Source organism: Nycticebus coucang, chromosome X (assembly GCF_027406575.1).
Source record: "Nycticebus coucang isolate mNycCou1 chromosome X, mNycCou1.pri, whole genome shotgun sequence".
Lineage (NCBI taxonomy): Eukaryota > Metazoa > Chordata > Mammalia > Primates > Lorisidae > Nycticebus > Nycticebus coucang.
The window spans coordinates 138290036-138362124 of NC_069804.1; the positions used below are offsets into that span (position 1 = coordinate 138290036).

General features: G+C 40.6%; 2 protein-coding genes across 2 annotated transcripts; one reads left to right on the forward strand and one right to left on the reverse strand.

The window, feature by feature from the left end:
• Window positions 1-41578: 41578 nt before the first annotated feature.
• ZCCHC18 (zinc finger CCHC-type containing 18) lies at window positions 41579-44742 on the reverse strand. Its single transcript, XM_053580233.1, has 3 exons — window positions 44372-44742; window positions 44128-44179; window positions 41579-43403 (listed from the first exon to the last, which is right to left on the reverse strand). The coding sequence occupies exon 3, from the start codon at window positions 43281-43283 to the stop codon at window positions 42072-42074; it is 1212 nt and encodes a 403-aa protein (XP_053436208.1). The 5' UTR covers window positions 43284-43403; window positions 44128-44179; window positions 44372-44742; the 3' UTR covers window positions 41579-42071.
• Window positions 44743-44829: 87 nt separating this feature from the next.
• SLC25A53 (solute carrier family 25 member 53) lies at window positions 44830-56084 on the forward strand. The gene is made up of 2 exons (XM_053580236.1): window positions 44830-44966; window positions 53662-56084. The coding sequence occupies exons 1-2, from the start codon at window positions 44848-44850 to the stop codon at window positions 54614-54616; spliced, it is 1074 nt and encodes a 357-aa protein (XP_053436211.1). The 5' UTR covers window positions 44830-44847; the 3' UTR covers window positions 54617-56084.
• The last annotated feature ends 16005 nt before the right edge of the window (window positions 56085-72089 follow it).

Genomic DNA, 72089 nt, shown 5'->3' on the forward strand with positions numbered 1-72089 from the left:
AGTTTGATCTCTTCTGACCCTATATGGATACCCTTGATCACCTTTTCTTCCCTAATTGCAATGGCTAAAACTGCCATTACAATGTTCAAGAGAAGTGGAGACAATGGGTAGCCTTGTTTGTTTGCTGATCTGAGTGGAAATGATTTCAATTTAACTCCATTAAATATGATATTGGCTGTGGGTTTGCTGTAGATGGCCTCTATTTGTTTAAGAAATGTCCCTTCTATACCAATTTTCTTAAGTGTTCTGATCATGAAGGGATGCTGGATATTATCAAAAGCTTTTTCTGCATCAATTGAGAGAATCATATGATCTTTATTTTTTAATTTGTTTATGTGCTGAATTATACTTATAGATTTATGTATATTGAAGCAGCCTTGAGACCCTGGGATAAAACTGACTTGGTCATGATGTATAATTTGTTTGATGTGTTGCTGGATTCTGTTGGTTAGGATCTTTTTGAATATTTTTGCATCTATATTCATTAGTGATATTGGTCTATAATTTTCTTTTCTTGTTGGGTCTTTTCCTGGTTTGGGGATCACAGTGATGTTTGCTTCATAGAACGTGTTGGGTAGTCTTCCTTTTTTTTCTACATTTTGGAACAGGTTGAGTAATATAGGTACTAGTTCCTCTTTAAAGGTTTGGTAGAATTCTGACATGAAGCCATCTGGTCCCGGGCTTTTCTTTTTAGGGAGATTTCGTATGGTTGATGCTATTTCAGAACTTAATATTGGCCTGTTCAACATTTCCACTTGATTCTGGCTAAGTCTTGGGAGGTGACGTGCTTCCAAGTATTGGTCAATTTCCTTCATATTTTCATATTTCTGAGAATAAAGTTTCTTGTAATATTCATTAAGGATTTTTTTAATTTCTGAGGAGTCTGTTGTTATTTTGTCCTTGTCGTTTCTGATTGATGAGATTAGAGAGTTTACTCTTTTTTTTCCTGGTTAGGTTAGCCAGAGGTTTATCTATTTTATTGACTTTTTTAAAAAACCAACTTTTTGTTTTATCGATATGTTGCATAATTATTTTTTTTCAATTTCATTTAATTCTGCTCTAATTTTGGTTATTTCTTTTCTTGTACTTGGTTTGGGGTGGGAATGTTCTTCCTTTTCCAGTTGCTTGAGATGTCCCATTGAGTTGTTAACTTCCTGTCTTTCCGTTCTCTTGAGGAAAGCTTGCAGTGCCTTAAATTTGCTTCTTAGGGCTTCTTTTGTGGTGTCCCAGATATTCTGATAGTTCGTGTCTTCATTGTTGTTTTGTTCCAAAAATTTGGCAGTTTCTTTCTTAATCTCGTCTATGACCCAGCTATCATTCAGCATAAGGTTATTTAACTTCCATGTTTTTTGTATGAGTATGCAGATTCCTGTTATTACTGAGTTCAATTTTTATTCCATGGAAGTCTGAGAAGTTGCAAGGAATAGTTTCTATTCCTTTAAATTTACTGAGGTTAGACTTGTGACCTAAGATGTGATCGATTTTGGAGTATGTTCCATTAGCTGATGAGAAGTATGTGTATTCAGTTTTGTTGGGATGAAATGTTCTGTCGATGTCTGCTAAATGCAAATGTTGGATGATTAGGTTTAAATCTAAAATTGCTTTGCTCAGCTTCTTATTGGAGGATCTATCCAACACTGACAAAGGAGTGTTGAAGTCTCTGACTGTTATGGAGCTGGAGGAAATCAAGTTGCTCATGTCTGTTAGAGTTTCTCTTATAAATTGAGGCGCATTCTGGTTGTGTGCATAAATATTAATAATTGAAATCTCATCATATTGATTATTACCATTAACAAATATGAAGTGTCCATTCTTATCCTTCCTTACTTTTGTTGGTTTAAAGCCTATTGTGTCTGCAAATAGAATTGCATCACCTGCTTTTTTCTGGTTACCATTTGCCTATAATATGGATGACCATTTTTCACCCTGAGTCTATATTTATCTTTTAAGGTAAGATGTGACTCTTGTATGCAGGAAATATCTGGCCTGAGTTTTTGTATCCAGTCAGCTAACCTGTGCCTCTTTAGAGGACCGTTTAAGCCGTTCACATTAATGGAGAATATTGATAAGTCTGGTAAAATTTTGGGGTATTGAATTTTTTGAAAGTCCAGTGGACATTTTTAATCCTTTTGCCACTGTGGAAGTTGGAGTTTGATCAAAAGTTTCTGAGTGAGTTTACTTTTGTGGTAGAGGATTGGTGTGGTCATTATGGAGGATAGGTCTGAGAATATTCTGAAGAGCTGGTTTGGTTATGGCAAGTTTCTTCAACATATGAATGTCATTAAAGTATTTAATTTCTCTATCATAAATGAAACTCAGTTTAGCTGGATAGAGGATCTGGGGTTGAAAGTTATTTTGTTTTAGGAGATTAAAATTCGATGACCACCCTCTTCTGGCTTGAAAGGTTTCAGCAGAGAGATCTGTAGTCATTGTAATATTCTTCCTTTTGTAGGTAATGGATTTCTTATGTCTGGCTGCTTTCAGAATTTTCTCCTTCATATTAACTTTAGTGAATTAATTATGATATGCCTGGGGATGTCTTATTCAGATTGAGTCATGCTGTGGTTCTGAACTGTCTGCTATCTGAATTTCAGAATCTCTTGGCATGTCTGGAAAATTCTCTTTCATCATATCATGGAGAAGGGCCTCAGTGCCTTGTGAGGCCACTTTATCACTTTCAGGGATTCCAATGAGGTGGATATTAGCCTTCTTCAAATTATCCCAGAGCTCTCTGAGAGAATGATCCATTTTTGTTCTCCATTTCTCTTCTTCTTTGAGAGTTTCGATTGTTCAAAGGCTTTGTCTTCAATGTCAGAAATCCTTTCTTCTGCTTGCTCCACACTGTTACTGAGTGATTCTATTGTATTTTTCAGATCTTTGAGGGCTGCAAATTCTTGCTTCAGTGTATCACAATCTTTGGTGGTTTTGTCTTTAAATTTGTTAAATTCTTGAGACAACTTTTGAATTTCTCCTCGAATTCCTAATTCTGACTTTTGAATTGGTCTTCGAATTTCTAATTCCAAAATTTCCTTCAGTCTATTAATCTTGTTTGCAATCCAAATTCTGAATTCAATTTCTGACATCTCGGCCAGCTGTTTATGAATTGGATCTTTAGTTACATCTGCCATATCTTTCCTTGGGGGAATGGATCTATTCTGGTTATTCATGTTACCAGAGTTTTTCCACCTATTCTGCCCCATGAGTGTTTTACACTGTTTGACTTTTCCCCTGGAGCTTTGTCGAGGACCTGTACAGTGCTACAGCTTGAGAAACTGTGGACCTGTTTGGTATGTTGGGGCTAAGTGGTTCTGTGTTGTTTTCAGTTGGTCTTTGTCCGACCCTAGTGAGACAGTTATTCTCGGTTTAAGTCTCAGCTGTGGAGAAATATCAGCAATTAAGTCACCCTGTCCCCCACCAGCAACAACTGGAAAAGGAAAATCAAATCTTCCTACAACTACACACCCAGGGCACCACTTGAATAGTCCTCGGGCGATTGGCTCAGTTCAAAAGGTCCAAATCGATTTTGGAGTTAGGGAAAATAGCCAACCTGAGGATTTAGCAAAACACCAAAATCATTGAGACCAAATGAGCAAATAAACAGATAAAAAGGCTACCAGGCACACAAGCCCACAGATGCACAAACAATCAGAAACACATAGACATACAGACAACAACAAAAAAACAACTACAATAAAAATAATGATAATCGTAAAATAATTGAAAATAAGGTAAAAAACAAAATGAACAATCAAACAAAAATACCTGTAAAAATCTGATGTAAGCACTCTCAGAAACCATAAGAAGGGAAGAAGAGGAAGAGATAAGGGTAAAAGGAGAAAAAAGTGGTGTTCGTAAAACGTTAAAAAAGAAGAAAGAAAAAAATTAAAATAGAAAAAATAAAAAAGTTAAAAATAATAATAAAAAATTAACAATAACTCCTCCAAAATAGTGATGAGGAAAAGAAAAAAAAAGGCACCAACCACAAAAATATTATTCTTGTATATATGTAGAAATATACATCTGTATGTATGATGTAGGGATCAACTTTTGTAGGAATATATTTATAATGCAATATACTTTCTGGACACCAGGTGGTGCTGTGAATGGTTCTCAGGCTTATACCTGTTTCACAGTTTACACTGTTACCATGGTAACCACCCTACCTGACCAATCGCCATTTTGCAGTTTCTGTAAAAGTTTATTATCTAATTATTGTCCAACCTCAGCTGCTCTGTTCCAGACAGCACTCCTATCCAACCTTCCAACTTGGTGCAGGAGTCCACGCTTCACAAATCTTTCCTCTCTACTCCCATGTTCTCCTGTAAACTGGCAACTGCAATCGGCTGTGGGGGAGGGTGCTGGTTGCCCCCGTTTTTAGCTGTTGCCAGCTCCTGTGGCTGCAGCGCACGGAGACCTTATTCTCCGTTTTTGTGGCTCAGGGTCTCTCTTTTGAATCTGGACTTTTGAGTCCAGCCACCCGCCAGTTCACCACACAGCCTGAACTGCCAGCCCACACCAATATTCCCCACCAGGACTGGTCCAGTCTATTTAGTCACTCCTGTTGTTCTGAGAGAAGGTGTCTGCCATTTCGGACAATTCAAAATGTCTGTTTCCCAGGCGGGATCCCTTCCCTTCAATTTTCCACTGGGTTGCTTAGCCCCTTGTGGCTCTCAGAGGGACCCCTTTTGGGTCGCTAAACTGGGCTCAGGAATAAATTTTCCTCAATTGGGTTTTGCCAGGAATTGCAAGCTGCTGTCCTCCTTGAGGGAGGGGCCTGCCGGTCAGCATGGCCAAGCAGGGTAAATCTCTACAACAGAGTCTGTGGTTTTAAATTACACCTCCTATACAGCAATCCACCAATTTGCTGTGCATCTCCAGCTGTCTGTCCACACCAATAATCCATGTGGGGAAAAGGTCCAGATCCCCCTTCCTCTTACCTGATGACTTGGTGGGCTACACATCCATCCCATCCACCATCGTGCTCCGCCTCCCACATGGTGGGCTTCTAATTCCCATGCCACTGACCTGCTGTTTTCCCTGTTATGTCCCCATGGATGGGGTTGAAAGGGTGAGAAGAGAAGCAAACTAACATTTTTTTGAGACATCAGGCACTATGTTAGACTGTGTGTGTGTATTTGAATGTATGTATACAAGTATGTCAACTGTAAGCCATTTTATATAGAGGGAAATTGAGGATGGGATAAGAGCATCTGTTCATGGAACAGAAACATATTATTTTTAGTAAGGTATCTCAAGAATGGGGGAAAAATATCCAATATACTCAATACTATTATGAAACCAATATATAATCATCTACACATTCATATGAATGACAAAACACAACTATAGTCCAGAAAGAAGGAGAGAAGAGGAAGGAGAGGGGAAGGGAGGGAGAAGGGAAGGCAGGGAGAGGGTATTTGGTGGGATCTCACCTATTATGCACAATGAAATGATACATTTCAAAACTATTAAGAGTATAAATGTCTTACTACAACAAAGAAGTGAGGTTATGGTTACGTTAATCAGTTGATGTAAGCATTCTACGTTGTATATCAAATCAGCACATTATACTCCATAAATGTACACAGTTATGATTTAATTTAAAAAATACTATAAACACCAGTAATATTACAGTAGGCTTTCCTTTAATCAAAAATATGGTTAGAAAGATACCCAGCACACCTCAGTGTTGGTGCTGGACAAGAGAATTATGTCTACTCAAGCAGTCATACCATTTTCACAGGGATTCCTTCTCTGTGGAAAGCCAGCAGCTTTCCAGTCTATCGAAGGAGGATTAAGAGTAACTTGTTTTGGAATGGAATTTCTTGAAGAGATTTCTAGCCTCTTTTAATGTATAGCTTCTATTGATAATCTGATTAAAGCTGTGGACCCTCGCTCCAAAAGAGGATGCAGCACCATTTTACAGGATTCATAGACCCCCCCCAAGCCAATTAGCGAACCTCAGATTAATCATCCCTGGTTTATAATTGTTTACTAAGAAAAACACTGCAAGACTGACTAGGTGGACAAGATTTGAGAACAGAATTATGCAGGGATATTTACCCATGATTTTTTTTTTTTTTTGAGACAGAGTGTCACTATGTCGCCCTTGGTAGAGTGCTGTGGCATTACAGCTCACAGAAACCTCCAACTCTTGGGCTTAAGTGATTCTCTTGCCTCAGCCTCCTAAGCAGCTGGGACTACAGGCGCCTGCCACAACACCTGGCTATTTTTGGTTGCAGTTGTCATTGTTGTTTAGCAGGCCCAGACCCAGGCTTGAACCAGCCTCGATGTATGTGTCCTACTCACTGAGCTATGGGTGCCGAGCCTACCCATGATTTTTGACTAGTCATTAGTGTGTATTGAGGTACAAGCTTTTAATGAGTAAAATTAGTACTTTTTATGTTAATGATAAGGAAAGTATATATTTGTAAGCATTTTGAAGTACGTTTAAGAACCACTGGAATGAAGAGTACTGGTTTTTCCCATTAAAAAAAGAGCATCTTTTCAATATTCAAATAAAATTCTCTAGTGAATCAAACCTGATATCAAATATTAGGGATACAAAGATTAGGAAGACATAGTCCCTGCCCCCAAGGAACTTAGTCTTGTGTTCCTATAATACCCTGAATACATCCGTCACAGGGCTACCACATTATGTTGTTTTTTATGGATCTGTCTTCCCAGATAGATGGTAGATTTCCTTACAAGGAAGGGTCTAGTTCATGTTCAACATTACATTCTTCATACTTAGTATAGACCTCAGTACATAGTAGCCATTTAACTGCTATGGGGAACAGAGTAATTGTGTCTGACTGGGCATTGGAACCAGTGAAGAGTTTCAAGAAGGGTAGTGGTTTTCACTGGAGGTAGGTAACAGGTTGCCAGTTGGATTTGAGGCAGGCAGGGAGGAGACTCTGGCAGAGTCCATGCTAGAGAGAATGAGGGCCATAACTAGGGTAATAGCAATAAGTATGTAGAAAAGACAGGTTGGAGAGTTATTGAGAAAGTGAATTGGCAGGATTGGTGAATTTATTAGGTGTGGATAATGAAAAGTTCTAAGCTTTGGTGATGATGGTGCCACCAACACATTCAGAGTAAAGAGGAGAAGCAGATGTGGGGTGGGAAACATGAGTTCTGTTTTGGAGATGTTGAGGTTTGAGGTGCTGTTGTCTGTTCAGCAGGTGTGATCTATCAGAATGTATGAAACCAAGAAAACTCAGAATTGAGGTTAGGAGTGAGGATCTGGGAGTCATCAGTATGTGGCTGGCACTTGAAAACTTGCCAGTGGATGCCCTCACTCAGGGACAGGACTTGCAGTGAAATATGAAGTGGGCTAAGAATGGAACCCTGATGGTTACAGAGGAGTTGAAGTATGAGAAGTCCATGAAGGAGATAGAAAAGGAATAGCTAGAGAGATTGGAAAAAAACAGGAGAGTGTTGTGCTATTGCAGCCAAGAGAGGAAAGAGTTCAGGAGGGAAGCAATGGGAGTTTAGAGGCAGGTGGGGAGGTGAAGGTATAAATACCACTGTGACTGTGGTATGGGGTATCATAGAGGAGTGGCAAGAGATGAGCCTAGGCTAGTTGAGCCCTTATCCAGGAGGGCCTTGGTCACCAGGCTAAGGAATTAAGACTTTATTTTATGAGAAACAGGGAATCATTGAGGAGTTCCAAATAGGAGTGACCTGGTCAAATCAAGGTGATTTTAGAAACTTCAGCCTGAGGTAGCATGAAGCATACTATGGAGGAATGGAACCATTGACACAGCTCATTGGAGTGACAAAAAGTGGCTCTTAGACTGTGAAGGAAGGGACAGTTTAAAATCTTTAGCAGGTAAAACTGGCAGGCCTTTAAAACAGAAGTACATAACACTCATTGAGTACATAACCATGTGCCAGGCGCTATTCTGACTGCTTACATGAATGATCTTAACTTAATCCTCACAACCAACCTGAGGTAGATAATAATCATTAACGTCATTTTATGCCTGGAGAAACAGGAACAGAGAGTTAAAGGAATTTGCTGAACAGAGCTAGTGAGTGTCAGAGCTTAGATCAAACTCAAGGGGTTTGGCTCTGACCCACACTCTTAACTTCTGTGTTATTTTGCTTTGATCAGATGTAGGGAGTGAGGGGTGCTAGTTAAGAGAAGAATCATCGGTGAGTTAACAGCCATCCAACATAACAGTGGGCTTACTGTCTCATCATCTTCATGATGTGACACTTGCCCTCAGAGTACAAAATAGAGCTCCATCCATCACGTTCATGTTCCAAGCAGCAAAATGCTGGATGGGGGAATATCGGGGGGAACAGATTTGAGGGGACAACTAGCAGTCTCTGCCATAAGAGAAATTCCAGGACTCTAACATTTGCATGGAGGATGCTGCTGTGTATTGCTACCATTTGAAGTAGAGCCCACAGGAACCCTGTTAGACTTTTATTATTTGGTTGTTCTCCCAGCATCTTTCCCTTTCCCTGGAAACAAAAGCCTCTTTGTTTTGGCATGCTGCTCCTCTCTTGTCCAGCCAAGTGGTTCTAGTGAGGCCTTCCAATCATAGTACCTGTCTTCCTGGCCATGGTTGATTTGGTTAGTTGAGGTATGAGCATTTGATCTAGTTAAGAATAGCTCTTCTCAAATTTTCCCCAGACTAAATTGGGGGAAAATATTGTGTCCCACTTTTGTGGCACAACTAGATGTGCAGCCAGGAACTGCTGGTAGCCCTTTTATAGCCACAAGGAGGAAACTTGTTTAAAAGAATGCAGTCAGTTTGCAGCATGAGCAATTGTGAGATTCCTGTTGTTGTTCTAGTCTCTGGTCTTACTTATCTTGAGGCCTACCTATCTGTAAATTCTCTCTTTTGCCCAAGTTAAACTTGTTTCCATTATTTGAAATAAATAGCATCCTGATTCAATCTGTGTTTGAAAAGAGAATTCTAGAATAAGTGTAGATTTGTTTAGGGTCTATATGTGTATTGGAGAGGGGTCATAGTAAATAGTAACCAGAAGCAAGGAGACAATATATATGACTGTTTCAATAGTGTACATGAAAAACAACAAGAATATAAGCTAAAACAGTGTCTATGTGCGCCATAGATCTTGGTCAGGCTTGCCATGCCCAGTATTTTGTAGATTGTGAACCAGCTGCCCACATCGATAGGCTGGTCTCTTTACATGGTTGCAGTGCAACTGGTCGCTGTTCATTGTGAGCCTGTTTTTCACTATGTCCTTGGGCAGTAGTTCTCAACCTTCCTAATGCTGCGACCCTTTAATAAATTTCCTCATGTTGTGGTGACCCCCAACCATAAAATTATTTTTGTTACTACTTCATAACTGTAATTTTGCTACTGTTATAAATTATAATGTAAATATCTGATATGCAGGATGGTCTTAGGCAACCCCTGTGAAAGGGTTGTTTGACCCCCAAAGGGGTCATGACCCACAGGTTGAGAACCGCTGTCCTTGGGTATCAATATGCTAGCTGCGTAAAAATTCCTATCTGCTAATTCTAAATTGGTCATCTTGGGGTCAGTCTTCATTGATTGCTTTTTTTCTTTGGTATGGGTCACATTTTCTTGCTTCTTATATGTCCATTCATTTTGATTTATCTCCTTGACATTGTAGATGATGTGTTTTACAGAATCTGTATTCTGTTATATACCTCTGGAAAGTGTTGCACTTTTTTTGTTTTAGCAGTTAACTTGACTAAAACTAAATGCCATACCCAGTCTCCCTGTGGCAGTTAGCAGCTGAAGTCTCTATTCAGTTCTTTTAGTCTTATCTGGGCTATTCAGAGACTGCCTCCTGCATGTATAATTCAGAGGTTGGCCAGAGATTTGGGCAGAGTTTATACCCGGAATTTAAGGGTCTACCTATCAGGCTTTCTCTATTTCAGGATTATACTCCTACATTTTACAGCTACTGGCTCAAGCCAGTAAGATTCAGTTTTAACCACCCATTAGGGCACTGATTGGGCCTACTCTGTGACCTGAAAGCCTTTAAAATGGGAATCTCATTTAGTTCTGATCCCTTCTTTTATGTGTAGATTCTCTTGCATTTTCTGCTTGTGTGTTGATTGTCAATACTTGCAGGTAGTTGTTTTGTAATATTTTGTCTAGAGTACATAGTTGTTATATCTGAAGGAAGGTGGGATTGATAATAGTTACTCAGTCATTTACTGGAAGCCAGAACCTGTCTGCTTACTATTATATAACCTGTGGTATATGCAGCAAGAACATTCTGGTGATGTAGTAAGAAATTGTACGTACGATCTGGTTATTAGGTTCAGATGTTATGGCTTGATAAAGTTAGTTTTTATAATCACATAGCTAACTGTGATGATGTTTCAGGGTGATATTTGGAGGTTTCCCATGAACTGAAATAACCTCACCCTAGATAGACAGAATTTCACCACCACCCCCCTGAGTGTCTCTCCCCATGAGGAGCTTCATTCATTAAATATATTCTATCCTGACATTTTCAGGTGGATCACCTCTGCTTTAGAAACAAAAAGCAGGGTGGCACCTGTAGCTCAAGGAGTAGGGCGCTGGTCCCATATGCTGCAGGTGGCGGGTTCAAACCTAGCCCCAGCCAAAACAAACAAACAAACAAAACAAAACAAAAAAAGCAGTATTTGAGTTTGTTGTAGTAAACTCTTTTTTTTTTTGAGACGGAGTCTCACTATGTTGCCCTGGGTAGAGAGTGCCATGGTCACAGCTCAAAGCAACCTCAAACTCTTGGGCTTAAGTGATTCTCTTGCTTCAGCCTCCTGACTACAAGTGCCTACTACAATGCCTGGCTATTTTTTTGTTGCAGTTGTCATTGTTGTTTTAGCAGGCCCTGGCCGGGTTCGAACCCACCAGCCCTAGTGTATGTGGCTGGCGCTCTAACCACTGAGCACAGGCGCCAAGCCAGTAAACTCTAATTTCTATACAGTTTACAGATCAGAATGACAGGCCAAGAAGACCTCCACCTGGTCCTCTGCCAAACTAGCATCTAGGATGGAGAGGAATGGATAAATTGAAAAGCTTCTCAGCAGATTGAATGGTCAGGAGTGGATGATAAAGTATAAATGGGAGAATAAGAGAGAGGGCAGAGTTAAGGATGATTTCCAAGTTTCTGCCTTGGGCACTTAGATGGATTTTAAGTAGCTGCCAGAAAAGAAAGAGATCAAGTGTAAAGGAGAAGGTTAATTCATCTTTGGCCATGTTTGAAGTACCTATGGGACATCCAGGTAGAGCATCTAGGAGTCTGGAGGACTGGAGAGAAGTCTGGGATGGAGATATATGTTGAGGAATATACGCAGAGTGAGAAGAGAACTGGTAGCAAAGCCTAGTAGTTAAGGGGAGAGTATAAGAAATGAATTACTTTAGGAGATTGAGAAGCAGTCAGAAAAGTGAAAGGCAAACCAGGAAAGGTGGTATACAGAAGCAAGGGAAGGAGAGTTTTAGGAAAGAGTTAGTGGTCAATAGGGTCCAATTCAGAAAAAGCAAGTATTAAAAAGCATCTATTAGATTTAACAACTAAGAGGTCTACCTTTACCTCAGAGATTGCAATTTCAGCGGAGTTACGGAGAAAGTCACCAGATTGCAGTGGTTTGAGGAGTACATGGTAGGTGGTAGACTGTAACATGTTGTTTCTATTAACCATTCCTCCCAGTATTCAAGCCCCCATTGTAGTCTTCTATTCTTGGATCTGGTGTGCCATGTAAATAATTTTAACTGAAAGAATGCAGGGAAGTGATGTTGCTTGTCTTCCATATGTAGATTGTAAGAAGCCTACAACTTTTGCCTTGGTCTTTGGCGCCCTCAGCAACCATGTAAGAAGTCCAACTACCCTGCTAGAGAGACCAAATGAAGAGGTCCTGAGACAACGTGAGGAGAGAGAAAGCAATCCAGCTGAGCCCAGCTTTCCAGTTATCTGGAAAGCCATCTTGAACCAGACTAATATAGCTAACCAGCTGGATACCAAGGAGTAACCCCAGTAGATGCCATATGGAGCTGAAGAATTATCCAGTGAGCCATGTCTAAATTCCTCACCACACAATCATGAATATAATAAAATGATTATTGTTTTAAGCTCCAAGTTTTGGGGTAGTTTATTACACAGTAGTGTATAACTGGAACATTGAGTACTGGAATAATAAACACTATAAACGCATGTTATACTTGCAATAAGTTTGGAAAGGGAAAGAACTGATGACAAGGGGAGGTCACATAGGATTGATAAATTTTTTATAAAGATGATAGAGACTGGGGAATGTGCATAGGCTGATACAAAAGAGCTAGGAGAAAGAGAAGGTTGAAGATGGAGAAGAGGAGTTGCCTGATACATAAGCTTTTTAAGGAGGGAAAGGATGAGATGCAAAATTCTGGTAGAGGGGCTGGTCTTGGGTGAAAGGATAATGGGACACTTCAGCCTTTAAAATAAGAGGTGTCTGTCCCCTGTGGATTTTTTAGAATTTCAAGCTTTCTCCATGAATTAGAGTTAGGAGAATACATGAAGGTTAGTTGAACAGTAATAGATCTCCAAAGCATTGCTTGATTGAGGCCCTTTTTTTGTATTACATACTTAATCTAGGCCAGAAAGTGACTGGAATCCATATTCTTAGGCTAGAATCCAAGTTACTCTTCTGCTAAAGCCATGCATATACCTTAAAACCATACTTCTGCAGAGTGAGCTGGTCTGGGCTCAATGGGCTCTCAAAATAATACAGGGTTTAGTTCTCTTGCCTCTAAAATAATTACCCATAAATTCTCTTCAAGAGAAAGTGCTATTGACCTTACAACTCTGCCTGTCACTGTCCCCCTTCCAGTGTAAGGTAAGTACTGCATCTGTACACCTAGGAGGTGGGTTGGGTTGGTGGTCGATGGTTGCTTGCACCTTAAAGTCACTTTGACTTCACCCTTGACAGCTGCAGACTTACACATGCTGGTAAGGAAAAGCTAAATCAAGGGAAGTGGAAATGTAGTTCAATCCAACAATAAATCACCTTAAAACCTTTCTATTATGGAAAATTGCCAATATATACAAAATTAGAAAGAATAGTAAAATTAACCCCCATATACTTTATCCAACTTCAACAATTAGCAATTTATGCCCATCATTTAAATAGCACACACGTATGCATAGACATATGTGTGTAGGCATTTGTGTAGCTATATATATTATATGTATACAATATGTATAGTCAATTCTCAATATTTGTTGATTTTATATTAGCAAATTAACCTGTTTGCCAAAATTTATCTATAACCCAAGATCAAAACTTAGAGTGCTTTGATGGTCACTCATGGACCTGCACAGAGTGGACAAAAAATTGAGTTGTCAGGCACTCAATGTTCCAACCTAAGATTAGATAAGGTGATGCTCTGCCTTCTCGTTTTACCTCTTACACTGTGAATAAGTGGGATTTTCATGGTTTACTTGGTGCCACATTTTTGTGGCTTTTATTGGTGAATTCACTGTTTAAAGTGGCTCAAATGATAGTGCTGAAGCGCTGTCTAGTGTTCTAAATGCCAGAAGGCACTGATGTGCCCGAGGGAGATCATACATGTGTTAGATAGGCGTGATTTGGGCATGAGTTATAATGCTGTCTGCTGTGTGTTCAGTGTTAATAAAACAACAATATAGTGCATCCAGAAAAAGGAATAGGAAATTTGCTAATCTATATGTGAACCTGCTCTGTGAAGTGTTAAAATTACATCTTTAGTATATGATAAAACTATGGAATAGATGGAAAAGCAACTAAATTTGTGGGTTCATAAGATGACTGATTAAAAATAGCATTGTTCTGAGGCTGAAAAACAAGGAAGTTTATTGTCATATTACCCAGGATCAAGAAAATGTTAAACCCTTCTCAGCTACTATTTTACTGTAAAGAAATACTACACATAATGCATTATTTTAAGGAATATGTATTAAATAAAGTGTCTTTAGGCAGAAGCACATATAACACAAGGTTGTATGTTGATCATTTTAAAGAAATGTGACAAGAGGCTTGTAGGAACAGTGGTTCAGTATTTGATAATTCATTGCTCAAGGTGACTTTATAGAACATAATTACCATGAATAATAAGAATTAACTGTATATTCACAGACTCTCAAAGTAGTGGAGTACTTTAATGCAAATTACAGACATCCTCACCTTTTATCTATAAATATTTCAATATGTATCTCCAGCACAGTGGTTCTCAACATATGATCTGGAGCCACCTAGGATTGAGATCCTTACAAGGTATCTAGAGAAATCCTCTTTTTTTTGAACTATGTATCTCAATAAGGTTGTGTTTTCTTCGTATACTTCAACCAAAACATCATATAAGAACATTAAATGCAGAAACAAATATGACAATCCAGCTGCAAGTATTAAGACAGACATTCAAGAGATTTGAAAAAATGTAAAACATTTCTAAACTTTTGTTATTGAAAATGCAATTATTTTGGGCAGCGCCTGTGGCTCAGTGGGTAGGGCGCCGGCCCCACACACCGAGGGTGGCGGGTTTGAATCCGGCCCCAGCCAAACTGCAACAAAAAATAGCCAGGCATTGTGGCGGGCACCTGTAGTCCCAGCTACTCGAGGGTCTGAGGCAAGAGAATCACCTAAGCCCAGCAGTTGGAGGTTGCTATGAGCTGTGAGGCCACAGTACTCTAAGCGAGACTTTGAAAAAAAGGCAATTATTTTAATACAATTTTATTTATGATGATTGGTAGGTTTATTATTTTAAATGCATTCATGAATATTTTTTAAAATTTCCATTTTGATTTCTAATATAGTCAATATTGACAGATCTGTAAACTACATAAGCAAAAGCTCTTTATGATCTAAAAATATTAATATTTTTGCCATGTGCATATATTTTTTATTTTTAAATATATTATTAAAATAGGGAGGCACCTGTGGCTCAAAGGAGTAGGGTGCGAGTCCTATATGCTGGAGGTGGTGGGTTCAAACCCAGCCCTGGCCAAAAGAAAAAAAAATATATATATATATTATTAAAATAACTATTAGTATTTTTAAAAGAAGCATTAATGTACTTCCTTTTAATACTTGTTTTCAAAACTTGTCAAAAGGAGGAGGAATTTTTAAACTACCCCAGCTATGCGTGGAAAACAACTATCACAGAAAGAACAATTCTATTAATGAAATTCACCAAGGCTACTTTCTGCAATTCTGGAATCCCACTACTAGCTTTTTTTAAAAAAAAATGTTTTTAAATAATTATAGACTTGGGTGGTGCCTGTGGCTCAAAGGAGTAGGGTGCTGGCCCCATATGCTGGAGGTGGTGGGTTCAAACCCAGCCCCAGCCCAAACTGCAAAAAACGAAAAACAAAAAAAAATTAAAAAATAGGGGTGGTGCCTGTGGCTCAGTGAGTGGGGTGCTGGCCCTATATACCAAGAGTGGTGAGTTCAAACCCAGCCCCGGCCAAACTGCAAAAAATAAACAAACAAAAAAAAATAAAATAATTATAGATTCACAGGAAGATGGACAAGTAATACATACATTGACCACTATGAAAGTTTTGAGACAGTGTTATGGTTCATTATTTTGCTTGCAAGAAACAGTTGACAGTGTCCTTTGTGATTCACCCCTGCAAATTTAAACTTGCTGGGCTTACTGGTGTTGCTGGGGGTGGGGGTTCATTTGTTTCCATCTGGATGGATTTTATGTTTCTTGATCTTTGTGTATCTCAAAACTTTCATAATGACCTACATAGGATCCCATGTACCTGTCACAAAGCTTCCGCCAATGGTGGTACGTTATAACTATAGTATAATATCAAATCCAGGAAATTGGTAACTCGAATGTAGACCTTATTGTTTACACCATTTTTACATGCATTCACGTGCACGGGTGTGTAGCTTTATGTGGTTTGTCCCATGTATAAATTTGTGTAACTACCACCATGGCCAAGATATCAAACTGTTCAATCACCTCCCTTGTGCTACTCCTTTAATATTCCTGTCCATCCTGCCCCATCCTTTTACCCTGGCAATAATTAATCTGTCCTTGATCTCCAAAATTTTGTAATTTTGAGAATGTGATTATGTACACAGAATCCCCTACTATGTAATGTTTTGGAATGGACATTTTTTCATGAAATGTAATGCTTTTGAGGTTGTCTGGGTGGTTGTGTGTATTGATACTTTGTTCCTTTTTATTGCTCAATAATATTCCATTGGGTAGATGTTGTTTTCCAGATATTGTTTATCTAATCACTAATCGAAGGACATTTGGGTTGTTTCCTGGTTTTGCTACTACAAATAAATCTGGCATAAATATGCGTATTTGCATACATGATTTTGTGTGAACATATATCTTCATTTCTCTGGGATAAATGATCAAGAGTGCACTTATGGGGGGATGTGATAAATACATGTTTATTTTTTTTTATTAAATCATAGCTATGTACATTAATGCAATCATGGGGCACCATGCACTGGTTTTATATACAATTTGAAATATTTTCATCAAACTGGTTAACATAGCCTTCCTGGCATTTTCTCAGTTATTGTGTTAAGACATTTATATTTTACATTTAGTAAGTTTCACATGTACCCTTGTAAGATGCACTGTAGATGTGGTCCCACCAATTACCCTTCCTTTGCCCATCCTCCCCCTCCCCACCCCTCCCTTTCTCCTTTCCCCATATTCTTAGGTTATAGTCAGCTTATAGCTTTCATATGAAAGCTGTAAATTAGTTTCATAGTAGGGCTGAGTACATTGGACATATTTTCTTCCATTCTTGAGATACTTCACTAAGAATAATATGTTCCAGCTCCATCCATGTAGACATGAAAGAGGTAAAGTCTCCATCTTTCTTTAAGGCTGCATAATATTCCATGGTGTACATATACCACAATTTATTAATCCATTTGTGGGTCGATGGGCACTTGGGTTTCTTCCATGATTTAGCAATTATGAATTGGGCTGCAATAAACATTCTGGTACAAGTATCTTGTTATAATGTGATTTTTGGACTTCTGGATATACACCTAGTAGAGTGATTGTAGGATTGAATGGAAGGTCTATTTTTAGATCTCTAAGTGATCTCCAAACATCTTTCCGAAAGGAACACATTAGTTTGCATTCCCACCAGCAGTGTAGAAGTGTTCCCTTTTCTCCACATGCATGCCAACATCTCTGGTCTTGGGATTTTGTGATATAGGCTAATTTTACTGGAGTTAGATGATATCTCAAAGTAGTTTTGACATGAATTTCTCTGATAATTAAGGATGATGAGCATTTTTTCATATATCTGTAGGCCGTGTGCCTGTCTTCAGAGAAGTTTCTCTTCAAGTCCCTTGTCCAGCCTGGACATGGGATCACTTGTTCTTTTCTTGCTAATACGTTTGAGTTCTCTGTGGATTCTGGTTATTAAACCTTTGTCAGAGACATAACCTGCAAATATCTTTTCCCATTCCATTTGTTAAGCTGTCTGCTTGCTTTACTTACCATATTCTTGGCTGTGCAGAAGCTTTTTAGTTTCATAAGGTCCCAGTAGTGTATTTTTGATGTTGCTTCAATTGCCCAGGGGGTCCTCCTCATAAAATATTTGCCCAGGCCGATTCCTTCAAGAGTTTTCCCTGCACTTTCTTCTAGTATTTTTATAGTTTCATGTCTTAAATTTAAAACTTTAATCCAATGAGAGTCTATCTTAGTTAATGGTGAAAGGTGTGGGTCTAGTTTCAGTCTTCTACAGGTCGCCAGCCAGTTCACCCAGCATCATTTGTTAAATGGGGAATTTTTTCCCCACTGAATGTTTTTAATTAGCTTGTCAAAGATCAAATAATGGTAAGTAGCTGGGTTCATCTCTTGGTTCTCTATTCTATTCCATACATCCATCTCTCTGTTTTTGTGCCAGTACCATGCTGTTTTGATCACTATTAACTTATAGTATAGTCTGAGTTCTGGTAGCGTGATTCCTCCTGCTTGTTTTTATTTCTGAGTAATGTCTTGGCTATTTGAGTTTTTTTCTGATTCCATATAAACGAAGTATTATTTCTTCAAGATCTTTAAAGTATGACAGTGGAGCTTTAATAGGGATTGAGTTAAAATTGTATATTGCTTTGGGTAGTATGGACATTTTAACAATGTTGATTCTTCCCAGCCATGAGCATAGTATGTTTTTCCATCTTCAGCTATTTCTTTTCTTAGAGTTTCATAGTTCTCTTTATAGAGATATTTCACATCCTTTGTTAGATAAACTCCCAAATATTTCATCTTCTTTGGCACTACTGTGAATGGAATAGAGTCCCTAACTGTTTTTTCAGCTTGACTATTGTTGGTATATATAAAGGCTACAGATTTATGAGTGTTAATTTTGTAACCTGAGATGCTGCTGTATTCCTTGATCACTTCTAAGAGTTTTGTAGTAGAATCCCTGGTGTTTTCCAGATATACAATGATATCATCTGCGAAGAGTGAAAGTTTGATCCCTTCTGACCCTATATGAATACCCTTGATCACCTTTACTTCCCTAATTGCGATGGCTAAAACTTCCATTACAATGTTAAAGAGCAGTGAAGACAATGTGCAACCTTGCCTGGTTCCTGATCTGAGTGGAAATGATTTCAATTTAACTCCATTCAATACGGTATTAGCTGTGGGTTTGTTGTAGATGGCCTCAATCAGTTTAAGAAATATCCCTTCTACAGCAATTTTCTTAATTGTTCTAATCATGAAGGGATGCTGGATGTTATCAAAAGCTTTTTCTTCATCAAATGAGAGAATTATATGGTCTTTGTTTTTTGTTTATGTGCTGAATTATATTTATAGATTTATGTATATTGAACCAGCCTTGAGACCCTGGGATAAAACCCACTTGGTCATGGTGTACAATTAGTTTGCTGTGTTGCTGGTTTCTGTTTGTTAGGATCTTGATGAATATTTTTGCATCTATATTCATTAGTGATATTGGACTATAATTTTCTTTTCTTGTTGGGTCTTTTCCTGGTTTGGGAATCATGGTGATGTTTGCTTCATAGAATGTGTTGGGTAGTATTCCTTCTTTTTGTATATTTTGGAACAGGTTGAGTAATATACGTACTAGTTCCTCTTTAAAGGTTTGGTAGAATTCTGATGTGAAGCCATCTGGTCCTGGGCTTTTCTCTTTAGGGAGATTTTATATAGTTGATGCTATTTCAGAACTTGATATAGGCCTGTTCAACATTTTCACTTCATTCTGGCTAAGTCTTGGAAGGTGATGTGCTTCCAAGTATTGGCCAATTTCATATTTCATATGAATTTTCATATTTCTGAGAATAAAGTTTCTTGTAATATTCATTAAGGATTTTTTAAATTTCTGAGTAGTCTGTTGTTATTTCGTCTTTGCCATTTATGATTGATGAAATTAGAGATTTTACTCTTTTTTTTTCCTGGTTAGGTTAGCCAAAGATTTATCTATTTTATTGACCTTTTCAAAAAAACCAATTTTTTGATTTATTGATCTGTTGTATAATCCTTTTGTTTTCAATTTCATTTACTTCTGCTCTAATTTTGCTTATTTATTTTCTTGTGCTGGGTTTGGGATTGGAGTGTTCTTCCTTTTCCAGTTGCTTGAGATATCTTATTAAGTTGTTAACTTCATGTCTTTCCGTTCTCTTGAGGAAGGCTTACAGTGCTATAAATTTCCCTCTTAGGACCACCTTTGCAGTATCCCAGAGGTTCTGATAATTCGTGTCTTCATTATCATTTTGTTCAAAAATTTGGTAATGTCTTTCTTAATCTCATCTCTGACCCAGCTATCATTCAGCATAAGGTTATTTAGCTTCCATATTTTTGTATGAGTATGCAGATTCTTGTTGTTACTGAGTTCAACTTTTATTCCATGGTGGTCCAAGAAGATACAAGGAATAATTTCTATTCCTTTAAATTTACTGAGGTTAGACTTGTGACCAAAGATGTGATTGATTTTGGAGTATGTTCTGTGGGCTGATGAGAACAATGTGTATTCAGTTTTGTTCAGATGAAATGTTCTATAGATGTCTGTTAAATCCAAATGTTGGATGGTTAAGTTTAAATCTAAAATTTCTTTGCTCAGCTTCTTATTGGAGGATCTATTCAATATTGCCAAAGGAGTGTTAAAATCTCTGACTATTATGGAGCTGGAGGAAATCAAGTTGCTCATATCTGTTAGAGTCTGTCTTATAAATTGAGGTGCCTTCTGGTTGGGTGCATAAATATTAATAATTGAAATCTCATCATATTGAGTATTACTCTTAACAAATATGAAGTGACCATTCTTATCTTTCCTTACTTTGTTGTTTTAAAGCCTATTGTATCTGCAAATAGAATTGCAACACCTGCTTTTTTCTGATTTTTATTTGCCTGAAATATAGATGACCATCCCTTCACCCTGCGTCTATATATATGAGATAAGATGAGATTCTTGTATGCAGCAGATATCTGGCCTGAGTTTTTGTATCCAGTCAGCCAACCTGTGCCTCTTTAGAGGACAATTCATGTTTAGTTTTATGAGAAACTGCAAGAATGATTTCCAGAGCCCTACTGTTTATATATTCCAAACAGCATTGTATGAAAAATCTATTTTCTCGCATCTTTGCTAACATTTGTATTATTATTTTTTATTTTAGTCCTTCTAATATGTGTAATAATAACTTATTGTGTTTTTTTTTGTTGTTGTAGTTTTATTTTTTTTGCAGTTTTTGGCTGGGGCTGGTTCTGAACCTGCCACCTCCGGCATATGGGACTGGCGCCCTACCTCTTTGAGCCACAGGTGCTGCCCTTGTTGCAGTTTTTGGCTGGGACCCTGCTTGAACCCACTACCCCTGTTATATGGGGCCAGCGCCCTACTCCTTGAGCCACAGGTGCCACCCTTTTATTTTGGTTTTAACTTGTATTTTGTTAATGAATGATGTTATTAAAAAAATTTTCATGTTCTTCTTTGCCATCTGTATATTATTTTTGGTGAGATTCTGTTATAACTTTCCCTCGTCTTCTAATTCGATTCTTATCAATCCTTTGTTGGATATGTGGTTTGCAAATATTTTCTTCCAGTTGGTGACTTGTTCTATTTTTTTTTTGTCCTCTTAATGGGATTTTACAGCACAAGAATTTTTAATTTTGCTGAAGTCTAATTTATATTTTCTTTCTTTATATCATATCTTTTTGTGTATAGGAATCACAGCAAAACATGCCCTTTTCCCTTGGTTGGTTCACTGAAAGATCAACTCACAATTACAGTAGATTAATAAGAGAAAGGTTTATTTCCAAATACCATGGGCATGGGGAGAACCACAAGAATGGTTACTCAAAATCTGAGTGAGGGTCAGAGACCTTTGTAGATGCCTTTGAAAGGGAGAGCGGAGAATGTGGAAAGTATAGGTGCAGTAAGTGGTTGCTGGGGGTGTGTGTAGATGGGTGAAAACAAATTGATTTGTAGATTAACCTGAGAGACAGGTATTGTGCTTCAAATGACATTGAGGCCTGATCTATTAGCATGTAATAAGAAACTCAGGAGCCTCTTTGGATCCAATCAAGTTACTCAGGTTTTATGTAGATAGAGGAAAGCCCTCCTTTAGTGCTTCCTGATCATGAATGGCCTTTAACTCAAAATATTCTTTATACCAAGGACTCCTATTTTGGGGTGAAATTTCCTTAGCTCCTTCAGGTGTCTTGTCTAAGAATTTTTTAGTAAGATCTAGGTCCTGAAAATTTCACTTACATTTTCTTTTGAAAGTTTCATAGTTTTAGGGCGGGGTGCAGTGGCTCACTCCTGTAGTCCTGGCACTCTGGGAGGCCAAGGTGGGTGGATACCTTGAGCTCACAAGTTCAAGACCGGCCTGAGCAAGACCAAGACCCTGTCTCTAAAAAAAAAAAAAATAGCCGGGCATTGTGGTGGGTACTTTTAGTCCCAGCTACTCAGGAGGCTTGAGGCAAGAGGATCACTTGAGCCTAAGAGTTTGAGGTTACTGTGAGCGATGATGCCATGACACTCTACTAGGAGCAAGAAAGTGAGACCCTGTATCAAAAATAAATAAATAGGTAAAAGTTTCATAGTTTTACACTTTACATTTAAGTCTATGATCTATTTTTGAGTTAATTTTTATAGATGGTATGAAGTTTAGGTCAAATTTCTTTGTTTTTATTTTTTTGCCTATGAATGTTCATTTGTTCCAGCACCACTACTTGAAAAGCTATCCTTTCATTGAGTTTCTGTGCACCTTTTTCAAAAATCAATTGGGTTCATTTTTATTGGTCTGTTTCTGGGTTCACTCTTCATTTACTCTGATCCATGTCTCAATAACTGTATGCGCTACAGTATCACACTGTCTCAATTTTCTTTAGCTATGTAGTAAGTCTTACCATCTGATAGAATAATTCCCCCCAGTTTTTTCTTTTTCAAAATTGTTTTAGATATTCTATTTCCTTTGCTTTTTCTTATAAATTTTAGAATAAGCTTGTGTATATCTATGAAAAAATCTTGCTGAGTGGTTTTTTTTTTTTTTTTTTTTTTTTTTTTGTGAGACACAGTCTCACTCTGTCCCCCTGATTACAGTACCATGGCATCATGGCTCACGGCAACCTCAAACTCTTGGGCTTAATTGATCCTCTTGCCTCAGCCTCTCAAGTAGCTGGGACTACAGGGTCCTGCCATTATGTCCAGCTTTTTCTATTTTTAGTAGAGATGGGGTGTCACTCTTGCTCAGGGTGGTCTTGAACTCCTGAGCTCAAGTGATCCATCTACCTTGGCCTCTCAAAGTGCTAGGTTTATAGGTAAGCCACCGTGCCCAGCCATGAGATTTTGATAGTAATTATGTTAAATCTGTAGATGACTTTGGGGGAGAATTAACATCTTTAGTATTAATATATTGAGTCTCCCTATCAGTGAACAGTATGTGTCTCCATTTTCTTCTGATTGCTTACTTTATTTCATCAATATTTTACCAAAGGGGTATACTTACGAAACGAGAAGACTATTAGACCCTCAATGGCTTCATCCCAGCAGAGAGCAGGAACACTGCATGCTCTATGAACACTGCAGCCTCAGTTTCCTCATTTATGGTGATAGTTCCCTTATAATTTTTTGTGAATATTTGAAAAGACACTGTAGATATGAGTTTTGCATCTGACATGTTTAGTTTCCATCTTAACTTTCTACTTTTTACCTTTTGGGCCTCTTAAGTCCTCATCTGTGAACCTATGTGTAATAGGACTGACTTCCAAGGGGTTGTTGTGAGGAATGATTGTTGTGTGAGAATTCAAGTAAAGCACCAAAGATATTGGCTGACACACAGTAGGGGCGCCATAGCAGTGGCCATTATTAATATTACTATATGAACGTAATGAGGTGAAATTATAGTGTCTTCCTTTCAGTGAGAGAAAATGTTGATAGAAATTAACTAGTCCAAAGAGGTGCCAATATAAGGTAGGTAGCAGTTTACAGTACCATGGCGTCACAGCTCACAGCAACCTCCAGTTCTTGGGCTTAAGCAATTCTCTTGCCTGAACCTACTGAGCAACTATGACTACAGGTGCCTGCCACAATGCCTGGCTAATTTTTTTGGTTGCAGTTTGGCCAGGGCCTGGTTCGAACCCGCCACCCTCAGTATATTGGGCCAGCACCCTACTCACTGAGCCACAGGTGCTGCCCAAGGTAGCAGAATCTTAAAGATTTGGACAGTTGGGAGAATTCATTCCAGCACAACAGATGACATGGAAGAGAATCTCAGAACCGTGTGCTTACTGTGACCCAAATTTTATAGGAAAAGAACACGAATATATGTTTGTGTTTGTATAAAAGCAGGTCTGAAAGAATATACCAGACTGGACCATGGGGAGCTGGGGAACTTTCACTTTTACGTTTTCCTCTTCTGTGCTTGAAGCTGTTTCTTCTTAATTGAGCATGTGCTGCACTAAATAACTTTAAAAGAAATTACTTTTTAAAAAGGTCAACCAATAAAAAGAAACCAATCTCAGGTGGTGCCTGTGGCTCAGGGAGTAGGGTGCTGGCCCCATATACTGGAGGTGGTGGGTTCAAACCTGGCCCCAGACAAAAACAAAACAAAACAAACAAAAAGCAAAATAAATAAATAAATAAAAATAATAAACCAATCAGCAACTTACAGAAAAAAATATCAGGATAATTTCTCTCAAATTTCTCTTCTATTCACCTTCCTGTTTAGCACTTGGAGTCCCTCACCTCCTTGAGGAGGTGAGGAGCTTCTATTCTCCACAGTTTCTGAGTTATCCTTATACAGAGTATTTGAGCTACTACTCATCCTTTAGACCCAGGACATAGCACTGTGTCCAGAGAGTCTCACTCATCTCCCCAACTAAGCAAGTATCACTTCAGGTGTGTTCCTAATGCAAAGGCAGTCCCTGCTCTGAGAGGAATTATTTGGTTAGCACATAAAGGGATTATTCTCTCCCCCTTCATGTGGGAGAGAATAGCTTAAGTCTACTAACTTGAATTAAATTCTCTGTCAAGAGCCTAAGAATGAGGGTTTAGGTAATCTAACCTCAAGGACGGTCAGAAAGTTTGAAGAGAAGTGTTTCGTGCAGTAATGATGGTATTCTATGGCACAGCACTTACGGTGCACCAGGCACTCTATTTTAAACACTTTGCAAATGTTGATTCATTTAATTCTCATTGCAATACTGTGAGAGACTTCCTGTTATTATTTCCATTTTACTGATAAGGAAGCTGAGCACAGCAAAGTTACCCAGCTTGTCCAAGTTCACACAGCTAGTGAGGAAAGGAACCCCAGAGGTTCAGGAATGCCCAAATGTCCCTCTTCTCCTTATTCAAGCATGCTACCATTTCACAGGCAACCTGACTGGCCGCTTTTATACAAAGCATAGTATTCAAAGTGGAATCTAAATACGTATAGCTTCTTCAAGAGTTGAGCCAGTGCCTGACTCCCACAAGCTGAACTGAGGAGCATGGCTTAGTTGGTACAGTATAGCAAAATGTCCCGTGTGTTGCAGCTAAATGTGTGGTTATCTTCCTTTTCATCAAAAAAGTCATTGAGGGTTGTTTTATCTCCCATAAAAGGAGAATTTAGTGTAGCCAAATTAAAAAGTGGGTGATGTAGTCTCATTGCAGAAGAGAGGGGAATATGCCTTTTTGAAGTTGAGTACCTCAAGATGGCAGCCAGAGCAAAGGTAAGGTGATTGGTGCTGTGGATCTGGAGGTTTACAGAAGCCTATATTCACTTTGAGACTCAATTCTGCCATTGGTCTTCAGCCATAGAAGTGTCTCCATCTGCTGAAAAGAGAAAGTGTTGCTGTAATTAGTTCCAATTCTCAAAGGTGTGCTAGGTCTAGAGGGCTCAGTTTTGCTCAGTATTTGAGAGTCAAACCTTGCCAGGCAGTTTGCTTCAATGCAGTTAAAACTTCTTCCATTTATATACTTCGGAAATGATAGTTGAGAATTTTCAGGCCACCTTGGTACCTGTTTCCCCAGCATCACTCTCTGGACACTGACTAGATAGGGAATCAGCAGACATCTAATAGGTAGGGGCTAGGAGTTCTTTCAGCATATGGGCTATTCCCAGCTGGTAGGGAAGTGCTTAAGTAGTTGTAGTCAAGCGGGTTAGTCAGGCTTTAAGTCAGAGATATCTCTGATTACTTAGCAGAAGTCCAGGCAAGAGGTTATATGTACTGTGGCTTACAAGAGGATGGTGGCAAGGGAGATGGAAAGAGGTGGATAGATGCAAGAAATATCTTGGAGGTACATGTAGAGTGATGGGACTTGCTGACATGGATGGTGAAAGAGAGTTTGGAGATAACTCTTATCTTAAGATTTGATTGAACAGCTGGTAAATGCTGGTGCCATTCACTGAAGGAGGAAACCAAAGGAAGCACAGATTCTCAAGAGCTGTTTTAACCCCATTCAGTTTGAGTTGCCCACTATAATTTCAAGTGAACATGTCAAGTAGACAATAGGTTGTATGAGTCTGGAGTTCACAGAATAGGTCAAGGTTCAACATGTACATTTCGGAAATAATGTGGAAAATGGGTAATAAAACATATAGAACTGATCATGAAAAATCTGCTTTTCATTCAAGCTTGTAGAATATGACTCTGGCAGAACACAAAGGCAAATTTAAGGCCAAAGTGCATAGATGTAAACCAAAAAAAGACTGAAAATATATGCAGTGTCTAATATGGTAATTTAGGTAAAGTAGAAGGAGGATCAAATGAACAGTAGAAATTAATGAAATAGAAAAATCAGCTAAACCAAAAGTAAATTTGTATAAAAGACTAATAAACATCTGTAAAAAAAAAAAATTGACCCAGAATAAAAAGAAGTGCACAAATAAAAAATTTTGGATTATGTACTAAATACCACTGAATTATATACTTTAAACTGGCTAAAATGGTTAATTTTGTGTTGTATGACTTTTACTTCAATTAAAAAATTGGAATAAAGAAGGAGAGATATGCGATGTCTAATAATGGCTTTAAAATAGATGAGACAAGTTATGAAAAGCGTTGATAATTCTTGAAGCTGGGTGATGGGCATCTGGGAGTTCATTATACCATTCTCTATGCTTCTATGTGTGTTTGATAAGTTCTATTAAAAACATTTTTTAAAAAACCCTCTGAATCATTGAACATTTAAGTAATTTGAGGAATTTCTTGTAAATGAATTGACCTCTAAACATTAAATATTCAAGTCTCCAATAGTTTAAAGAGTATTACAGGCAAGTTAAGAGATGAAGAAGACCTCAGAGGTACCAAAGCAGTTGTGCCACAGGGCCACCTCCTGCTTATCTCCAGTTCCCGTGGAAAGTAGTCTTTGACCCAGCAGGTCCACTTATAAGAATGTATTCTCAGGAAATAATTGTTCGATGTGTAAATTTATATAAGGATGCTCTTCTCAGTGGGTTCATAATAGTGAAACAATGTAAACAAGATCATGACCAACTCCAAGAACGGTGGTTTAATAAATTATGGTTACAAACAAACAATTGGATATAATGCAATTATAAAAATTATTTAAATACCTAGGACTTCAGTTTCCTTATTTTTAAATGGATAAAACCAAAGGAGAGGCTCAGTGCCTGGAGCACAGTGATTACGGTGCAAGCCACATGCACCGAGGTTAGCGGGTTTAAGCCTGGCCCGGGCCAGCTAAACAACAATGACAACTGCAAAAAGAAAATAGCTGGGCATTGTTTAAAAAAAGTTGTGCTGAAAGGGGATATGGAGAGGTGTGGGGGGGAGGCTGGGTGGAAGGAGGGTAATTGATGGGACCACACCTACAGTGCATCTTACAAGGGTACATGTGAAATTTACTAAATGTAGAATACAAATGTCTTAACACAATAACTAAGAACATGCCGTGAAGGCTATGTTAACCTGTTTGATTAAAATATTTCAAATTGTGTATAAAACCAGCACATTGTACCCCATGATTGCATTAATGTACATAGCTATGACTTAATTTAAAAAAAGAGAAGAAAAATTTAAAAAGTTGTGCTCCTCAACTAATTTTATGAAGCTAGCGAATCTTTGACATCAAAATATGACAAGGACACAAAGGAAAATTGTAGGCAAATATCTCTTACGGTGTGTGTGCGTATATCCTAAACAAAATATTAGCATATTGAATACAGCAATATATAATAATTATAATAAATCAGGACACAATTGGGTTTGTTCCAGGAAAGCTTGGTTGGTTTATTATTAGAAAACAAGACAATGTGATTTAGTTAGCAAAAGGAAAGAAAAGTATAGATAAAATACTATCTATTTTAGATGGTATAGACAGTATAGATCTTAAAAGATATAGAATAGGCATTTGATAAAATTCAACATTAACAGATGATTTAAAAAACTTACAGTACATCAGGAATGGAAGGAAAGATCTTTAAACTGATATATGGTACCTATCAAAAACCTCATCAAGGGCAACGCCTGTGGCTCGGTGGGTAGGGCGCCGGCCCCATATACTGAGGGTGGCGGGTTTGAACCTGGCCCCAGCCAAACTGCAACAAAAAAGTAGCCAGGCTTTGTGGCAGGCGCCTGTAGTCCCAGCTACTTGGGAGGCTGAGGCAAGAGAATCTCCTAAGCCCAGGAGTTGGAGGTTGCTGTGAGCTGTGTGATGCCACGGCACTACTGAGGGCGATAAAGTGAGACTCTGTCTCTATAAAAAATAAATAAATAAATAAGTTGTAAAAAAAAATACTCATCAGGCATCATACTTATTGTGAATTATTAAAAGTGGTCTTGAGGGCGGCGCCTGTGGCTCAGTGAGTAGGGCACCGGCCCCGTATACCAAGGGTGGTGGGTTCAAACCTGGCCCCAGCCAAACTGCAACAACAACAACAACAACAAAAAGTGGTCTTGGGCAGTGCCTGCCGCTCAAAGGAGTAGGGTGCCAGCCCCATATGCCGGAGGTGGCAGGTTCAAACCCAGTCCTGGCCAAAAAAAAAAAAATGGTCTTGAGTTCAGGAATAAGACAAGGATGTCCCTTCTCACTACTTCTTGTACTCTAGGTTCTAGCCAGTGCAGTAAGTCATGAGAAAATAAAATGTATATTGATTGGAAAAGAAGAAATGAAACTTCTATCATTTGCAGATGATATGCTTGTGTATGTAGAAGATTATAAGGAAGCTACAGATAAAAATGTAGAATTATTAAGAGAGATTAGCAAAGTCAATGTACATCAATATCAACAGATCAGTTATATTTCTATATAATGTCAAGAAGCAATAACCCTAACCCAAATTCTAACCCTAACCCTAACTAACCTTACCCTACTCAAATTTATGTGGAATTCATACCTAGTGTCATGGGAGAAATTTAAACATATGTTACTTTTATAGTAACATCCAAAATTAAATACCTTGAACTAAATTTAATAAAAGATGTGCAAAACCTCAAGCAAAAGTTAGAAAGCTTTATTAACAATGTCAAGTGTTTGTAAGGACATGGAGCCAACAGGAACTCTCAAACACTGATGATGAAAGTGGGAATTGGGACAACTTTGGTTTATAGTTTGGTAGTATCTAGCAAAGTTGCAAATATACATACACACTCTATGAGCCAACAATTCCACTCTTACATAACCACCCTGTGTGTGCGCACATGTGTACCAGGAGACATTAAGAACACGTTCATAGGCTCAGCGCCTGTGGCTCAAGTGGCTAAGGCATCAGCCACGTACACCTGAGCTGGCAGGTTCAAATCCATCTCAGGCCCGCCAAACAATGACGGCTGCAACCAAAAAGATAGCTGGGCGTTGTGGCGGGCACCTGTAGTCCCAGCTACTTGGGAGACAGAGGCAGGAGAATTGCTTGAGCCTGGGAGTTGGAGGTTGCTGTGAGCTGTGATGCCACTGCACTCTACCCAGGGCGACAGCAAACAAACAAAAAAAAACCAAAACACAAACCAAAACAAAAAGAACATGTTCATGGCTCAGCGCCCGTAGCACAGTGGTTATGGTGCCAGCCATACACACTAAGGCCGGCAGGTTCAAGCCCGGCCCAGGGCAGCTAAACAACAATGACAACTGCAACAAAAAATTGTTGGGCATTGTGGTGGACACCTGTAGTCCCAGCTACTTGGGATACTGAGGCAAGAGAATCACTTAAACCCAAGTGTTTGAGCTTGCTGTGAGCTGTGACGCCACGGCACTCTACCAAGAGTGACATAGTGAGACTCTTTCACAAAAAAAAAAAAAAAAGTTCATAGCAACATTTTCCATAAATTGTCCCAAACTGGAAACAACCCAAATATTCATCAACAGTAAAATGGATAAATAATTTCTTGTAAATTCATGGAATGGAAAGTTGTAACACAATGCTGAAAAGTGATGAGCCAAATACTACATGCAACAATGTCGAATCTCAGAAACATAATTGTACATTCAATGAACTAGATACAGGAGGATGCGTGCATTATAGTTCTTTTCAATCTCAAACTCTTGGGCTTAGGCGATTCTCTTGTCTCAGCCTCCCAGTAGCTGGGACTACAGGCCCTTGCCACAATACCCTGCTATTTTTTTGTTGCAGTTGGCCCCGACCAGGTTCGAACCTGCCAGCCTCAGTGTATGTGGCTAGTGCCATAACCACTGTGCTATAGGCGCCGAGCCTATAGTTCTATTTATACAAAGTTCAAAACAAAACTGTAGTGTTTGGAGATCCATATTTGAGTGGTAAAACTATAAAGAAAAGCAAGGAAGTAGCAGCCAAAACTACCATGAGTGGTTTCCTTTGGAAAGAGGAAAAAGGTTGTGATTGGGTGGGGGCTCACTGGGATTTCTCGAGTTCTGTCATGTTCTATTTCTTGATCTTTGTGGTATTTTGCTTTCTAATAACTTGTTAAGCTGTATATTTACACTTTATGTACTTTCCTATTTTTTCCCCCTTAGAATGTTTTAGAATGTGGACATTCTGGGATCTATCTCAGGGTTTATTGTGAGAATAAAATGAAATATAAAACCATGTTGAACTCTTAGAATGTACTTGGCACTTTGTAAGAACCTAATAAATGTTAGCTATCTAAACGCAATACAAATTTGCTGTTATTATTGTTTTTCTTATTAGTTGCTAGCCCCACCCCTATTCCATCTTATTTATTGCTATATTTCTCAGTTTGCTGTCTGTATTTCATTTCTGTTAATGCTGCCTCCTGAATTATCGATCTTTTCTTGTGTACTTGCTTTAATTGCTCTTAACCATACAAAGTTTTCTTCAATGCAGAGATTTAATATGTATTTTGTTGCGGTTTTTAAAAGGGGTTACTTTTGAATATTTGATTCATTTTTATTCCTTTTATAACAACAAAGTATGATTAAAGGAGAATTAGTGCACAATTGCATAAAATCTACATTTGTTTTCAAATTTATCTGGAATTCATATCTAGTTTCATAGAAGAAAGTAAACTGACCTTTTTATTAATCAGATAATGAAGTTCCCCTAGCACTAGTAATTGTACAATTCTTCTCTCCCCCACTGACTTCTGCTGCTGTCTCCTCTTGGATATGTTAAATTCACAACCATTTGTGCTGAAAGCAGAGACTGGAAACTTGGTACTTGAACTGAATGTGATAATGCAACTCGAAGGGAGAGGGGGTGGTTGCCAGGCAGCAGGAGGGATGGTAGCAGCAAAGAGGGAATGAAAAAGAAAGGTGGAAAAAGCCTGGGTCAAACAAGTATTCCTTAAAGCTTCATTTTTTTTATGGCACAAGCCATTTGGTGCTATGATATTTGACTATGTGTGTTGACCTTGGTTTCCTCATGCATTAGAATTATTATTATTTACATATAACACCTGCATTATGGGGTACTGTGCATGTGGGCACTAATCCAAGTAGGGAATGTAGAACCCAGCAAAAGGACCCCTAAAGGCCCCTAACTGTCTCAGCCTGAGTCCTTGCACGTCTCAAGCCCCCCCGCCCCGGGTTAATTCTGAGAACAGGTTTCAGTACAAGAAAGTTCCCTGAGTTCCCAAGAACTCCTAGCAACAGGTAAAACGATGGTAGAACTTACCCCAACCCCCTAGCAATGGCTAAACAATGGTGGAAAGCTTACTCAAGCAAAACTTCCCAAGCCAAGTTTGTCCCCATGCCAGCTGCCACGCAGTCACCAAGCTGTAGCCCCCTGACTGTAACTGCAGCCCTGAGCTAACCGGCCACGTTCTGCTTCGGTTTTTGCTTGGCTTGCCACGTAGCACAAAAAGAGTATAAAATCACCCTGCTCCTCCTTTCTTCAGTGCCGTTGGCCATTTGTGTGGTGACCTGCCTGCGCAGGTGTAATAAACCCTCGGAAGTGGGGTCCGAGTTTTTCTTCCAGGTGCCACATAAGTAAAACAGGAACACAGGCTGTGGGGTCAGTTAGCTCAATGTCTCATTCGCAGCTCCACCAGTAAAGAGCTCCATGACCTTAAGTAAGCTTCCTGTTTCCTCAGCTGAAATATGTATCAAGTAATAGTAATGAATATTAATAGTAAGTGATCAATAGAAAGAAATGGTAATACTTTTTTTGTCCGTGTTATTTTTTTCTTCACCGTACGCTGGTTTTATATACCATTTACCATTGACAAATTTTCAAAACACTGGTTAACATAGCCTTCCTGGCCTTTTCTCAGTTATTGTGTTAAGACATTTATATTCTACATTTAGTAAGTTTCACATGTACCCTTGTAAGATGCACCGTAGATGTGGTCCCACCAATTACCGTCCCTCTGCCCATCCTCCCCCTCCCCACCCCTCCTTTTCCCTTTTCCCCATATTCTTAGGTTATAGTTGGCTTATAGCTTTCATATGAAAGCTGTAAATTAGTTTCATAGTAGGGCTGAGTACATTGGACACATTTTCTTCCATTCTTGAGATACTTTACTAAGAAGAATATGTTCCAGCTCCATCCATGTAGACACGAAGGAGGTAAAGTTTCCATCTTTCTTTAAGGCTGCATGATATTCCATGGTGTACATATACAACAATTTATTGATCCATTCATGGGTCAATGGGCACTTGGGCTTTTCCCAGGACTTAGCAATTACGAATTGAGCTGCAATAAACATTCTGGTACAAATATCTTTGTTATAATGTGATTTTTGGTCTTCGGGCTATATACCTAGTAGAGGAATTGTGGGATCGAATGGCGGGTCTATTTTTAGATCTCTAAGTGTTCTCCGAACATCTTTCCAAAAGGAACGTATTAGTTTGCATTCCCAGCAGCAGTGTAGAAGTGTTACCTTTTCTCCACATCCAGGCCAACATCTCTGGTCTTGGGATTTTGTGATTTGAGCTAATCTTACTGGAGTTAGATGATATCTCAAAGTAGTTTTGACTTGCATTTCTCTGATGATTAAGGATGATGAGCATTTTTTTCATATGTCTGTAGGCCATGCACCTGTCTTCTTCAGAAAAGTTTCTCTTCAAGTCCCTTGCCCACCCTGAGACGGGGTTACTTGTTCTTTTCTTGCTAATACGTTTGAGTTCTCTGTGGATTCTGGTTATTAAACCTTTGTCAGAGACATAACCTGCAAATATCTTCTCCCATTCTGAGGGCTGTCTGCTTGCTTTACTTATTGTGTTCTTGGCTGTGCAGAGGCTTTTTAGTTTGATCAGGTCCCAGTAGGGTATTTTTGATGCTGCTTTAATTGCCCAGGGGTTCCTCCTCATAAAATATTTGCCCAGGCCGATTCCTTCAAGAGTTTTCCCTGCACTTTCTTCTAGTATTTTTATATTTCATGTCTTAAGTTTAAATCTTTAATCCAATGAGAGTCTATCTTAGTTAATGGTGAAAGGTGTGGGTCTAGTTTCAATCTTCTACAGGTTGCCAGCCAGTTCATCCAGGACCATTTGTTAAATAGGGAATCTTTTCCCCACTGAATGTTTTTAATTGGCTTGTCAAAGATCAAATAATGGTAAATAGCTCGGTTCATCTCTTGGTTCTCTATTCTATTCCATACATCCACCTCTCTGTTTTTGTGCCAGTACCATGCTGTTTTGATCACTATCAACTTAGATTATAGTCTGAGGTTTGGTAGTGTAATTCCCCCTGCTTTGTTTTTATTTCTGAGTAATGTCTTGGCTATTTGAGGTTTTTTTCTGATTCAATATAAAATGAAGTATTATTTTTTCGAGATCTTTAAAGTATGACAGTGGAGCTTTAATAGGGATTGCGTTAAAATTGTATATTGCTTTGGTTAGTATGGACATTTTAACAATGTTGATTCTTCCCAGCCATGAGCATGGTATGTTTTTCTATTTGTTAACATTTTCAGTTATTTCTTTTCTTAGAGTTTCATAGTTCTCTTTACAGAGATCTTTCATGTCCTTTGTTAGATAAACTCCCAAATATTTCATCTTCTTTGGCACTACTGTGAACAGAATGGAATTCATGACTGTTTTTTCAGCTGGACTATTGTTATATGTAAAGGCTACTGATTTATGAATGTTGATTTTGTAACCTGAGACGCTGCTGTATTCCTTGATCACTTCTAAGAGTTTTGCAGTAGAATCCCTGGTGTTTTCCAGATATATGATCATATCATCTGTGAAGAGCAAAAGTTTGATCTCTTCTGACCCTATATGGGTACCCTTGATCACCTTTTCTTCCCTAATTGCAATGGCTAAAACTTCCATTACAATGTTAAAGAGCAGTGGAGACAATGAGCAAACTTGCCTGATTCCTGATCTGAGTGGAAATGATTTCAATTTAGCTCCATTCAATATGATATTGGCTGTGTGTTTGCTGTAATTGGCCTCAATCAGTTTAAGAAATGTACCTTCTATACCAATTTTCTTAAGTGTTCTGATAATGAAGGGATGTGGGTATTATTAAAGCTTTTTTCTGCATCAATTAAGAGAATCTTATGGCCTTTGTTTTTTAATTTGTTTATGTGCTGAATTATAGTTATAGATTTATGTATATTGAACCAGCCTTGAAACCCTGGGTTAAAACCGACTTGGTCATGATGTATAATTTGTTTGATGTGTCGCTGGATTCTGTTTGTTAGGATCCTGTTGAATATTTTTGCATCGATATTCATTAATGATATTGGTCTATAATTTTTGTTTCTTGTTGGGCCTTTTCCTGGTTTGGGGATCAGGGTGATATTTGCTTCATAGAACATGTTGGGTATTATTCCTTCTTTTTGTACATTTTGGAACAGGTTGAGTAATATAGGTACTAGTTCCTCTTTAAAGGTTTGGTAGAATTTTGACATGAATCCATCTGGTCCCAGGATTTTCTTTTTAGGCAGATTTTGTATGGTTGATACTATTTCGGAACTTGATATGGGCCTGTTCAACATTTCCACTTGATTCTGGCTAAGTCTTGGAAGGTGAAGTGCTTCCACGTATTGGTCAATTTCCTTCAGATTTTCATATTTCTGAGAATAGAGTTTGTTGTAATATTCATTAAGGATTTTTTTAATTTCTGAAGAGTCTGTTGTTATTTCGTCTTTGTCATTTCTGATTGATGAGATGAGAGATTTTACTTTTTTTTTCCTGGTTAGGTTAGCCAAAGGTTTATCTATTTTATTGACCTTTTCAAGAACCAACTTTTTGATTTATTGATCTGTTGTATAATCCTTTTGTTTTCAATTTCATTTACTTCTGCTCTAATTTTGGTTATTTCTTTTCTCTACTGGGTTTGGGGTTTGAATGTTCTTCCTTTTCCAGTTGCTTGAGATGTCCCATTAAGTTGTTAACTTCCTCTCTTTCTGTTCTCTTGAGGAAGGCTTGCAGTGCTATAAATTTCCCTCTTAGGACTGCCTTTGTGGTATCCCAGAAGTTCTGATGATTTTTGTCTTCATTGTCGTTTTGTTTCAAAAATTTGGTAATTTCCTTCTTAATCTCATCTATGACCCAGGTATCATTCAGCATAAGGTTACTTAAGTTCCATATTTTTGTATGAGTATGCAGGTTGCTGTTGTTACTGATTTCAACTTTTATTCCATGGTGGTCCGAGAAGATACAAGAAATAGTTTCTATTCCTTTAAATTTACTGAGGTTAGACTTGTGACCTAAGATGTGATTGATTTTGGAGTATGTTCTGTGGGCTGATGAGAAGTATGTGTATTCAGTTTTCTTGGGATGAAATGTTCTGTAAATGTCTGTTAAATCCAAATGTTGGATGGTTAGGTTTAAATCTAAAATTTCTTTCCTCACCTTCTTATTGGAGGATCTATCCAACACTGCCAAAGGAGTGTTAAAATCTCCGACTATTATGAACTGGGGGAAATCAAATTGCTCATGTGTGTTAGTCTCTCTTAGAAATTGAGGCACGTTCTGGTTGGGTGCATAAATATAAATAATTGAAATCTCATCATATTGAGTTTTACCCTTAAGAAATATGAAGTGACCATTCTTATCCTTCCTTACATTTGTTATTTTAAAGCATATTGTATCTGCAAATAGAATCGCAACACCTGCTTTTTTTCTGGTTACCATTTGCCTGAAATACGGATGACTATCCCTTCACCCTGAGTCTATATCTATCTTTTATGGTAGGATGAGATTCTCATATGCAGCAGATACCTGGCCTGAGTTTTTGTATCCGGTCAGCCAACCTGTGCCTCTTTAGAGGACAGTTTAAGCCATTCACATTCATGGAGAATATTGATAAGTTTGATAAAATTTTGGGTATCGAGTTTTTTGAAAGTCCGGTGGACATTTTTAATCCTTTCACCACTGTGGAAGTTGGAGTTTTATCAAAAGTTTCTGAGTGAGTTTACTTCTGTGGTAGAGGATTGGGCTGGTCATTATGGAGGATAGGTCTGAGAATATCCTGATGAGCTGGTTTGGTTATGGCAAATTTCTTCAACACATGAATGTCATTGAAGTATTTAATTTCTCCATCATATATGAAACTCAGTTTAGCTGGATACAGGATCCGGGGTTGAAAGTTATTTTGTTTTAGGAGATAAAAAGTCGATGACCACCCTCTTCTGGCTTGAAAGGTTTCAGCAGAGAGATCTGCAGTCATTCTAGTATTCTTCCCTTTGTAGGTTATGGTTTTCTTATGTCTGGCTGCCTTCAGAATTTTCTCCTTCATATTAACTTTAGTGAAGTTAATTATGATTTGCCTGGGGGATTTCTTACTCAGGTTAAATTGTGCTGTGGTTCTGAAACTGTCTGCTATCTGAATTTCAAAATCCCTTGGCATATCTGGAAAATTCTCTTTCATAATTTCATGGAGAAGAACCTCTGTGCCTTGAGAAGACACTTCATCACTTTCAGGGATTCCTATGAGCAAATATTAGCCTTCTTCATATTATCCCAGAGGTCTCTGAGAGAGTGATTTGCTTTTGCTCTCCATTTCTCTTCCTCTTTGAGAGTTTGGGAGCGTTCAAAAGCTTTGTCTTCAATGTCAGAAGAAATTATTTCTTCAGTTTACTCCACTCTGTTACTGAGGGAATCTACTGTGTTTTTCAGATCTTTGAGGGCTGGGAATTCTTGCTTTGATGTGTCAAAATCTTTGGTGGTTTTGCGTTTAAATTCGTTGAATTCTTGAGAGAACTTTTGAATTGCTCCTTGAATTTCTAATTCCAACTTTTCCTCCATTCTGTTAATCTTGTTTGCAATCCAAATTCTAAATTTGATTTCTGACATCTCGGCTATCTGTTTATGAATGGGATCTTCAGTTACGTCTGCCATATCTTTTTTTTGGGGGGGGGGTTGATCTAGTCTGGTTATTCATGTTACCAGAGTTTTCTGCTGATTCTGCCCCATGATTATTTTACACCGTTTGACTAGATGAGTAGATAAAGAAAAGTTGGATTCAGGGCTCCAGGAGTAGTGATTAACCAGCCCTTTGTTCAACGGCTTGGACTGGTGCCTGTATCTTTTCCCCTGGTGTTTTGCCAAGGACCTGTACAGTGCTATGGCCTGAGAAACTGGGGACCTGCTTGGTGTGGTGGGGCTAAGTGGCTCTGTCTTGTTTTCCATGGTCTCTGTCTGACCCTAGTGAATCAGTTACTCTTGGTTGAAGTCTCAGCTTTGGAGAAATACCAGCAATTAACTCGCCCCGCCCTCCACAGGCAACAATTGGAACAGGAAAATCAAACCTTTCTACAACCACACAACCAGGGTACCATTTGGATAGTCCTCTGGCAATTGACCCAGTTTAAGAGGTCCAAATCAATTTTCTCTGTCAGCACCTGTGTCAGGTGGGAAGGTCTCTGGCAACTAGATTGCAGGGGTCTGCTGACAACTCAAATATGACTTGCTCCGGTGCTCCATGTGGTCAGCAGGACCCACCCAGCAAATAGATTAGTCTGAGAAGGTTGATGCCTCCTTCCCCATGTTGCACCTCTGTCACACCCAGTCACTGATAACCCCACAGGGCTGTGACCCAGTTGGCTCCCATGAGCAGATACTCCAGGGTTTTGCACCTGCCTGAATCACAGGGAGATCTATGTCTCCTCAGCCAGGCCACTGTTCTCTGCCACTATCTGGCAGGGGAAGGTGAGGCTGGATAACCTCGGGTGCTTAATGGAGGCTGTGGCTGTTCACTCAGTTCCCGCCTTGCCCCTGATTAAAGTTACTGACAGAACAGAACAACTTTGCGGAATTTGTTTCTGTCACAGCTAAATTCCCCTGCAGAATAGAAGCTGTTTTGAGTTCACAGAACCTGTGCCTCAGGCCCTGTCTGTGCTGCTGCCCCATCTCTGCTGTAGTTTGTATTCGCAGCACAGTTAGCTATCATTTCTAGCCTCCTGCCCTCCTTTGTCTTGGCTAATGATTCCCTGAGGGCTGGTATGTCCCAGGCTCAGTAAAGCAGTCCTCTGGGTCAGCCCCACCTTGGAAATCTGCCGGCTCTGCACGTGCATATTCTCGTCCCCCCATCTGCTCAGGCTGGTACTGCCTCAGGCAAACCCTTAACTCACAGGGCCTGCGTTTCCATCCCAGATCTATTCCACCAGTGGCTGCCACCAGAGAAGATGCCAGGCCTCCTCTAGTTGCCCAGAGAGACAGGGGTTGTGACTCCGGAATATCCAGGAGTGAGCCCTATTGTTGCCAAAAACAGCTGTTGCTCTGTTCCTCGGGGCACTGCCACTCCTGTGTGGTTCCCTCTCAGCTGACTGTTCTCTCCTCACTCCCATGCCACAGAATCAGCACTGGCCAGCATCAGTCCATGCCCTGCCCACACCTCTCAAGAAAATACTCTAGAATCTGGACTCCTGGGCGACAGGCTTCCAGACCTCAGAGTGAGAGTGTACAGGAGTGCTAGGAGTTCAGAATTGCAGGTAGAGAATATATACAGTTTTATCCAGTTGTTATGCCTGGCAGGAGAGCGCCATGACACCCTAGCAGGGGAAGTAGGTCCAGTTTTTAGAGGGTCTCTCCCATGGGATATAATTAGAGGACATTTGGACTCTGCTCACTTGTTTGTATGAAGCACTCTGAGCTGTTCTCATGGGGAGGGGACTCCCGTCAGCTTGGTGATCGATTTTTTACCTTTTGGTTTGTATCCTTGGGGTCGCAGCTTGCCTCAGCAGGGTTGATGTGTATTCTTTGACCTTCTCTCTTGGCGCAGCTCTAATCCACCAGGTTACTTGCTAAATTTCTATCCTTTAACTCTCCTTCTGGATGGGAGCCTCTGTGGAAAGCTGGCTTGAGTCAGCCATCTTGACTCCCCCCACACACTGGTAATACCTTTCTTAAGGGAGTTACTGCGAAGATTAAAAAACTAATAATATCTTTAAAGGAATTGTCATTGGATGCCTGGTACATACTAAGCTTTCAATAAATCACAATTGATTTTTATCGCTTTTATGGAAGGATTAGGTCGAGAAAGAAGTTTCAGTAAAGGAGACTGAGAAGTAGGCTCTGAAAAGATCTGGGAGAAGGAAACCATGAGACAGGTGGCATGGAAACAAGGGAAATAGTATCAAGAAGGAAGGATGTAATGCAAAAGGATGGCTAGAGTCTGCCTTGAAGATAAAAGAGTAATTTTCATCTTTTAGCGATTGAGAATGAAGGGAGAAAGGAAGGGGGAAAACTGATAATTTTAAATGAGTGTTATCAGACCCCATTAATCAGACCTTATCTTGCAGGTAGTGACAATACATATTTCTTTTTTTAATTTTGAGACAGAGTCTCACTATGTTGCCCTCGGTAGAGTGCTGTGGCATCACAGCTCATGGCAGTAACCTCCAACTCTTGGGCTTAAGCGATTCTCTTGCCTCAGCCTTCCAAGTAGCTAGGACTACAGGCGCCCACCACAATGCCTTGCTTTGTTGTTGCTGTTGTTGTTGTTGTTGTTGCAGTTGTCATTGTTGTTTTGCTAGCCTGGGCCAGGTTCCAACCGACCAGCCTCAGTGAATGTGACCGGCGTCCTACCCACTGAGCTACGGGTGCTGCCAATACATATTTCTTGAATAAAGGAAAAAACAATGTCATGCAAAATGAAACAAAAAAGTATCAGTTTTTCATCATTCTGGTTGAATTACATGTTAGACCGTTTAAGTTTATGCAACAGAGAAGAAGATGGGAAAGGAAAAAAAGAGGATGAGTTACAGGGAAGTTTTTCAAAGCAAGGATCTTGAGCCTTCAAACTAACCCTAGTATAAAGGAGGATGGTGGTAGGTGTAGCACTTAATGCTCTCTTCACTCAACCTGTTTTTAGAAAGAAATTATGACAACCTAAACTGTACATCTGGGTAAAATGTTCAACAGTATTTATAGAGTGAAATTGAGAAAAAGTGAGCAGGAAGTAGAAGGACATTCTAATGTGGGGAAGATGAATGTGCAGATTCCCTTAAAGGATAGATTTAGGGAGAGGTATGGAGGAAAACAACCAATGCCATAAATCTATAAGCTAGGGAGTGTCGGGGGCTTCTGTGGTTTTGGAGGCCTAAATGCAGCTGTCACCTGTTTGAGTGTGGGGGAGGGATTCCTCTAGTTCTAGAGAGCTGTAGGTGGCTGCCAGGGGCCAGAGATACCCCAGAGGGATGCAAGGAGTGGGCTTCTTGGGCTATTGCTCCTGCTCTGTTCTCAGCTAAAGGGCCAGAGGTAGAGGGACCTCCCTAGTCTGCTGACCTTGAGGGTTAAGGAGGCAGAGGCTTAAGGCCAACATAGAATACAGGAGGAAGGAAGGGAGATGGAAAAAGCACAGGAGGCTGAGTTCTACCCACCAAGAAGTGAGTGTGGCTCCAGGGGAGGGGGCAGTGGTAAGGTGAACATGGAGCAGCAGGAGTAAAGGGCAAGGAGGAGCAGAGCTAAAAGGGACAATTCTGGAAGAAGCACTTTCAGGCAGCTTCTGGTGTGTGGCAACCCTGGGAAAGCTGCATTAGGCATCTATTTCCTCAGGGCTTCAGACTGCACCCCTTTGTCCCTGTTGAGAGGGCCACTGCCTGTTAGCTTAATTAGTCTCAACACCACCCCCTTCCCTCATGGTCCAGGGTTTCATGTGAAACCTGGTGGTCTGCAATTCCTATTAGTCTTCCTGTCCCCACCAACATAAAGCTGAATCCTCCAGCCTGACCATCTGCCCCTCAACCCCTCTCCACTAGTCACAGAGCTCTGTGCTTCCTCTCCCTGAGGTGCCAGCTCCCATTGCTGCACACCCTGTGTTGTCAGCCCAGGGAGCCCCTATTCCCTTCCTGACAAACTCCCTCAGGTCATCAGGTCTGTATTTCTTTCACTCCACTCTTTCCCTGAAATGAAACTGCCCCACTTCTTGTCCTGTTCAGGGGAATAGGGATTGCTGTGCCTACCAGGAACATAGGATCGTCACAGATGAAGTTACACATCATCTTTTGTCACTCTCCAATCTGAGGTCAAGAGATGAGACAGGAGCTGGTGCCTCTTCCTAAAGTGAACAGGAATAGTCTCTGGGATACCCATTTTCTGTATTTGCCCCCTCTCCTCCATGATCACACTTCTCAGGATATATTCGAGAAGAAACATTGGGACATTATTAACTAGTGAGTGCAGAGGTTGGCTCTATGACCTTGGGGACACATCAGTCATGGTGGGGACTCTTCGGGAGATATACAGTCCATTTCAGCTTCCCTTCTCTTTTTCTATAACAAGATCAATAAAAACCCCACCACACAGTATGACCCCACCTTATAGCTTTTAGATTCAGTTTTATTTATTTTTTCCTTTGAGAATAACATTACCCACAGATATTAAATTGTATATATATATATATATTCATTGACATAGAAGTCCACAGGATACATTGTTTGGTGAAAAAATACACAGAACAGCACTTATATTTGATCACTTTTATCTATACATACACAGCTATCTGGGTACACAGGTACAGAGAACTGTCTGGAATGACATTCAGCAAAGGCCTAACAATGGTTACGGAAGGGTGGAGAGTTCAGGTAATTTGTACTTTAATTTTTGTATTTTCCTCTATTTTTTAAAGATTTAACAAAAGACACTCTTTTCAGAAAAGAATAAAGTCACCAATAAACACAGAGAAAAGACACTTAGGTGGGCACAGGAATTAGCAGAGACAGAGGTCAGACTAACCCCTCCCCTTACACTGCTTATATGCTAGACATCTTCTCAAAAGAGAACTGCTTTGTGGATTAATTCAGCAGTTAGAGCCCCAACCCCATTTTTCCCATTTCCAGACTCTGAATATAGTTAAGGTTTTATTTAGGGGTGGTTCTATCACCTTACTGTGCCCCTGATTGGTCATGGTGTCCTCCAGGATCCTCTTTTGATTTCCCCTCTGTATGTGTCAGCTCCTGCAGGGTGATGATCAGATTCTCAAAAACCTGGGCCTTGTTGTTCTCATTGTCACAGGTTTCTTTTGAGTGGCCCTCTTTGCCACAATATGAACAGTGGATTGTGTATTTTCGCTTCCTGGCTCTACGCATATCACCAGGATAACCATCTTTATGCACAGAACCACCACTGGTAGAAGGAAACTGAGCCCCAGAATCATTGGGGGAATCAATAATCAGCACTTGATCATGAGGTCTGGCTCTCTCTGTGACGGGAGAGGCACCTGTGGATGCCAGTGAAGGGTCCTGAGACTCCACCAAGATCACATCCTCATCTGAATCATCGAGGGTATCATCTATCTCTATCACATTACAGTTGCAGTCAGCACTGGCAATTGCTATTGGCTGGGGCCCCTGAAATGCTACAGGGCTGGTTGCCCTCTCCATTATTGGTTCAGACCTTTTGGGCCGCTTTGGTTTAATAAAAGTGTCATCCCAATCCTCTTCCTCCCTTATCATCTTGATTAACTCTAGGAAATTGGGAAGGCGCTCCTGCTCATTTGCATACATTCTGAGAAGATGCTGAAGCCTGAAGTGCAAGTCCCTATTCAGCTCAGCCCCTAAAAGGAGCTGTTGCAGGCGGGTCTGGTTGGCATCTTTTTCAGCTAGGATGCCTGCCTGAATAGCATTCTGGAGCTGCACCTCTAAACGGATCACATAAAGGGAGGCTTTCTCCCCTTGCGCCTGTAGGGTGTTAAAGAATTTACCATGGGCAGTCACACTGCATTCAGACTCCCCAAACACCAATTTCATTGCCCTCAAGAAATCTGCTACACTTAAGTTGGGGTTGGCTGCCTGAAGCAAACGCATAACCTCCCGGGCAGGGCCCCTAAGGGTTTTCATCAAACGCTTGAGCTTCTCCTCCTCAGACATATTCCAATCTGGCAGGACCCCATTGACTTGGATCAGCCAGTTTTCAAAGGTCTCTTCCCCCTGGGCTGGCACTACTCTCCCTGAGAACAACTTCATGTTTCTCTCTGCCATGTTGACCACTAGAGGACTGAGACTCCTTCCCAATGACCTCAACATGGAATGGGCCCAAGGAGGCAAGGATGTGTTCTGCTGACGGCTGTTACCCAGTCGTGCAATGATGCTAGCCATGACTGAGTACAGTAGAATATCTAAATAAAACAAGATGCTCAGGCTTTTTAGAAAACTCTTATCTGCAGAAATCCTCAAAGCAATGTTCTAGGCTGTGCTTGCCTTGAATCTCAGTAGGAACTGTAAAGAAAAAGAAAAAGGTTAATAAGGTAGTAGGCTGTGGGTAAGCAGTCCACAGTCACATTCTCTACTTTCCTGAATACCCTGCAGTTGATTTGTATCTGTACACTGCCCTAAATATACCTTGAAGAAGACTGACAATTACAGCCTTCCCTTGCTAGCTGGTATGCCTGTGCTAGCAGGGCATTTTTCAGAGCCACATCCATATCCTTCTGACCATACTACAGGAGAGGTAATAATTATAATTCTAGGTGAAATAGTGTTTAGAGCCAATATTGGGCTCTCAAAACAGAGTTCAATGGTGTAAGTTTCACAGATCTTTGGTAATAAATAAGATCCTCATTAACCTCAGGTCTCAACCACACCTCCTTGTCAAAGTTTCCCTCCTTATTTCTCAGATTCTCACATGAGGTCGGAAACTAGCCTTCAGCCTTTATTTCACTTCCAGCCTCTGCAACAGGTGCCCTTTGTGAGAAAACTCGCCTCCGGGATAGGTCGACCTCTGTCCCCTGGGGGTCGCAGATCCCTGTTATCAGGGGCTGAAGACTGTGCCTCCGCAGCACAGGGAAGGGAAAGGGTCAGAAGCAGCCTCATTCGTCATCCTGCTAATTTTCCCCCTCCCCCCGCCTTTATTGTCCCCAGGTAGAAAATTTCCTCTGCCCCCTTCTGACTACGAACCAAAGCGCCCCTCTTTTACATTTCCTCTGGGAAACTGTCGGCTTACCAGCTCTGCAATCAGCCGCACAGAATTCAAGTTCGTATTCAGCTTTGATGACCTGCCAAGGAGAAAGGGAATAGAAGTTGGATACCCTCCCGCTTCCATATTCCTAGGAAGAGAGGAGGAGATGCAAAAGGGGTTCAAGACAGCTCTCAATCCCCTCTCCCGCCCCTTGTACTTACCTGGAAACGCGTCCCCGCCCCCAATTCAAGCAAATCTCACTCAGTGGGCGCATCCAGGTGAGCCTCACCTCTTCCCTTGGCGCAGCAGGGCCACCGAAGCGCTCCTTCCTCTGCTTCGCGGTCACCAATTCTCCAATCTGGGAGTCACTCGGTGCCTGTGGGGCTTCCCCCTCCCCTGTCCGCGCCCCCTTTCTGTACCCGTGCTGCGCTGGTGGGCAGATGGTCTGGCGTCCACAGCTCTGTTTCGTCTTCGGGTGTTCGCGGCCCTGCAGGGGGAAAGGATGGCGGTCGCCTCCTCGGTCGCTAAGCGACCCCGGGCTGCCTAACCCACCGAGCGGCTTCACAAGACCGCTCAGCAAGGGGTAGCCGAGTAGAGGCGGCGCCGTTCCCAAGGCAGCCGCAGCAGTCCCCGCCCTCCAGTTGGGCCTTCCGAGCCGCGGCTGCGTTTAGCCTCTGCCCATTGAGACAAAAGAGCTTGACGAGCGGGGCGGCGCGGCCAATCAGCCCCGCGCGGGGGCGGCCTCCCGCGCTGCCTCGGGCCCAGATGCTAAAGCTGGGGAGAAGAGGGAGCCGGCTGGCGGGGGCTGCGACAGACAGGCGCCGGAGCAGGAGCGGCGTCAAGTGCAGCTCCGACGCACGGACTGGCCTATTTACATTTCACCCGTGAGTTTGCTGCTTCCTCATGGCTTCCCTTCTTCCTATCTCCTTCCGCCTCCGCTTTCCTCTGCGCTTTGAGACCGGATGCCTTTAACATGAGGTGGGACAGAAACCATGTGAACAATGAGAGTTCTTCACCTTTGTATAAGGGGAAGGGGAAAAACAGCATTTACCGAGTGCTTTCCATGCACAGATGCTCTTGCACAGACATCTCATTTATTCTTCTCAGTAGTCTTGTGAAGAAGGTCGCAGAGTGCCCATTCAACAGAGAAAGGACTTAAGCACCAGGCAATATAGTTAGGAAGTGTAGAACTAAGAAGAGCTCACACCCAAGTCAACATGTCTGACTCAAAGGCTACCTCTTGCAAAGTATCTATACTGCCAGATTAAGTGGAGAAAAGCCAAAGCGGGCATGGGAGGACCAGCTTCAGCCTATATAGAATTAGTGAGCAAGGACTGTTATCTCCATTTTACAGATGAGGAAACTGAGCCACGGAGCAGTAGGCCTCTTGCTCTGTGCATGTAGCAAATAAGCAACAGCATCTGACTTCATACCTGTCTGTTATTCTCTGGAGGCCCTTTGCCCTGCTGCCCTGCTGCCCTGCTGCCCTGCCTAGAGAACCTTTTTTTTTTTTTTTTTATGCCCGGCGCCGGGTTTGAACCTGCCACCTCCGGTGTATGGGGCCGGCGCCCTACTCCTTTGAGCCATAGGCGCTGCCCCTACCTAGAGAACATTTTTACAGAGGTTGTCTCAAACCATCTCAATAGCAACCTTGATGTAATGATGGTCCTGAGGGATGGAGTGAGGAACCAGTGGGGAGACGGGTGAGGAAAGAGGAAGGCAACCTTTATGATACCCATTGTACAGAAGAGGAAACAGTGGCACCTTTTTCTAAACACTATTTCTTTTCTTGCACTATTTTTTTTTACACTACAACAAGCTGCCTGTTTATAAAAATAACATTGTTTCTACAGCCCTTTATGACCCCAAAGGAGACAAGGCTCAAAAATGTGAAATTGACTTGCCTCAGATTACAAGGTGAAGGTGAAATTTGGACCAAGTCTCAGAATCAGAACCTATGCTCCTAAGCAATGTTTGAGTACAAGGCTAGCTGCCTGGGAATAATTTTGGAGAGCTTGTTGGAAATGCATATTCCTGGGCCCAACTTCTGGGAGATTTTGATGGACTAGGACTAGGGATGAGGAATGTGATTTATATTTTTAATCAGCACTCGATTCTGAGATGAGAGAGGTCTGTGAACCACTGTTCTAAACACCACCGTGTCATGCTGAAGGTTACATGTAAATGGGCTTGCTATCACTGTAGTCTGTCCTCAGCATATCTGTCATGAAATGTAACTCCAGAGCAGAGATTCCTACCTGGGGTCCTTCCTGAAATTGTAAGCAAAAAATGTGGACTCTGTATGTTTTTGAGTCCGTAGCTTTGTAGATTTTTCAAATGAAGTCTGTCGTAACATCTTCCACCTTCAGCTCTTGTTGAGGAAGAAGTGTGAGAAATGAAACAGAATTTACTCTAACCCCCAAACCACAGCTCCCTGCCGCTGATATAGCTCTTTCATTTCCTGGCTCAAGGATATGTTGCTAGGTTGCCCTTCTGTGAGCTCTTCAGGGGACTTCTCCTTTGCTGGATTTGGCATCACTGGCCCCAGAGAAGGAGCAACTCCATGGAAACGGCATGCAGGGCTGTCCAGAGTGAATGGGCCATGAAGCCAGTGGCTGGAAAACCTGCTCTATTTTTCCCTGACTTAGAGAGCAGGTGTTACTTCCCTGATGTAGAGTGTGTCTAGGAGGCTCCTCTGAGGCTTCTCCTTGACTCTTGATCCTTGGAAGCAAGTGAATAGTCTGATGCCCTTCAGCTACTGTTGGGTTTATCATCAGCCTATCAGGGTGCTTTACTGGCTCCTTTCTGCCCTCTTAGTTACAGCTCCAATACCCAGAGTTTCTTGAGGTAAACAATGCAAATTTGGCAATGAAGCACTTTGCATCTCAGGATTGCAGCCTCATGGGTGGAACAGTGGAATAGTGTTGGTAGAGGGTGGAGCATGTGGGATGTTCAGAAAGGGTGGGTTGGCTTACTTTGCACAGTCAGGTGATGCTAGGTTTCCTTCAGATTCTTGCATCCCCTGTACCATACATCTGAACCTGGATTGTCTTAGCAGACTCTTGTTCTATGTTGAGATTGGCTTCATTGCCAAATTAAGTATTTGCCAATGGACTTGGTGAGGGTGGGACCCAACAGGACCAAGAATAGAACTCAGAGCCTTGACAAAAATAATAAAAGGAAATGGATTGTGTAAAAGTGCCAAAGTTGGGCCATTAGAACACAGTTAGGGTCTCTTTGTGTAAGGTTAGGAGGAACATTTGAAAGCTGGCTCCAACTGGATACAGAACATCCCTTATCTCTGGCCTCTTGTGTGGGAGTATGTTACAACTGATGGGTCTAATGAGACCACATTTTCCAATTTCAACAAATAAACCTTAAAAACTTGAAGATTAAGAGATAAATCTCTCAGCTGAAACAATTATAGCTGCCTTTGGCTGCTTGCCCCTTCTGTGCCAGGAACTTTCCATTTATTATCTCATTTAAGGTTCTGAGCAACTCTGTTGAGGCAGCGATTGTTATCCCATTTTGCAAACAGGGAAATTGAATCCTGGGGAGGTTAAGTAGCTTGTTTGAGGTCTGACAATTTGTAAGTGAAAGCACTGGGACTCCAGTACAGGAATGTCAAACTCTAAAGCCCATGAAAACTCTTCATTGATGCCTTCCAAACATGCAATTTAAAATGCATTCTGCAGAAGGCCCAGTGCGTTAGACCAATTTCAGACTTTAGGACTATTTATTTATTTACTTATTTATTTTTGTGTAACTCTTTTTGAAATTTCTTTTTATTTATTTATTTATTTATTTTTTTATTAAATCATAGCTGTGTACATCAATATGATCATGGGGCACCATACACTTATTTCATAGAATATTTGACACATTTTCATCTCATTAGTTGACATAGCCCTCCTGGCATTTTCCTAGTTACTTTGTCAAGACATTTACATTCCACATTTGCCAAGGCTCACATGTACCTTTGTAAGATGCACCACATGTGTGATCCTTTCAATCCCCCTCCCTCTACCCATCTCCCCCCTCCCTCCCCACGCTTTCCCTCTTCCCCCTGTTCTTAGGTTGTAACTTGGTTATAGCTTTCATGTGAAGGTCCTAAGTTAGTTTCATAGTAGGGGTGAATACATTGGGTATTTTTTCTTCCATTCTTGAGACACTTTACTGAGAAGAATATGTTCCAGCTCCATCCATGTAAACATGAAGGAGGTGAGGTCTCCATCTTTCTTCAAGGCTGCATAGTATTCCATAGTGTACATATACCACAATTTATTAATCCATTCGTGGATCGATGGGCACTTGGGTTTCTTCCATGACTTAGCAATTATGAATAGGGCTGCAATAAAGATTCTGGTACAAATATCTTTGTTATGATGTGGTTTTTGGTCTTCTGGGTATATGCCCAGCAGAGGAATTACAGGATTGAATGGGAGATCTATTTTTAGATCTCTAAGTGTTCTCCATATATCTTTCCAAAAGGAATGTATTAGTTTGCATTCCCACCAGTAGTGCAAAAGTGTTCCCTTTTCTCCACATCCATGCCAACATCTCTGGTCTTGAGATTTTGTGATATAGGCTAGTCTTACTGGAGTTAGATGATATCTCAAAGTAGTTCTGATTTGCATTTCTCTGATGATTAAAGATGATGAGCATTTTTTCATATGTCTGAAGGCCGTGCGCCTGTCATGGATACAAATATTTTTGGTTGCAAGGATCATTTTTATAATGCCAAAGTCATGGTTCTAAGTGTGCTGGTCACCCAGATAGTATTCATTGTGTCTGTTAGGTAGGTTTTCACCCATCCTCTCCTCTACTCTCTCCCATACTCCCACTTGATTTTCCTTAAGTTTTACTTCCTTCTAAGCACATGTATGCTTTTTGGGTAGTTCTAACGTAACAGTTAAGTATGTGTGGTATTCGTTTTTCCATTCTTTAGATACTTAATTTAGGATAATGGTCTCTAGTTCTGTCCAAATTGCTGCAAAAAGCATTAAGTCATCATTCTTCATGGCTGAGTAGTATTCCTTGATATAAATATTTAGTGACTCCACTCATGAGTTAATGGACACTTGGCTGATTTCACATTTTTGCAATTGTGAATTGTGCTGCCATAAACATTAGAGTACAGGTGTCTTTTCAATAAAATGACTTTTTTAGAACAATTTAGTTGTAATCTCACCTTTATTCCTATTATCTCATTTTAAACAATGAAATTAATTAACTTGTGGAGCAATTTATATATGGGCTACTGTGCTAAGCACTTTATATACTTTATCTCGTGCAACCTTATGACAATCATTTTATAAATAAGGATACCAAGGCTCGGAGAGGCGAAAAAACTTGGCCAAGATCATAAAGCTAGGAAAGTGGCAGAGTGAAATACAAATCCAGGGCTCTAGAGCCCATATGTGGGCTTGTGGGCTAACACATGGCAGTGGGGAAAATAAACAAATAGTCATTCTGCATTGGCTTCTCTCTGTTAGCTTCAGCTATATCATTTTCTCATGGCGTGTAGCCTGCCTCACTTACTCCTCACACTTTTAAGCCTCTTTTAAGCCTCACCTTAGGCCTCTTCATCAGCCTTGAACTCCTGCCCTTACTCCTCCACTTAACAAGAGCCTAATTATCATTTAAGGATGGAGTCATACGTTTTTCCAGAAAAATTTTTTGGGTGCTCCTTGTCATGGGTAGGACAAATTACTCTTGTCTTTCTGCTTCAACCTTGATTAACCTTGATTCGGGCACCCTTTATTTTGTCTTCCAATGTAGTTTAGCTTATTATAGTTTTTTTTTTTTTTTCTTTTTTGAGACAGGGTAGAGTTGACCAAATAAGCCATGGCATCATAATTCACAGCAACCTAAAACTCTTGAGCTCAAGCAATTCTCTTGCCTCAGCCTGCTGAGTAGCTGGGACTATAGGTATGCACCAAAATGCCTGGCTAATTTTTTTTCTAATTTTTAGTAGACACAGGGTCTTGCTCAGGATGGTCTTGAACTCCTGAGCTCAAACAATCCACCTGCCTTGGCCTCTCAAGTGCTAGGATTACAGGCATGAGTCACCTGCCCAGCCAGTTTAGATCATGACTTGTCTCCCTTCCTAGATTCCCAAGCCCTTGAGGGCCGGCACCAAGTTCTGTTCATCTCTAGCTTCATGGTGATTTACCTACTACGTTTAGCAGATGATTAACACATAGTTGTGAGCTGACCAAAGGACTGGGTGAAAGATGCCCTGAATGAACAGACAAATGTGGGGCTCCATCTGTTGTGGTCACATAGACTATCCATCTGAACTAGACTGGCCAGGGGAATCTGGAATCCTTTGGGCTCATTTTACTAGGCTGTTAACATAGGACACAGATCAGAAGGGTATAGGTGATAACTGCTCAAGGCCAACTGCAGGTCTGTTCTATGGTCTCTACTTTGGAATTCATGTTAAAGGGCCAGGATCTCTTAGATAATTTATGTTGCACCTTTGAGTTCATGGAAGAAAGGTCTGCCCTGCCTCTCATGGGAACATAGAATTTGTTCCAATATGCTCCATCAACCATTAGCCTGAATGTGGTTCTGGCTGGCCTGAGAAATGTCTTGTAAGATGTGCTCTGTACTATTATTGAGACCAGCATGTCATGGATTCTCGATCACTTTATATCATTTTATGTTATACATCTTTACAACAATTGGGCTATGTGCAGTGGCTCATGCCTGTAATGCTAGCACTCTGAGAGGCTGAGGCGGGTGGGTTGCTTGAGCTCATGAGTTTGAGATCAATCTGAGAAAAGCAAGAACCCGTCTCTATGAAAAATAGAAAAACTGAGGTAAGAGGATCACTTGAGCCCATGTTGGAGATTGCTGTGAGCTGTGATGCCATGGTACTCTACCCAGGGTGACAGCTTGAGACTCTGTCTAAAATAATAATGATAATGATAATCAATCAATAAATCAATAAATCTTGACAACAACCTTTCGAGGTATGTCTTTTTTTTTTTTTTTTTTTTTGGAGATAGCATCTTACTCTGTTGCCTTGGGCAGAGTGCTATGGAGTCATAGCTCACAGCAACCTAAAAGTCTTGGGCTCAAGTGATCCCCTTGCCGCAGCTTCCCAAGTAGCTGAGACTACAGGCACCCACCACAATGCTTGGCTAGTTTAAAAAGGTGTATATATTTGTATAAAAAATATATATGTATATATATTTTTTTTAGTAGAGACAGGGTCTCTACGTATATTTATATATAGAATATATATAGACAGGGTCTCTACATATATTTTTATATATATTTATATATATATATAAAATATATATAGACAGGGTCTCTACATATATTTTTTTTTAGTAGAGACAGGGTCTTCCTCCTGCTCAGGTTGATCTTCAACTTCTGAGCTCAAACTGTCTACCCACCTTGGTCTCCCAGAGTGCTAGGATTACAGGCATGAGCTACCATGCCTGGCCCTTGAGGTAGGTCTTGATGTCCCTGTTTTACTAATATGCAGAAATTTGCATTCCGAGACTTACTGAAGTTAATTGTTTTGCCCAAGGTTACACAACTAAGTGGAAGAAGCAGAATTCAGTCTCAGGTCTGTCTGTCTTCAAAGCCTGGCATCTTCCTGGAAAAATACAGGGAAAATGGATGGATTTCCTCACATGAAATGGAAAGCATTGCATTTATAAAATGATGAATTAGATATTTAAGGTATTTTAAAATCATTTTAAATCCCTCAAAATGGTTTTTTATTTTTGAGTGGAAGAAGAAATGAGGGATGTAAAAGTATGATGTCCCCATCAACTGAATTAGCCTGAATTCCCCTGTATCAACTCCCTGAGACATTCTACAGTATGGGCATGCCTACAGAGCATTTCACCTTATCTGCTCATCTACCTCTAGGTAGATGAGGCTCCAAGATGTCAGTGAATTTCTAAATGTCACACAGAAAGGTGATAACAAATTGTTGCTTAGAATGCTGATCTAATCCAGTTTGCAAACTAATTAGAATGCAAATCCTAATCCAGTTTTCTTTCTGGTAAATCAGCCTGCTTTATGGAGCCCACAAGCGCATGTTTATGAAAAGGGAGGAAATGGAATATTATTGCACTCTGAGGTAGAAGAGGGGAAAATCCTCTTCTTTCCTTATTTATGTGCAGGTCATATTTGGGAAAGAAGACTCTTGGGAGAAGAGCTAAAAAGTGTTCAGGGCCCCTGTGCCTTTGGGAGCCTGAGTGGAGCAGCCTCCTGCCTGGATTTGAAGCCATTGCCTGCTACCCCAATTAGAGTCCCAACACTATCCCCCATCCACATAGCCCAGGGTTCTGTGTGAAACCAGTGGGTCTACAATTCCTACTAGGCTTCCTGTCTCTGCCGATGTAGATGTGATTCCTATAGCCTGGTCATCAGCCACTCTCATTCTCTCTCCTTCTGCCCCCTCCTTCTGATTGCTATCCACACAAATCTGTCCTTCCTCTCCCTGATGTGACAGGTCACACTGCTGCACTCTGTGTCTTCTCAGCCCAGAGAGACCCTAGTTCCTTCCTGACTTACTCCTTCAGGTTCTCAGGTCTGCAATGAGTATTTCTTTTTGACCCCAAAGTTCCTTCCTGGGGAAGTGTCTGGGCTCTCAAGTTGCTTCTCATACTACCCCACTTGCTTCCTGGCCTTTCTGGGATAGGAGCAGTCATTTGGAGTCCTTACACTGCCTATTCTTTCTAGTATGGCGGTTCTGAACGGGGGGCAACTTTGCCTCCCAGGGGACATTTGGCAATGTCTTGATACTTTTAGCTGTCACACTGGGTAGTTCACAACTGGTGCTGCTGGCATGCAGTGAGTAGAATCTGGGAAGTTTCTACAATGCGGAGGATAGGCACCAACAATAAAGAGTAATGCTGCCCCAAATGTAATAGTGCTGAAGTTTAGAAAGCCGGCTCTATTATATAGCTACAGGTCTACAAAGTTAGGTATGGAAATTGCCAGGTGCTGAGCCTTTTGGCACTGAACCTCCAGGAGCAGCTGCTCTTTCCTTTCCTCGCTTGGGGGAGGGGGGTATGGCGTTGCCATGAAACAGTTACTACTTGGGCAGGAATCTACAGAGAGAAAGGCGGGGGAGAGTCCTCCCCCCCACAAATTTACTAGTAACTTTTAGAGAAACTAAACTACTGATTGCTTTTCTGTCTCTATAAGATAGTGCTACTTTCTGTTTTTTTTGAAAACGAAACAGCAATTTATAATTCTAGTGGTTTATTAAATGCACAGTTTCATGTCATGCAAGTTGAATGCATTAAATTTGGGGGCCTTCCTTGATTTCAGGTTTTTCATTCAAAATCCTTCTTGAATATTGAAGTATTTGCTGTGTCAGCAAAATACTGTAGCAATGGCTGTGCCTGGAAAAACTGCCTTTTTTTTTTTAATTTAAGGTTAATAAATTCTTACTTTCTTAAGGGTGTGCTTATTTCTCACAATCTGGCCCAAAGAGTTGCTTGTTTCCTCATAAGCTTCTTTGGGCCAGTTTCTAATGAAGCAGGGAAAATGCTTGCCAACAGGTTTAAATGGTCTCACGTCTGTTTTTTTCACCATTTCCAGTTTCTTCCATCTGTATCCAGTTGTCTTCAGCATGGAGGAGCCTAACCACTCTTCCAGAAAGGAGCTTCAGCACAGGATACGAGCAGAGTCTCCAGGAATGAAAAGCTGGCACTCCCAGGCCTATGCCCTTGGGGCCATTTCCAACTTCATGTCTACTTTTCTGACCTTTCCCATCTATAAGGTTGTGTTCCGGCAACAGATCCATGCTATGGCAATGTCAGAAGCTGTAAGACAGCTTTGGCATGAAGGTCCTCAGTACTTCTACCGGGGAATCTATCCCCCTCTCCTCTCCAAGACATTGCAAGGGACTCTACTGTTTGGGACTTATGATAGCCTGTTGTGCTGTCTCTCCCCTGTTGGGCCACACTCCCTGGGACACCGCTGGGCTGCAGGGCTCATGTCTGGTGTGGTGGAGGCTGTGGCACTCAGTCCCTTTGAAAGGGTGCAAAACGTGCTCCAGGATGGTCGCAAGCAAGCTCGCTTCCCTAGCACCTTCAGCATTCTCAAGGAATTTAACTCTTATGGGTTTTGGGGGCGGATGTCACTGGGCTACTATCGTGGTTTCTGGCCTGTCCTTGTCAGGAACAGCCTGGGGAGTGCTTTATATTTTTCTTTCAAGGACCCCATCCAGGAGGGGTTGGCAGAGCAAGGCCTGCCCCACTGGGTTCCTCCCTTGGTGTCTGGTAGTGTCAATGGAACAATCACATGCCTAGTTCTGTATCCTCTGATTGTGCTGGTTGCCAATATGCAGTCCCATATTGGCTGGCAGAGCATGCCAAGTCTCTGGGCCTCTGCCAAGGATTTGTGGGACACTCGAGGCCGAAAATTGTTCCTGATCTACCGTGGAGGATCCCTGGTCATCCTAAGATCCAGTGTGACGTGGGGCCTCACTACGGCAATCCATGACTTCCTGCAGAGAAAGTCTCGCTCCAGGAAAGAGCTGAAGACTGACTAGCTGCAGAAAGTATGTCCATGGCATCTTTGTCATTTTAAACCTTACCTGGCTTACTTCTTTGGCTTGGCTACCTAATACAGCCATTCTTTAGAATCTATAACCTCATTGCATGGGAGAAGTTCCCAACTACCGGCCTGTTGGGCACAGACAAAGCCCAATAGGATTCCTTATCAGAAAGGAAAAGTCATGCCAGTCTTTCCACAGCTTCAGTAGCTTCAGAGCTAAGAGGCCTTTAAATAACTTGTAACCCAGATTAAGTGTCATTCCTTTAAGGAATTTTTTAACAATAAGAGGAAACCTTACTCAGGCACTATGAGTTCTGGGACCCCTCCAGGTGTCCTCCATAGCAAACTGAATGGTACTTCAATTTCAAAGATCTGTGATTGATGCTTAAGATGGGGATTCCATAAAATTTCTCAGATGGCTACATTATCCTGACATTGTTCACTGCCTGCACCACCACTCTCACTTCTCAAGGGTGTAGATCCTAGTTTCAGGGTGGCAGTTGTGGCTAGAAATCCTAACTTAGTCATGCCTGTACTTACTAGATGCCATGAGAACTGGTGGGGCTGGAGATGGGAGTGAGAAGAGGTGTTGTCCCTGTATGAAGAGAATAAAGTCTTTGATGGAAGAGATTTAATTACATGCAACATAGAAAAATTTACTATAGGTTGTTTAGTGTATCTGCTGGGATATTTTTGATAGCAAGGTGATAACACTGCCTGGAAACCACTTGAGTTTCCCTAAGAAATCTGGAAATGAAGTGACCATATCTCTTCACAAATAATTGCATGTTTTATTGATGTGGATAAATATAGTCACTGAGACATAAAAATCAGAAATCTCAGCCTGTCATTCAAAGCCATTTAAAATATGAACCTCATATAACTGTTAACATGCCATTCCCACTTACATAGACCCCGTATACCAGCAAAATGAACTATTTGTTCTCTCCCCAAACATCCCATGGACGTTGTTTGGGCCACACTGTTTCCTCCACCTTCAGTGTTCCTTCTGCACATGCCAGTTTGCCAAAATCCCCCCAGTTCCTCAAAGCCCAGATCACATGCCATCTTTTCTATGAAGCCTCTTCTAATTTCCCCAACTAAATGTGACATGAGTCTCTTGTGATCCCCTTTTCGAAAGCATGGTACTGACATCATTATGTCACTGATCTCACGTGGCCCTGTGTTCTTAATACTTCCTACTAGACTATAAAACTTCTTGAAAGCAGGGATTCTTGTATGCATTTTAAAATCCTCCATTGTGCCTAGGTGCTCAAAAATGTTGGTTGAATTATTGAATTGATTATCAAGCTGTGATATGGTCTATATCCTCAGGGTGCTGTCCCTTGTACGTGATGATAATGTTATTGACTCATTTCAGCAAGACACATGCCTCTGGGGTATGGTTTTGTTTTCTTTTAATAGTGGATTTAGTTTTGTGCTAATGATAATGATGCTGCTAATGTTATTAATTAATAAAAATGACTTTTAACTGAAACGTTTGATGAGTTTGTGTTATTGATTGCACGTTTGCTATTAGCACCACATCAGAAACTGAACTTTCACAAATAGAATCACATTGTATAACTGTCACGTTTGTTTAAACTCTGGAATTTTGAGGATTTCCGATATGATGTATTGTAGTTTTCCTTTTATAGATGATACTATGATAATGCCCTCCATTTGCACCTCCTTACTCAACCAAATTTGTCCTATGTTTGACCTCTCCAATTGTAGATCTAGCAGGGATAATTCCTCACTAAATGCCACAGAAATTAAAGACATACTTGTTGGGGATATGATATCAGAAAGCATTTGCCACCAAGGTCAACAGAAAATGTCTTGTCCAGAAGAGCTGGAGATGAGATGAGTTTCTGTATCTGCAGATCTAGATGGGTTGGAACAGTTCTCTACTTGTGGAACCAAGGAAGTAAAACAGAGTACACAAGGAAAGAAAAAACAGAACAGCAGCTAATTATAAATCTAAAAATTAACTCAGAAGAAAACATATTGTACAAATTCATAACCTAGGCTATGGCTTCGGGTTTTTAAGCTGAAAATAAGGGGATGAACTACTACTATTCCTTCACATTTTATTCAAGTGATGGATTTATGTCCAAGTAGACTGTTGATTTCCACTTATGTCACAGGGTCAGTCATGTCCCCTTCTTCATTTTAACTATTTATTTAGAAATAATTTCAAATCTATAGAAATGTTGCAAGTATTGATAAAACATAAAGAACACCTATATACCCTTTACCCATATTCACCTTTTATTAACGTTTTACCTCATTTGCTTTATTATTTAGGTATACATTTTCTGTCTATAGACAAGTTTTTCTGAACTTTCTGAGAGTTACACACATCAATTTTTTCTTTTCTTTTCTTTCCTTTTTTTTTTTTTTTTTTTTTGACAGAGTCTCATTTTGTTGTCCTTGGTAGAGTGCCATGGCATCACAGCTTATGGCAACCTCAAACTCCTAGGCCCAAGTGATTCTTCTGCCTCAGTCTCCCAAGTAGCTGGGACTATAGGTACCCACCACAATGCCTGGCTATTTTTTTTTTTTGTTGTTGCAGTTGTTTAGCTGGCCCAGACTGGGTTCAAACCCACACCCTCGGCGTATGTGGCTGGCACTGTAACCACTGTGCTATGGGTGCCAAGCCAATTTTCAATATTTCTAAATTTAATATTTGTAGGTCCAAATTCATTTTTTTTTTGAGACAGAGTCTCACTATGTCACCCTCAGTAGTGTCCCGTGGCATCACAGCTCACAGCAACCTGAAACTCTTGGGCTTAAGGGATTCTCTCGCCTCAGCCTCACAAGTAGCTGGGACTAAAGGCGCCGGCCACAACACCCAGCTATTTTTTTGTTGTAGTTGCCATTGTTGTTTGGCAGGCCCGGGCTGGGTTCAAACCCACCAGCCCCGGTGTACGTGGCTGGTGCCCTAGCCACGGAGCTACAGGCGCCTAGCCAAATTCTTTAAAAGAGACTATGTTCTATCTTTATTATGGTCCAGTTATTACAGAATAAATTACAGAATATTACATGAAAACTCACATGACATATATGATATCATGAAATGTATATTTGGTCTTCCACCCTATTTCCAGGCAAACAACTCCTAAGTGGTGGTGTTGTTGTATGTTAATGATATGTTAATCTCCAAAGTGGTGTTTTGTTGTATGTTAATGATTCATAGATGGTTCTATGAATCAATCCCTAGGAAGCTTCAGGGCAGGGTCTAGTCATTGAAAGATCAAGGCACAATTAGAGGGCTGGGACTTTCAGCTCCTCCACCCCTCCATCTCCAAATAAGGGGACAGGATGAAGGTTAAGATCATCAAAGGAAGGCCGGGAGCGGTGGCTCATGCCTCCTGTAATCCCAGCACTCTGGGAGGCCGAGGCAGGTGGATCACCTGAGCTCATGAGTTCGAGACCAGCCTGAGCAAGAGTGAGACTCTTGTCTCTAAAAAACTAGCTGAGTGTTGTGGTGGGTGCCTGTGGTTCCAGCTACTCAGGAGGCTGAGGCGAGAGAATTGCTTGAGCCCAAGAGTTTGAGGTTGCTGTGAGCTATGACACCACAGCACTCTACCAGGAGCAACAAAGCGAGACTGTCTCAAAAAAAAAAAAATAAGGTCACTAATGGCCAGTGATTCAATCAATTATGCCTAGATAATGAATCTTCCATAAAAACCCAAAAGACTGGGTTCTGCAATCTTCTGGATAGATGAATTCATGGAAACTCCTGGAGGGCGGCACACCCATGGAAGGCATGGAAGCTCTGTGCTTTATCTTACATGTCTTGCCCTATGCATCTCTTCATTTGTATCCTTTGTAATATCCTTATGATAAACTTGTTTCCCTGCATGCTGTGAGCCATTCTAGCCAATTAATTGAGCTCAGAGGAAATCACAGAAACTCCTAATTTATATCCAGCCATTCAGAAGTATAGGTGACAAGCTACTATTTGTTATTGATATTCGAAGTGAGGGAGAGTCTTGTCAAACTGAGTCTTCAATTTGTGGGATCTGATGCTGTCTCCAGGTAGATAGTGTCAGAATTTAAATGCAAGGCACTTGACTGGTGTCCACTGCAGAACTGACTGACTGCTTGGTGTATGGGGAAACCTCACACACATTGGGTCATAGAAGTCTTCTGTGTTAATTGTTGTGGTGTGAGAGTAGAGGAAAAACAAGAGTTTTTCTCTCTCAGAGCGTATTTTAAAGCTAAATTGGTGATAATTGTTTAAATTTACTGTATTTAGCTTTATAAAAACTTTAAATTTACATTATATATGTTGAAACTTGAAGCTATGCAAGTTATGCTAATATAAACACAGATTTACAACTAAAGCATGTTATAATGTAAATTTTACAAATTGATTCATATGAAAACATAGCCAATATTATAAAAATATGTACATCTATCAACTTTTTCCATTTAAATCTTCTGAGTGAAGTATCATATTTTTCTCAAAATATATTTTTCTAGTAAGTTTTTTCTTTTTCTCTTTTTGTTTTTTCCCTTCATTTTCTTTTCTAGTACATTTTAAATGTCAACATTTATATTTTGCTTTTGATGCTAATGTTATATTTTCTTTTTATTTTTTTGAGACAGAGTCTCACTATGTCACCCTTGGTAGAGTCCTGTGGCATCACAGCTCACAGCAACCTCCAACTCTTGGGCTTGAGCGATTCTCTTGCCTCAGCCTCCCAAGAAGCTGGGACTAGAGGCACCCGCCACAATGCCCAGCTATTTTTTGTTGCAGTTGTCATTGTTGTATAGCTGGCCCGGGCTGGGTTTGAACCTGCCAGCCTCTGTGTATGTGCTAAAGGTGCCTCCTTAATCCCTGTGCTACAGGCACCAAGCCCTAATGTTATATTTTCTGATGTTTAAAAATTACTTTTAGCAACTAATATCAATAAAATAGGCTGGGCATGGTGGCTCATGCTTGTAATTCTAGCACTCCGGGAGGCTGAGATGGGATGGGTGGATTGCTTGAGCTCACAAGTTTGAGACCATCCTGAGCAAGAGACCCCCATCCCTACTACAAATGGAAAAACTTGGCCGACATTGTGGTGGGCACCTATAGTCCCAGCTGCTCTGGAGGCTGAGGCAAGAGGATTGCTTGAGCCCATGAATTGGAGGTTGCCGTGAGCTATGATGACATCATAGCACTCTACCCAGGGCAACAGCTTGAGACTCTGGCTCAAAAATAAATAAATAAATAAATAAACAAATAAACAAAATCAGGCTATGCACCCATAGCACAGTGGTTAAGGCGCTGGCCACATGTACCGAGGTTGGCGGGTTGGAACCCAGCCCGGGCCAGCTAAACAACAATGAAAACTGCAACAAAAAAATACCCAGGCATTGTGGCGGGCACCTGTAATCCCAGCTACTTGAGAGGCTGAGGCAAGAGAATTGCTTAAGCCCAAGAGTTGGAGGTTGCTGTGATGCCACGGCACTCTACTGAGGGCAACATAGTGAGACTGTCTCCAAAAAAAAAAAAGAAAAAGAAAAATCAATAAAGTAAGGATACCCATATCTGTTTATAGATTTAGAAAGTGTAGAATTGAACACTAAAGCTACTTGGTATAAAACTTTGAAAGAAAAAGACTAAAAAGCTATTATGCAATCTCTGCATGCAATCTCAGCATGCATGCTCTGTATTTTTGACTAAATATAAACTACATTAGCTTTTCTAAAGTTCAAGGTGAAATAATAAAGAACTAGCGTTTATGACAATTATCATGATTATACAGTTATGAAGACTTATTTATTTATTTATTGCAGTTTTGGCTGGGGCTGGGTTCGAACCTGCCACCCCCGGTATATGGGGCGGGAACCCTACTCCTTGAGCCACAGGTTCCGCCCTTAAAATTTATTTTTAAACATTAAATAGCAACATATTTTAACAGTTTGGGGCTACATATGATATAGTATACTAACATTAACAAAATAATGTTGTATATGAGAAAAGAAGCATAAATAGCACTTTTGTGTGGATGAAAGTGAAAGGTTTTGTGACAGAATAAGATAAAAAATACTTTCTGTACTTTCTGTCCCTTTTCTGTTCTGTTTCTTTCATACCACTTTCCTTTCCTCCAAACTTTTTTTTTTTTTTGAGACAGAGTCTCAAGCAGTCGCCCTGGGTAGAGTGCTGTGGTGTCACAGCTCACAGCAACCTCCAGTTCTCTTTGGCTTAAGCGATTCTCTTGCCTCAGCCTCCCAATAGCTGGGACTAAGGCTCCCAACTATTTTTTTGTTGTTGTTGCCATTGTTGTTTAGCTGGCCCGGCTGGATTCAAATCTGCCAGCCTTGGTGTATGTGTCTGGCACTGTAACCACTGTGCTACAGGCGCTGAGCCTGTGATAATCATTTGTTTGATTTTCTTTATAGGTTTATGTTCCTCATATGCATCCCTAAATAACAGTTTTGTTTTACAGATGTTTGCACTTTGCATACTTTATAAACTTGGGCTCATGACTGTCTTTCACTCCACATTGTGAGGTTCTTCCATGTTGTTACAGATAGCTATAGTTGGTTCATTTCTATTGTTGTAAAGTTTATACCACTGAATGAATAAATCACAGTTAATCCATGATACCTTTGAGGGACACTCTGATTATTTCCAGTTTTTAAATTTGTTTTATTAATACATAATAATTGTACATATTTATGGGGTACATGTGATATTTTGATACATGCATACAATGTGTAATTGGGGCAATTGGGATATCTGTTACCTCAAATGTTTAGTATTTATTTGTTTTAATAACATTCCAAATCTTCTAGCTATTTTGAAATATGAATTGATAACTGTAGTCACCTTACTGTGCTATTGAACACTAGAACTTACTCCTTCTATGTAACTATATTTTTGTACCCATTAGTCAATATCTCTTCATTCCCCCCTCCCCTCCTCTTCCCAGCCCCTGGAAACCATAGTTCTACTCTCTCCTTCCATGAGATCAACTTTTTTAGCTCCCACATATGAGTAACAACATGTGATATTTGTTTGTCTTTTCCTGGCTTCACTTAATATAAAGATCTCCAGTTCTATCTATGTAGCTGAAAATGGCAGGATTTCATTTTTTTTCTTTTTTTTAGAGACAGTCTCACTTTATTGCCCTCGGTAGAGTGCCATGGCATCACACAGCTCACAGCAGCCTCCATCTCCTGGGCTTAGAGGATTCTCTTGCCTAAGCCTCCCGAACAGCTGGGACTACAGGCACCTGCCATAATGCCCGGCTTTTTTTTTCATTAAATCATAGCTGTGTACATTGATATAATCATGGGGCATCATTCACTAGCTTCACAGACCATTTAACAAGTTTTACATATACCTTTGTAAGATACACCGCTGGTGTAATCCCACCAATCCCCTTCCCTCTCCCCACCTCCCCCCCTCCCTTTCCCCCTTCCCCCTATTCTTAGGTTGTAACTGGGTTATAGCTTTCATGTGAAAATCCTAAATTAGTTTCATAGTAGGGCTGAGTACATTGGGTACTTTTTCTTCCATTCTTGAGATACTTTACTGAGAAGAATATATTCCAACTCCATCCATGTAAACATGAAAGAGGTAAAGTCTCCATCTTTCTTTAAGGCTGCATAATATTCCATGGTGTACATATACCACCATTTATTAATCCATTCATGGATTGACGGGCACTTGGGCTTCTTCCATGACTTAGCAATTATGAATTGGGCTGCAATAAACATTCTGGTACAAATATCTTTGTTATGATGTGATTTTTGGTTTTCTGGGTATATGACCAGTACAGGGATTACAGGATTGAATGGCAGATCTATTTTTAGATCTCTAAGTGTTCTCCGTATCTCTTTCCAAAAGGAATGTATTATTTTGCATTCCCACCAGCAGTGTAGAAGTGTTCCCTTTTGTCCACATCCACGCCAACATCTCTGGTCTTGGGATTTTGTGATATAGGCTAGTCTCACTGGAGTTAGATGGTATCTCAAAGTAGTTTTGATTTGCATTTCTGATGATTAAAGATGATGAGCATTTTTTCATATGTCTGAAGGCCGTGCGCCTGTCTTCTTCAGAGAAGTTTCTCTTCAAATCCCTTGCCCAGCCTGCGATGGGATCCCTTGTTCTATTCTTGCTAATGCATTTGAGTTCTCTGTGGATTCTGGTTATTAAACTTTTGTTGGAGACATAACCTGCAAATATCTTCTCCCATACTGAGGACTGTTTGCTTGCTTTACTTACTGTGTTCTTGGCTGTGCAGAAGCTTTTTAGTTTGATCAAGTCCCAGTAGTGTATTTTTGCAGCTGCTTCAATTGCCTGGGGGGTCCTCCTCATAAAATACTCGCCCAGACCGATATCTTCAAGGGTTTTCCCTGCACTCTCCTCTAGTATCTTTATAGTTTCATGTCTTAAGTTTAAATCTTTGATCCAGTGAGAGTCTATCTTAGTTAATGTTGAAAGGTGTGGGTCCAGTTTCAGTCTTCTACAGGTTGCCAACCAGTTCACCCAGCGCCATTTGTTAAACAGGGAATCTTTTCCCCACTGAATGTTCTTTTTTTTGGCCAATAAAAATGTTTTATTTATTTATTTATTTTTTAATTGGCTTGTCAAAGATTAAATAATGGTAAGTAGCTGGATTCATCTCTTGGTTCTCTGTTCTGTTCCAGACATCTACTTCTCTGTTTTTGTGCCAATACCATGCTGTTTTGATCACTATCGATTTGTAGTATAGTCTGAGGTCTAGTAGTGTAATTCCTCCTGCTTTGTTTTTATTTCTGAGTAATGTCTTGGCTATTCGAGGTTTTTTTCTGATTCCATATAAAATGAAGTATTGTTTTTTCAAGATCTTTAAAGTATGACAGTGGAGCTTTAATAGGGATTGCATTGAAATTATATATTGCTTTGGGTAGTATGGACATTTTAACAATGTTGATTCTTCCCAGCCATGAGCATGTATGTTTTTCCATTTATTAATATTTTCAGCTATTTCTTTTCTTAGAGTTTCATAGTTCTCTTTATAGACACCTTTCACGTCCTTTGTTAGATAAATTCCCAAATATTTCATCTTCTTTGGCACTACTGTGAATGGGATAGAGTCCTTAACTGTTTTTTCAACTTGACTATTGTTGGTATATATAAAGGATACCAATTTATGAATGTTGATTTTGTAACCTGAGATGCTGCTGTATTCCTTGATCACTTCTAAGAGTTTTGTAGTAGAGTCCCTAGTGTTTTCCAGATATACAATCATATCATCTGCAAAGAGCGAAAGTTTGATCTCTTCTGACCCTTTAGGGATACCCTTGATCGCATTTTCTTCCCTAATTGCAGTGGCTAAAACTTCCATTACAATGTTAAAAAGCAATGGAGACAATGGGCAGCCTTGTCTGGTTCCTGATCTGAGTGGAATTGATTCCAATTTAACTCCATTCAATATGATATTGGCTGTGGGTTTGCTGTAGATGGTCTCTATCAGTTTGAGAAATGTCCCTTCTATACCAATTTTCTTAAGTGTTCTGATCATGAAGCGATGCTGGATATTATCAAAAGCTTTTTCTGCATCGATTGAGAGAATCATATGGTCTTTGTTTTTTAATTTGTTTATGTGCTGGATTACATTTATAGATTTATGTATATTGAGTCAGCCTTGAGACCCTGGGATAAAACCAACTTGGTCATGATGTATAATTTGTTTGATGTGTGGCTGGATTCTGTTTGTTAGGATCTTATTGAATATTTTTGCATCTATATTCATTAGTGATATTGGTCTATAATTTTCTTTTCTTGTTGGGTCTTTTCCTGGTTTGGGGATCAGGGTGATGTTTGCTTTATAGAACGTGTTGGGTAGTCTTCCTTCTTTTTCTACCTTTTGGAACAGGTTGAGTAATATAGGTACTAATTCCTCTTTAAAAGTTTGGTAGAATTCTGACGTGAAACCTTCTGGTCCTGGGATTTTCTTTTTAGGGACGTTTTGTATGGTTGATGCTATTTCCGAACTTGATATGGACCTGTTCAACATTTCCACTTGATTCTGGCTAAGTCTTGGAAGGTGACGTGCTTCCAAGTATTGGTCAATTTCCTTCAGATTTTCATATTTCTGAGAATACAGTTTCTTGTAATATTCATTAAGGATATTTTGGATTTCTGAGGAGTCTGTTGTTATTTCGTCTTTGTTGTTTATGATTGATGAGATTAGAGATTTTACTCTTTTTTTCCTGATTAGGTTGGCCAAAGGTTTATCTATTTTATTGACCTTTTCGAAAAACCAACTTTTTGATTTATTGATCTGTTGTATTATTCTTTTGTTTTCAATTTCATTTAATTCTGCTCTAATTTTGGTTATTTCTTTTCTTCTACTGGGTTTGGGGTTGGAATGTTCTTCCTTTTCCAGTTGCTTGAGATGTCTCATTAAGTTGTTAACTCCCTCTCTTTCCGTTCTCTTGAGGAAGGCTTGCAGTGCTATAAATTTCCCTCTTAGAACTGCCTTTGCGGTGTCCCAGAGGTTCTGATAGTTTGTGTCTTCATTGTTGTTTTGTTCCAAAAAGTTGGCGATTTCTTTCTTAATCTCATCTCTGACCCAGCTATCATTCAGCATAAGGTTATTTAACTTCCATGTTTTTGTATGAGTATGCAGATTCCTCTTGTTACTCAGCTCCAGTTTTATTCCATGGTGGTCCGAGAAGATGCATGGAATAATTTCTATTCCTTTAAATTTACTGAGGTTAGAGTTGTGAGCTAAGATGTGATTGATTTTGGAGTAAGTTCCATGAGCTGATGAGAAGTATGTGTATTCAGTTTTGTTGGGATGAAATGTTCTGTAGATGTCTGCTAAATCCAAATGTTGGATGGCTAGGTTTATATCTAAGATTTCTTTGCTCAGCTTCTTGTTGGAGGATTGATCCAACACTGCCAAAGGAGTGTTGAAATCTCTGACTATTATGGAGCTGGAGGAAATCAAGTTGCTCATGTCTGTTAGAGTGTCTCTTATAAATTGAGATGCATTCTGGTTGGGTGCATAGATATTAATAATTGAGATCTCATCATATTGTGTATTACCATTAACAAATATGAAGTGACCATTCTTGTCCTTCCTTACTTTTGTTGGTTTAAAGCCTACTGTATCTGCAAGTGAAATTGCAACACCTGCTTTTTTCTGATTACCATTTGGCTGAAATATGGATGACCATCCTTTCACCCTGAGTCTGTATTTGTCTTTTAAGTTAAGATGTGACTCTTGTATGCAACAAATATCTGGCCTGAGTTTTTGTGTTTATTCAGCTAACCTATGCCTCTTTAGAGGACAGTTTAAGCTGTTCACATTAATGGAGAATATTGATAAGTCTGGTGAAGTTTTGGGTATTGAGTTTTTCAAAAGTCCAGTGGGCATTTTTAATCCTTTCACCAGTGTGGAAATTGGAGTTTCATCCGAAGTTTCTGAGTGAGTTTACTTTTGTGGTATAGGATTGGGTTGGTCATTATGGAGGATAGGTCTGAGAATATCCTGAAGAGCTTGTTTGGTTATGGCAAATTTCTTCCACGTATGAATGTCATTAAAGTATTTAATTTCTCCATCATAAATAAAACTCAGTTTAGCTGGATACAAGATCTGGGGTTGAAAGTTATTTTGCTTTAGGAGATTAAAAGTTGGTGACCACCCTCTTCTGGCTTGAAAAGTTTCAGCAGAGAGATCTGCAGTCATTCTAATATTCTTCCCTTTGAAGGTAATGGTTTTCTTTCTCCTGGCAGCTTTGAGGATTTTCTCCTTCATAATAACTTTAGGGAAGTTAATTATGGTATGCCTGGGGATGTCTTATTGGGGTTGAGTCGTGCTGGGGTTCTGAAACTGTCTGCTATCTGAATTTCAGAATCTCTAGTCATGTCTGCAAAATTCTCTTTCATAATTTCATGCAGAAGGGCCTCTGTGCCCAGCGAGGCCACTTCATCTGTTTCTGGAACTCCTATGATTCGGATATTTGCCTTCTTCGAATTATCCCAGAGCTCTCAGAGAGAATGATCCATTTTTGCTCTCCATTTCTCTTCCTCTTTGAGAGTTTGGGAGCGTTCCAAGGCTTTATCTTCAATGTCAGAAATCCTTTCTTCTGCTTGCTCCATTCTGTTGCTGAGGGATTCTACTGAATTTTTCATATCTTTGAGGGCTGCAAATTCTTGCTTCAGTATGTCTAAGTCTTTGGTGGTTTTGTCTTTAATTTCGTTAAATTCTTGAGACAACTTTTGAATTTCTCCTCGAATTCCTAATTCCACTTTGTTAATCTTGTCTGAAATCCAAATTCTGAATTCGATTTCTGACATCTCAGCCAGTTGTTTATGTATGGGATCTTCAATTACATCTGCCATATTTTTCCTTGGGAGGGTTGATCTATTCTGGTTATTCATGTTACCAGAGTTTTTCTGCTGATTCTGCCCCATGGTTGTTTTACTCCCTTTGATTTTTTCCCCTGGGGCTTTGTCGAGGGCCTGTACAGTGTTGTGGCCTGAGAAACTGGGGCCCTGTCTGGTGTGGTGGGGCTAAGTGGTTCTGTCTTGTTTTTAGCTGGTTTCTGTTCCACCCTAGTGAAACATATACTCTGGATTGAAGTCTCAGCTGTGGAGAAATATCAGCAATTAGGTCACCCCACCCCTCACCGGCAAACAATTGGAAAAGAGAAATCAAACCTTCCTACCACCGTGCACCCAGGGCACCACCTGATTTGTCCTCAGGTGATTGGTTCAGTTCAAAAAGTCCAAATCAATTTTCTCAGTCTGCACCTGTCTCGGGTGAGAGAGTTTAAGAGGTCTCTGGGAACTGGATCACAGGGGTCTGGTGACTACTCTGGTGTGGCTTGCTCCAGTGCTGTGTGGAGTCATGAGGAGCCACCCAGCCAATAGATCAGTCTGGGAAGGTTGATGCCTCCTTCCCCACCTTGCACCACTGTCACACCCAGTCACTGATAGCCCTTACCCAGTTGCCTGTAGTGAATCGGTACTCCAGGAGTTTGTACCTGCCTGAATCACAAGGAAGTCTGCCAGGCCGCTGCGGTCTGCCTCTCTCTAGCAGGAGGAGGTGAGGCCTGACAACCTCGGGTGCTTGATGAAGGTTGGGGGGTTTTCACTCAGGTCCAGTCTCGCCCCTGATTAATGTTACTGACAGAACAGAACAGAACAACTCTGCGGTTCCCCTGCAGAAGAGAAACTGAATTGAGTTCCAAATCAGCTTGTTCTTGCTCTTGTATTTTCTATAGCCTGACGATCCCCTGAGGACCAGGTGCATCTTAGGTTTAGTAAAGCAGACTTCTGGGTCAGCCCCACCCTGGGAGTTTCCCCGGTTTGCAAGTTGGAGTAGCCTCAGGCAAATCCTATACTCAGAGTCTCTGGTTGCCCAGGGAGACAGGGGGTGTGGCTACAAAATATTCGGTTGTGAGCCGTATTGCTAGCAAAAGAGGGCTGCTGTTTTATGGCTCAGGCAACCGCTGCTCCGGAGTAGCTCCCTTCCTGTCAACCGTCCTCTCTCCGCTCCCGTACCCCAGAGTCTGCACTGACTGGCTGCAGCCCAGCACTGTTTACACCCCTTGAGCAATCGCCCAAGAGTCTGGACCCCTGGGGGACAGGTCTCCAGACCTTGGAGCCAGAGCAGAGGGGAGTGCGAGGAGCGCTGGGAGTCTGGGGTTGCGGGAAGAGAACACACACAGTTTTACACAGTTTTATGCCTGGCTGTATTGTCACCAAAAGATGGCTGTCACACTGTGCCTCAGGGAACTGCCACTCGGGTGCGGTCCCCTCTCCGCTGACCGGGACTGGCCTCTAGACCTCAGTGTGAGTGAAGGGGAGCGCTGGGAGCTCAGAATTCCAGGTAGAGACTATATACAGTTTATACAGTTTTATGCCTGGCAGGAGGACACTGTGGCACCCTAGTAGGGGAGGTAGGTCCAGTTTTTAGAGGGTCTCTCCCGTAGAGTGTAGTGGGAGGACCTTTGAACTCTGCCCGCTTGTTTGTGGGGCACTCTAAGCCGTTCTCATGGGGGAGGAGACTCCCGTCCACTTGGTGATGGATTTTGTACCTTTTGTTTGTATGCTTGTGGTCTCAGCTTGCCTCAGCCGGGTTAACGTGCGTTCTTCAAACTTCTCTCTTAGTGCAGCTCAAATCAACCAGGTTACTTGCTGAATTTTTGTTCTTTAACTCTCCTACTGGATGGGAGCCTCTGTGGAAAGCTTGCTTCAGTCAGCCATCTTGTCTCCTCCCCTCCCAGCTATTTTTTTGTTGCAATTTGGCTGGGGCCGAGTTTGAACCTGCCACCCTCGGTATATAGGGCTGGCGCCCTACCCACTGAGCCATGGGCACAGCCCAGGATTTCACCTTTTTATTTATTTGTTTATTTTATTTATTTGAAACAGAGTCTCATTGTCACCCTCGGTAGAGTGCCAGGGCGTCATAGCTCACAGTAAACTCCAGTTCTTTGGCTCAAGTGATTCTCTTGCCTCAGCCTCCCGAGTAGCTGGGACGACAGGAGCCTGCCACAATGCCTGGCTGTTTTTAGAGATAGGTTTTTGCTGTGGCTTCGGCTGGTCTCAAACCTGTGAACTCAGGCAATCCACCCACCTCGGCCTCCCAGAGAGTTAGGATTACAGGCTTGAGCCACCATGCCCAGCCTGAGTTCATTCTTTTTATGCCTAAATAATATTTCATTGTGTGTGTATACCACATTATCTTTATTTGTTCATCTGTTGATGGACACTGAGGTTGATTCTATATATTGGCTACTGAGAATAGTGCTTTGATATACTGATTTCCTTTCTTTTAGATATATACTCAGTAGTAGGATTGATGGATGATATGGTAGTTCTATTTTTAGTTTTTTTGAGGAACCCCCATACTATTTTCCATAGTGGCTGTACTAATTTACATCCCATCAGCAGTGTATGAGAGTTCTCCCTTTGCATCCTTGCCAGCATCTATTATTTTCTTATCTTTTTGATAATGGCCATTTCAACAAGGTAATGTCCACTTTTTGACTTCTTGATAGTATACATAAACACAGCTGTCTCTAGGGTATTTACCTAAGAATGGAATTACTGGTTTATTGAGTATGAACACCTTCAACTTAACTAAGTTGTTAGGATGCCCAACTTCCTAAGGTCGGGTTTACACCCTTACTATCTGTGTTTAACAGTTCCTATTGCTCCACCTGCTGGGCAATACTTGGTATTATCAGATTTCTTTTTTTTTTTTTTTTTATTGTTGGGGATTCATTGAGGGTACAATAAGCCAGTTACACTGATTGCAATTGTTAGGTAAAGTCCCTCTTGCAATCATGTCTTGCCCCCATAAAGTGTGACACACACTAAGGCCCCACCCTCCTCCCTCCATCCCTCGGATTTCTTAATTTTTGCCTGTCCAGTGGGTATAAACGGCATCTCACAATTTGATTTTCCTGATTACTAATAATATTGAGCATCTTTTGTTATGTCTATTGAATATTAGGATTTCTTCTCATGTGAAGAATTTATTCAAGACATTTGCCAATTTTAGACAACAGTCGACATTTGGCAACCTGTTAGGTTGTGTGACTTTTTCAAATTAATTTGTACAAGTTATTTTCCTAACTTTAGCACTTTGTCCTTTATATGTGTTGCATATATCTTTCCCCACATTGTAACTTATTTTATTAACTGTTCTTTTTGATAAACAGAAGTTCTAATTATTATATAGTCAAAGTTATAAATTTTTGTGTCTTTTCTTTTTTTTTTTTTTGAGACAGTCTTACTATGTCACCCTCAGTAGAGTGCCATAGCGTTACAGCTCACAGCAACCTACAACTCTTGGGCTTAAGCGATTCTCTTGCTTCAGCCTCCCGAGTAGCTGGGACTACAGGCGCCCGCCACAATGCCTGGCTATTTTTTGTTGCAGTCTGCGTTACCCTCGGTATATGGGGTCAGTGCCCTACTCACTGAGCTACAGGTGCCACCCCTTTTTGTGTCTTTTCAAAGGAATCCTTCTCTACTTCTACTTTATGAAGATATTTCCTTTATAGTGACAGTAAATTTTTGTAGTTTTGCCTTTCACATTTAGATTTTTAATATACTTGGAATTATTTTTGTGTAGAACGTGAGAATAGAGGTCCAATTTCATTTTTTATTTACAGGCAATTGCCTCAATATTATTTGTTGAAAAGTCTTTTCTTTCCCCACTCACTTATATTATAATGCCAACTCAGTCAATGGCATTACCTTATTACTGTAACAGTTATAATAGGAAATAAGTTCTTATATTTAACAGGGAAAGTATTTATACTACATTCTTAGTCCTTAAGAGTTTCTCAGTTATTCTTATCAATACTTACAAAATTAGGTGCTGACATTTTACTTTCTACAACAATTACTGTTGAAATATTTATTTTAGCAAAAGTAGCTGTTGGGTTTTAATGTAAACAAAAATAATGGTTGAGATTCTAATTTTAGTGTTTCTCAAAAGTTCATAATATTTTCATAGTGATCTTTTGTAGGATTTTTATTGGTTGCTTATTTATTTATTTATTTTGCGGTTTTTGGCCAGGGCTGGGTTTGAACCCACCACCTCCGGTATATGGGGCCAGTGCCCTACTCCTTTGAGCCACAGGCCCCACCTGGTTGCTTAATTTTTTAAAAAATTACTAATAGTATTGAGGATTTTTTTTTTTTTTGAGATAGTCTCACTTTGTCGCCCTGGGTAGAGTGCTGTAGCGTCACAGCTCACAGCTCACAGCAACTTCAAACTCTTGGGCTCGGGCGGTGCCTGTGGCTCAAGGGGTAGGGTGCCGGTCCCATATGCTGGAGGTGGTGGGTTCAAACCCAGCCTTGGCCAAAAACCAAAAAAAAAAAAAAAAAAAAAAAACCTCTTGGGCTCAAGTGATTCTCTTGCCTCAGCCTCCCAAGTAGCTGGGACTAACAGGCACTCACCACAATGCCCAGCTATTTTTATTTTATTTTATTTTATTTTTGAGGCAGAGCTTCCCTCAAGCTGTTGCCCTGGGTAGAGTGCAGTGACATCATCACAGCTCACAGCGACCTCCAACTCCTGGGCTCAAGCGATTTTCCTGCCTCCATCTCCCAAGTAGCTGGGACTACAGGCGCCCACCATAACGCCAGGCTATTTTTTGGTTGCAGCCGTCATTGTTGTTTGGCAGGCCCAGGCTAGAGTCTAACCCGCCAGCTCAGGTGTATGTGGCTGGTGCCTTAGTCGCTTGAGCCACAGGCGCTGAGCCTCTCAGCTATTTTTAAAGGCTAAGTCTTGCTCTGGCTTAGGCTGGTCTTGAACTCGTGAGCTCAGGCAAGCCACCCACCTCTGCCTATCAGACTGCTAGGATTACAGGCATGAGCCACCAGGCCCGGCTTCTAAAGAGGATTTTCATGAATGAGGTTATAATGAATTTCTTATGGGTAATGTCTTCTGTTTTGTTTGAAGAGAAATTATGTATCTGTCAAGCAATCGGTTTATATATGT

Bases quoted from the DNA above. Each gene is read 5' to 3' on its own strand.
- ZCCHC18 (XM_053580233.1), bottom strand. From the start codon at position 43,283: ATGGCTAGCATCATTGCACGACTGGGTAACAGCCGTCAGCAGAACACA.
- SLC25A53 (XM_053580236.1), top strand. From the start codon at position 44,848: ATGCTAAAGCTGGGGAGAAGAGGGAGCCGGCTGGCGGGGGCTGCGACA. The intron at 44,967-53,661 runs GTGAGTTTGCTG...CACCATTTCCAG, and splicing joins GGCCTATTTACATTTCACCC to TTTCTTCCATCTGTATCCAG.